Source organism: Micromys minutus (assembly GCF_963924665.1).
Source record: "Micromys minutus genome assembly, chromosome: 32".
In the NCBI taxonomy this organism is placed as follows: Eukaryota; Metazoa; Chordata; class Mammalia; order Rodentia; family Muridae; genus Micromys; species Micromys minutus.
In genome coordinates, this window is record NC_137967.1 from 2,964,044 (window position 1) to 3,036,132 (window position 72,089).

Sequence of the window (72,089 nt, forward strand, 5' to 3'; positions counted from 1 at the left end):
TATATCTTGGATGGGTCTTCTAAGTCACTAAGAGTGACTAGTCAGCTCTACAGAGCACATGTGTCACACTCCTCTGGAGGGTGAATGTGGAACTGGTCTTCTGCCATGGACCCTAGAAAGGCATGGAAATAGTGGGGCAGTGATAAAATGTCTGCTTTGGGTAAACAGATATGCTTTGTGGGGCAATGACATTATCAAATAGGAGACATTATCAAGTCTCTCTGATATGGGAGATAACTCTCTAAACAGAGCAATACCTCAGGCAAAAAGCCAACATTAAATAAATGTGAGCTCATTAAACTGGAACACAATTAATAGGGCAAAAGAGTAGACTAGTTAATGAGAAAAGATCTTCACCATCCCTACATACAACAGAGGAACTAATATCCAGAATATATAAAGAACTCAAGAAACCGCACACCTACGAATGAAATAACACAATTAAAAATAGGATAAAATAAACAGAGAAATCTTAACAAAGGAATCTCTAATGTCCAAGAAGCGCTTAAAGAAATTTCTTAGTAATCAGGGGAATGCAAATCAAAGTAACGCCGAGATTCCTTTTTACTCTTAAAAAAATGGCTAAGATCAAAAGCTCAGGTGATGGAATATGAGAATGAGAAAATATAGCATAGGGAACACTCCGCCATTGCTGGTGGGACTGAAAACCCATACAAACACTTTTGAAATCAATTTAGCGCTTTCTCAGAATATTGGGAAAAGATCCACCTCAAGACCCAGTTATACCACTCCTGGGCATACCAAGGAGTCTTGCTCAACTAGGCGTGTAGCAGCTTCATTTGTAGTATTCAGAAATTGGGGGAAAAGATGCCCCTCAATTGAATAATGGCTAAAGAAAATGTGGTACATTTATACAATGGAACACTACTAAGACATTTAAAAAATTACATCAGGAAATTTTCAGACAAACTGATGGAACTAGAAACTATTATCCCAAGTGAGCAACACAAACCCAGAAAGTTATGAATGGTATGTGCTCACTTATTGATGGATATTAGCCTTAAAGGATACAATTTATAGACCCCAAAAACTTAAGTACAAGGGAGAGCTCATGGGAGGATGTTTGAATAGCACTCAGAAGGACATATAAAATTGACATCAGACACTTACAGAGCACAGGCACTGGATGGGAGAGAGGTGGAAGAGGGGAGAAAGGGTGGGGCTCCAGGGTTGGAAAGGGATATAAGAGAAGGTTGGGAGAGTGAACAGAAATGGGTGGGGGTGTGTCTCTGAGACTAACCAGAAACCTGGCATGGAAGAGGCTCCCAGGAATCTATGTGGATGACCCTAATTGAGTCTTCACCTGTTGGGTATATGGTGGCTAAAGTGACCATCTCTTTGACCAGGGTAGTACTTCCAGTGGAAGAAAGAAACACCCACAAAACCTTTGGCCCAAAATATGTCCTACCTACACGATGTGAGGGGACAAAGGAGGAGCAGAGGTGAAATGAGTGGCCAACCATTTTCCCAATTTGAGAAACATCCCATGGGAAAGAGCCTACCTCTGTCACTATGAATGGTACTCTGATGTGTTTTCAGACAGGAACCTAGCATAACTGTTCCCTGAGAGTCTTCATCCAGCATCTGGTGGAAACAGAGGCAGAGACACATAGCCAAACACTAGCTGGAGTTTGCAGAGACTTGTAGAACAGTCAGCGGATGGATTAAGAGAGCTGGAGGTGTCAAGGACACCATAAGAAGACCTACTGAGTCAACTAAGCCACCAAATAAAGAACCGTAATTCACCATACATAGGCCCTCTCCACATTTGTAGATGTGGCTCTTGGTGGCCATGTGTGTCCCTGAGCTATTGGAGCGGGAGCTGTCTCTGACCCTGTTGACGGCCATTGGATCCCCTTACTCTAGCTGCGACACTGGTCTGGCTTCAGTGTGAGAGGGAAATAATTAGTTGTGCTGCTTCTTGAAGTGCTGGTAGGAAGTGGTGTCCACAGAGGGCTCACCCTTCTCTGAAGAGGAGGGACAGTAGGGGAGAGTAGGGGAGAGTGGGTCTCTAAAGAGAAGGATGCGTGCTGCAGTCTGGAGGTGATGGGCAAAAGTATGTTCCTAGATAGTCGTGGGGTGGGGCTCAGTGGTTCATATCCTTATCCTGCAATTGTGAGGATATGGGTTCAAATCCTACTATTCACATTGCTGCTGGTTGGCAGCCTGTCTGCAGTCCCGGCACCTGGAAGTCCCTTGGGAAAGATGGTTAACTGGACTAACTTAATAGGCAAGTTCTTGCTTCAACTGCAACTGACAGGGAAGGGAAGTGAGGGGCGCTGGCAGGATCAGAGGATGAGAGAGAGAAGCCAGGCCAAATGTCCAAACACAGTCTGGTGAGGAGCATGACCAAAGGGGTGACACTCATGTGCCAGCAGATCCGTGTACAGGAAACCACAAGGCTTTCTGACATTCTGATAAGCCGCCATCAAGTACCAGCCGTGTTGCCATCCATGCTCTGCAGACGTGTTTCACACTGACAGCCGATTCCAGGAGCTCTGCTCTTTGACACCACATCCCATAGGAAAAATGAATGGAAGGTAAGAGGCTTTATGACACCCTTTCCCCAAAACTCTTCTCTATCTGTTTCTCGGTCTGTTGCCTTATAACCATACCTTGAAGTGGAGATTCCAAGGACTGTCTCCTGAAAACACAGAAGATGCAGAAGTCATTTCAGACTGGCAGACTTGACTGTGCAAGGTGGGAACACTGTGGTTACTTCTTGTAATTTCTCCCCATTCTTCTCTCATCTCAACTAATGGAGCATTCTGCTATTGCGAGAATCCTGCCACTCCCCTTGACTTAGCAGGCATATGGGTGCACCAGAAAGGTTTTCATCTCTGTGCATTTCTTTCTCAATAGACGGCAGATGGTCTAAAAATGAGTGACTGAGAAGAACATAGTTAAGGATAATGTACATATTTAGGGAAAGTAATACAATGGGTTAACGCCAACTCCAGTCAAGAAAAGCAGTCAGAGTGTGGAGCTTTGTCCAAGTTCACAGAGAAGCAGTCATCTGGACCAAGTGTTGGATAGTACTGTGGATGTTAAGTGTAGTTCTGCTGCTCCAGGGTTGCAACTTTTATTCATTGATTATATTTGTTATTTGATAATTTGATTTCTCTATATGACGTTCTCCAATTACTGTCCCCTCCCACCTCTTACTGCTAACACATCTCTGTAAACTTCCTCCTCCATTCTTACTAGACCACTTTCCTGATCCATTACTTTTGGTATTGTTTACACACACACACACACACACACACACACACACACGTACACGTACACGTACACGTATATGTATATGTATATGTGTATTCTTTACTTACATTTCAAATGTCATCCCTTTTCCTGGCTTCCCCTCTGGAATACCCCTAGCCCATTCCCCCTCCTCCTGCCTCTATGAGAGGGCTCTCCCACCTTCCCACCCTGGCATTCCCCTACACTGGGGTACCGAGCCTTTACAGGACCAAGGGCCTCTCCTCTCCTTGATGCCCAATAAGTCCATCCTCTGCTACATATGCAGCTGGAGCCATGGGTCTCTCCATCTGTACTCTTTGGTTGGTGGTTTAGTCCGTGGGAGCTCTGAGGGTCTGGTTGGTTGATATTGTTGTTCTTCCTATTGTTGCAAACCCTTTCAGCTCCTTCAGTTCTTTCTCTAACTCCTTCATTGGGGACTCTGTTCTCACTCCAATGATTTGTTGAGAGCATCTGCCTCTGTATTTGGCAGGCTCTGGCAGAGCCTCTCAGGAGACAGCTAAATCAGGCTCCTGTCAGCATACACTTCTTGGCATCCACAATATTATCTGGGTTTGGTGACTGTATATGGGATGGATCCCAAGGTGGTGCAGTCTCTGGGTGATCTTTCCTTCAGTCTCTGCAACATGCAGGAGAAAAGTGCTTAATGCTTCATATCAAGAAGGGTATGCGGCTTGATTGGCAGTTGTTTGCACTAAGGGTATAAACACATCTTTCCATGGTCTCCAAACTTTAGACATTTGCATAGAAAGGAACTATTTTTCTGGCAAGTTTTCCAGTGGAAGTAAAGGGACACATGCCCTCGCATCCTTTAACATTACCACTATTTTTGTACATATCTTTTATTCACATTACATCGCGATCACAGCCCCCCCCCCTTGCTCCTCTCTTTCTAGTCCCACTCTTACAAAACTCTCCTCAACTGCTCCTTCCTCATATTCTCAAAAAAGGAGAACCTCCTTGGATATCACTCTACCCTGGGGCATCAAATCTAAGCAGGACTATACAGAAACTCTCTCACCAGGGCCCAGCCAGAAAGTACAGGTAGAGGGAAAAAAAGGCTAATGGCAGGAACAGAGGCTAAGACAGTCCACAGCCCACCCCATTCCACTTGTTAGGGGAGCCACGTGGAGATCATTGTATTTACTACAAATGTATGGGAGTCATGTTCAAGCTCCTGCATGCTCCTGGCTGGTGATCTAGGCTCTGTGAGCCCCTAGGGTCCCAGATTAGCTGTCTCTGTGGGATTTTGTTTTTGTGGTTTCCTTAACCGCTTCTATTTGCTCGGGTCTATCACCCACGACTCTACAAGACTCACCAGGCTCCACCTAATGTTTCCCTGTGGGTCTCTGCATCTGCCTCCATCTGCTACAGGACGAAGTATTTCAAGATACAGTTATGCTAGGCTCTTCTGTGTACATCGCCGGGCATCGTTACTGTTGTCAGGGGTTGGCTCTCTTGCATGGGCAGGTCTCAAATCGGGGCAGTCTTTGGTTGGTTGGTTTTGCCCTCAATCTCTGCTTGAAATGTGTCACTATGCATCCTGTAGCCCCCTCCTGGGATTGGAGAATAACAAAGGCCGTGATTAGCCATCTCTGAATGCCATTTTTCGAGAACAAGAGAGATGTCCACTGACAAAATCATCAACAATAATATTTTGTCATTTCGTATGTATTTTGTGGCACTGAAGTTGCTTTAAAATATTTTCAAAAAAAAAAAACCCATTTATTCTAAATGTACATCTACTTCAGGGTTCTTGTTTCATTTAATCTATTTGTTCAATGAAAATTCACTGTGCCCTTAGGGAGAGACAGATACTTGTGACACAGGGACAGGAAACACAAAGGAGCAGGAAGCAGGACCAGCAGCTGCTGCTCTCAGTCTGGAAGCCAGGGGTGGGCTAGAGATGGGAAAATATGGACATGAAGGTCATGAAATGTATGCTGAATCATCATACTAAGACTAAGTATCCCAGACAGAAAAGAACCAGCCTTAGCACAGAAAAAAATGAGGGTGGAGAGTTTTATTTCCTTCTGAGAAAGAGTTTGTCTTCAGACAGGAGTTTGAAAACAGCCTGAGACACTTGGTGGGTATAGAGTAAGTGGGGCCATCAACTGCTCTAATATCGAGATAGGATATGGGTTGTAGAGAACCCAAATATAAGTTAGGTTTAAATCAAGGGTCTGGAAATATTGGTTTCAATGAACTATCTCTACAACCCTGTTACCCCACCTCATGAACCAGGAAAACCATTAACACAAATGGGCGATCCTGAGAATCCGAGAGTAAACATGTGCTCATGTCTTGATTTTCTTTCCAGAAACAAGGCCGAAAATCTCCTAAGAGAGGATCTAAACATCCTAGAGGCCGAAAATCTCCTAAGAGAAGATCTAAACATCCTAGAGGCCGAAAATCTCCTAAGAGAGGATCTAAACATCCTAGAGTATACAACTAACATCACAGCTGTGAACGAAAGCAACCAAGCTGGAATGTCATTTTGTGAAGCAGTGTCTTTTACCATGATTTTGCTCTCCCTCATCGTTGCCCTAGTTGGGCTTCTTGGAAATGCCACAGTGCTGTGGCTCCTGGGCTTCCAGATGCGCAGAAATGCCTTCTCTGTCTACATCCTCAACCTGGCTGGTGCTGACTTTTTCTTCATTTGCTTTCAAATTGGATATTGTTTTCATATGATCTTGAAAATCTACACGATTCCCACGGAATTCCCTTCATTTGCCTTTGTTGTGTTAAACTTTGCTTATCTTTGTGGCTTGAGCGTCCTCAGTGTCATCAGCATTGAACGATGCTTGTCTGTCATGTGGCCCATTTGGTATCGCTGCCAACGCCCAAGACACACATCAGCTGTCATATGTACCCTGCTTTGGGTCTTGTCCCTAGTGTTGAGCCTTGTGGAAGGAAATGCATGTGGCTTCCTATCTGATACCAGTCGCCCTGGTTGGTGTAAGACATTTGATTTAATCACTACTGCATGGCTAATTGTTTTGTTTGTGGTTCTCTTGGGGTCCAGTCTGGCCTTGGTAATTACTGTCTTCTTCTGTGGCTTACACAAGATTCCCGTGACCAGGTTGTATGTGACCATTGTGCTCACAGTGTTGGTCTTCCTGCTCTTTGGTCTGCCCTATGGGATCTATTGGTTCCTCTTAGTGTGGACTGGAAAATTTTATTATGTTGTACCTTGTGTTTTTCATCCTGTGACAGTATTTCTGTCCTGTGTTAACAGCTGTGCCAACCCCATCATTTACTTTCTTGTTGGCTCTGTTAGACATCATAGATTCCAAAAGAAGTCTCTCAAGCTGTTTCTTCAGAGAGCCATGCAGGACACTCCTGAGGAGGAAGAATGTGAAGATATGGGTTCCTCAGGAAGATCCAGAGAGATAAAAACAGTCTGGAACGGACTGAGAACTGCTTTGATTGGGCAGAGGTAGCTTTGAAGAGAACTATGCCCTTATCTGTTTGTGGAATCTTCATAACTTTGCTTAGTTGAGGATCCAAGATTAATTCAGTTGCAAATGTAGTCAATGTTGCAGAAGTTGATCGATTCTGGACTTGTTATAAATACTGAATGCAGAATTTCTGCAGCTATCCTGCTCAGGGCTTTACCAATTCCTTTTGATAGGGTTTCTTTGAAATTCTATAGGGTCTAGGAGAGCTGCTGACCATGACTGATAAATCCGTACTTCATCAGAATGCTCAGAAAAGTAAAGAAACAGTTGGCATTTCTTTGATCTCTTAGCTTGATAGTGGTTAAATCCATGTTATATTTTGCAAACAATTCTTTTCATTATTGAAGGATTAAATAGATATGTCTTATAATCCCAGACATTATTAGTTTCTATAGGTTTTAAAGAATGTATGGAGTAATAGTCTTTCCTATATAAATTCCTTAGTAAAGAAATAAACATTCTCAATAGAAGCCTATTAAATCACTATTTACCCAGTGGAGTGCTCACCTCCAAGGTCACTGTGTGTTCCATTTTAGCACTGGAGGAGTACATTCAGGTGTAATAATGAGATCCACCACCACCCCTGCACACGGGAAGGTAGAGAGTTTCTGTCCTCTGTGGTTCCTTCCATGGTGTCCTACTTAGTTTCCCATGGGTGAGTGTTGACTTTGTCATGACTCTCCTTCCTCTGACTGTCTAATCCCTCACATCAAGTTTCCAATGAGGTCCTCTAGAATAGGCTCCCTTGAAATCAAACTTGATTTAAATCTATACCATTTCCAGGAACCCACGGTATCTACAACTTAATTATGCAAAGTTTAGAAAAAAATCTTTATAAAACAGTACTTCAATTTTAAAGCTACAGTATTTGATCATTTTAATCGTATTACCATTAAGAGAAGATAATATCAACAGATTCAAGTAAACAAATCAACAGGTTTTTCTAAATATGGCTACATGACCCAGAATCTAATCAAGGCACAAAACTCTTATATCTCATAATTTTCATTTCCCCTCCAGTCAAAAGTTTTTACTTCAGAGGTAAATACATGGTCAATATTTCTGTTCCAAACTAAAATTTAGAGTGCAAATCTAAAGGTTGTTAAATGATGCTTGATATATGTGTGGTTAAATGGTTGTTACAGTTGAACAAACTAACCTATACATTGGGTCATGTAAATAGTCATATTTTTTTCTCCTTATGTCAAAGTCTTCACACTTTGAGAAACTCCTGTGTGCAATGCATTGTTACTGCAAGGATCTCATGCTGTATCTATCACTACATGGCTTGGATAAAAATGACTACCAACGGCTTATACATTGAAATTCGTACCCCTAGTTGGTAGAAATGTTCGGGCAGGATTAGGGGCTGAAGTCTTTTTGGAGGAGGTACCAGAAGTTGTCTTTGAGGTCACAAATCCCCAGCGCCCCCACCCCAAACCCGTGTCTGTGAATTAGACATAGGCTCTCAACGACTACTCCAGTGTCATGGCTGCCTGCCTCCTGCCATGCTTCCTGCCATGGTGGCCATGGACTACAAATCTCTGGGGCTCTGATCTCCCATATTCAGTGCTTTCTTTTATAAATTGCCCTTGTTGTGGTTTTTCATCACAGCAATGAAAATCTAACTAAAACAGAAGCTGGTATCAGAGAAAGTGTTGTAACAGCCTGATCCTATTGCTTTTACAAGGAGTGAGAAAGACTATGGGATTGGGGGCAAGGGAAGTAACTGAGGTGGGGCTTCACAGACCATCCTAGGTGGAACCTGGAGGAAAGTGATGCTGAGAGCATTGTAGGCTATGGAGGCCGAGCTCACATGGCTTTTGATGGAAACAATTTTAGCAACTGGGCTAAAAACCATTCTTGGATATTTTTCACATAATGTGGCTGCTTTTTCCCTTGAATATGCTTGAGAATAAATTGAGAAGTTTGGAATTTTTTTGGCAAAGGATATTAGGTTTACAGTGAAAATGAGTAAAAAGTGCAAAAGGAAATATATATATATGAAGAGAAAAGAATAATCAGGATTTTAAGTTTTGAAGCTAATCTTTGTGCTTAAAGAAGTGAGTAGTTTAAAGAAAGGCCTGATGGGATATGGAATAAATGGGGCATCGTTCTAGGGTGAGATATCACCCAGCTAAGCTTTCAACCTGCAAAAGGGAAATACCTGAATTCTCTCTCCTAAAGCAAAGGAAAATCCATCCAGCAAAGGAAAGCAACAAATGAAAGCTCATGCAAATGTAATTCAAGGAACTGAAGGTGTGGGATCTGTGCCTCTGTATGTGGGAAGCAAGTACTTGACAGTTCAGTACTGAGCAGACAGCAGCGGAAGTTGGCAGCATCAGGGATCTGGTTCTGGCCTTTGAGTCAAGAAGGATGCAGAAAAAAAGGTGGTTGTAGAACCTTCCTCCAAGGTTAAGAAAAGTGAACGAGGCCAGCCATGGAGGCCTGAAAGGCCCTTGCATGATGCTGTGAAAATGAAGCCTAGATTTTACTGGAGACGCCAAGATATTGGAGATGCCAGAAGTATGGGACACACGCCAAAAAGAGCTTTATAGAGAGAGTGAAACCAGCCAAAGGGAGAGAGAGTATAGTTAAAAAGCTGACTGTACACACCTCTCAGTCTTCTGGTGTCAAAACATGAAGGTACAGAATTTAGACTTTGCCCTGCTAGGTTTTGATTTTATTTGGCCCAGTATTTCTTCACTATGTCCCGATTCCTCTCTTTTGGAATGGATAGTAACGTATACTCTGTGCCTCTGAGTGTTGGAAACGTGCTTTGTTTTTTGCTTTGACAAGGAGTTACAAATAAGAGATTGCCTTGAGTCTCATAAGAGACTTTGGACTTTCAAACTGTGTTGGGACTGTGAATGACAGTTAGGACTTTCACGTTGGACTCAATGTGTGTTCCCCTGTGACACAGCCACAAGCTTACATGTTCCAATGACTGGAATATAGTGGTTTACCCAAAAATGTTTCCCTACACAGTCTCATCTTTGGAATGCCTGGCCCTAAGTTGGTGGAACTGTTTGGGATGGATTAAAATGGGTGTTCTTGTTGGAGGATATCTCACTATGGGTGGTCTTTGATGTTTCAAAAGCCAGTATTATTCCCAGTTAGCTCTTTATCTGTCTCAAGCTTAAGGGTTAGATACAAACTTTCAACAACTGTCCCAATGCCATGCCAACCCCCCTGCCCACTGTTAGGCTTCTGACCATGATAGTCATGGATTCCATCCCATGGGAATTGTGAGCCTCCCTTTGAAATATTTATTTTATGAGTAGACTTGGTCATCATGGCAACAGGAAAATAATTATGACTCTTTTACTTCATATTTTGTTAATATTATTTAAACTATGGGTTTTCACTTTCTGTCTAACATCAAGTCTTAATGAGAAATACAATGCTTCCTTATACATATGAAATCATGTATCGTCAATAAATAAATGCTAGCACTTTAACATACATTCTACTTCTAAATGAAACAATGTCATATATTTCTCTTTATATTTAACTTGCATAATATAGCATGATATACAATAAATCATCCACATAAAATAAATAACCAGGTTTCCGGGTTCTTAACAGTTGGGTAACTCTCTTCTCTATCACTCACTGTTTCACAATTGATTCCTTCATTTTTCCTTGTCTTGTTTGCACCTGTGCCTTGAATATTGTAATATAAATATAGAGAGATAACTATGTGATGATCATTTTGAAATAAAGGACTGTCAGACTAAATTAAATGATGGACAAAGACATGTTACCCAGTTACGTGCTCACCCTTATTTTCTGGTTTCCTACAATCTTTCTGCTTTATCGTTCAATGTTTTCTAAACATCAGGTTTGGGAATCACTCATACATTGCGACTGGGCTCCTGAATCTGCATTTTTTTCCGATTTTCTTTAGTCATCTCTGTTTGTTACAAAAAGAAGGTTTTACGATAGGAGGCAAGAACTTCTGTGTGATGAAGGACAGATATTTAGAATGAATTTAGGAATTATGTTAATTAATACAATGACGGTGATCATTCACCTCCAAGTCTCATGACTTCACTAGCCCTGAATAAATATCGAGGTTTCCCATGTCACATACAATTTCTCCTTGCTGATCACATGTTAAGTCTAACTAGAGAACTGCTGATTACTACAAAGTATGTGAGGTGTGTGCTCTGCTCTTGCAGCCTTAGGATTTCTGTAGTGTGATGACCATTGATGAAATTCATGGGCATCAGAGCCGGATAGGACTACTGAGCACGTACTTCCTTTCTTTAGAAGCTTTCGTGGCACCTTCGGATACACGCCACGGAAGGCATTCTAGTCGTCTCCAGCTCAGATGTCTCTGGGCCCTGTGTCTGAAATACACGGTGTCATCTGCAATAGGTACTTAACCTCTGAAGGGCAAGCAAAGGAAATGGCAATATCCTGAATGCTTTACTGTCTCTTAGAGAACATTCTAAGTCTTTTTGCTACATCTTTATATTAAATGTACTGTAATCCTTTATATTTTAGCTTCTGTATTATCCTTTGCGTGGTTAAGTAGGTGGAGTGTTTATAATCAAACATGTAGTGCTTTTCTGCTTGGGATTTTTAACTCATTTAGGTTCGTAGTGCTGACTGTTTAGTCCCCACATACTGCACTCGGAGCACTATTCAGTATTTTGTTCATTAGCACTCCTCTACGTATATTCTAGTCTATTATTCTTTAGAATGCATACTCTATATTCACATATTTTATAGAATGCACATCTAGAATACACACTCTTCTATGTGTGTTTGAATCTACTTATTTACTGGCATTCCTATCTGTTTTAATTGAATATTTTATATTACTATATTTGGGGGTCGTGGCCTAGCACTCTTTTAAATCGTTATTTGTGGGCTGTCCCAAATGACTTGAATCTCATATCTGGGCACCACAAAGTAGCAGCATATGAAGATACTGCAACATGTCTAAATGTGACAAACACGTCATCACAGGTTTCCTGGCTCTATATTATACATCTACAACAGAATCACCACACCTAAGAGTCAGGGCACATTGAGGATAATAGGGAAGAAGGATGGTAATGTCTAGAAGACAGACGTCTGATTTAAACACAACAGCAGTGAGCAAAACAGAACCACTTCATAAAAGGGAGAAACTAAGTTGAAAAACCCTCCATCTAGACCAACTTAGAGAAAGAGATGTAAGACTCAGACAATATCGTTGGCATAAAGACTTCAAGTCGGATACTACTGAAATGCAAAGGATCAGATTTTTATAAGCATGTGGATGTTAGGAATTTGGTAGCCTAGTGGAAATGGACAGACCTGGAGAGATACATATCACCTCTCACTGTTGAGAGCCGTTTGTGCCACACCCAAACATGGCGCCGGCTTCCCGCCAATGACTCAGCAAACAGAGCTGTTGTCCAGCCCAATGGACGTAGTGCACATGTGCAACAGACGTCACAGCCTGCTCTTGGGGTATGCTAATGAGTTTCTGGAGGGTGCACCAATCAGGTAGCGACACAAGTCTCCTGGGCATATATAAGCAGTGCATATTCCTTCCACGTGGTCCCCTGCTCAGAGTGTTGTACAATAAAGGTTGTTCGCAGAAGAATCCTGTTGTTGCTCGCCTTTTCCTGCCGGCAGGAAGAGGGGCGTGCGACATCTCACCACAATATATTCATGAAGACACAAATCAGTGATGAGGCTGGAGAGAAGACTCCGCAGTTAAAAATGCACACTACACTTTGCAAAGGAGTGATGTTACTTCCAGAATCCACACAGGGAAGGTCACAGCTACCTACAACTCCAGTTCTAGAAGGATCCAATGTTTCTAGCTTCCATGAGGATCTAAAATACACAGACACAGAAACAAAAACATCACAGAGAGAGAGAGAGAGAGAGAGAGAGAGAGAGAGAGAGAGAGAGAGAGAGAGAGAGGAGAGAGAGAATTATACATGAAATGAAATCTTTCCTAAAAGCAATCCTACTGAATCTACAAGAAAAAGTTTCAGTCCAAAAAATGTCAGAACCACAGAGATCATTTGTGAGTTCTAGCTAACATGTAAGAAGGAGCAGATGTGAATTCAGTGAGCTACAGACGAATAATGTTGAGGTAAATGCTTGCAAAAAACCTAACAAAGGCTGAAGCCTGTGTGCTTCCCAGAGTTCTTCAATGACCAAGAACACAGGTGAGAATTTCTTCCAACTACCCATACCAGCTGGAACACCCACAGTAACCCAGCTGACTTAGGAACTCCCCTCCCCTACTCTCCCCCAGCTCCACCTTCCTTCTGACCCACTTCCCCACCAAGGCCAGATCAACACCTATAACTGCCCAAACACTGCAACTTGCATTCTTCCCAGGAGGTCCTAAGTGACCAAGGACACAGGCATTCTCCAGTAACCAGGGCATCTGAGCCCTACCCTAACCAGAGAAAACATTGCCTGCTATCTCAGGTCACAGAGCTCTACCTGCCTACAAGGAAAACTGTTCCAGTCATAGACACCCAAGCCAGTTAACACCAGAGAGAACCAGATAGCCAGAGGCCAGAGCGAGATCATAAACCACAGAACCCAATGCAATTGTCACCCTCAGAACACAGTTCTCCCACCACAGAGAGCTCTGGGTTACACAAAAAGCAAGATAATGACTTAAGATCCCATCACATGAAGATGACAGAGGCCTTTAAGGAGGACATAACAAACTCTTGTGAATACAGGAAAACACACCCAAACAGCTCTTAAAGAAACAGATAAACCCCTTAGAGAAATACAGGAAAATCCAATCAGCAGGGGAAGAAATTGAACAAAGTGGCACAAGAACTAAAAACATAAATAGAAACAATAAAGAAAACACAAAGGGAGGAAACCCTGGAGACAGACAACTTAGGAAAGAGATCGGGAGCTGCAAATGGCACCACCAACAGAATACAATAGGGGGAAGAGAGAATCTCAATCTTAGAAGACACTGTCTTAGTTAGGATCTTACTGCTGTCAACAGACACCATGACCAAAGCAACTCTAATAAGGACAACATTTAACTGGGGCTAACTTACAGGTTCAGAGGTTCAGTCCATTATCATCAAGGCAGGAGCATGGCAGCATCCAGGCAGGCATGGTGCAGGCAGAGCTGAGAGTTCTACATCCTCATCCAAAAGCTGCTAGTGGAAGACTGACTTCTAGGCAGCTAGGACTAGGGTATTAAAGCCCGTGCCCATAGTGACTCACCTACTCCAATAAGGTCACACCGCCAAATAGTGCAACTCCCTTGACCAAGAATATAAAAACTACTACATTCCATTCCCTGCCCCCCCCCATAGGCTTGTTCAACACATGAGTCTATGGGGCCATACCTAGCCACAGGGTAATAAAAAATACATTCAGTCTAACTTTCAAAGCCCCCATAGTATATAGTAGTTTCAACAATATTAGAAGTTCAAGGTCTCTTCTGAGATTCATATAATCACTTAACTATAATCCCCAAAGCAAGACAAGAAACCAGCTGGGAAAACTAGAAACTCTGCATCTTCATGTCTGATGTCAAAGCAGTCTTCAGATCTCCCAACTCCTTTTCCATCTTTGGTGACTGCAACAAACTTCTTCCTCCTGGGCTGGTTTCATCCCGTATAAGCAACTTTCTTCAACAGATTGCCCATGACTCTGGCGTCTCAAACATCTTGGGGTCTCCTAGGAAACTTTAGTGTTACAGCTTCTTGTTTCAGTGTCTGGGATTCACACATGATTTTCTGGGCTGCAAAGGGCTGACGTCATTTCTCCAGCTCTGCCCTCCGTAGCACTCTGAGCTCAAGAAGATCCACTCCATCGTTGCTGCTGTTCTTGGTGATCATCCCATGGTACTGGCATCTCCAACACACTGGGGTCTTCTGCTATAATTGGGTTTCACCAAAAGCATCTCATAGGCTCTCTTCATGGTGCTGAGCCTCAATTTTTTTTCATGTCCCCTTCAGTCCTGGGCTTCAAATACAACTGAGGCTGCACCTTTACCAACAGCCTTCATGGCCTCTCACAGTGCCAGATCTCAGCTGCTGTTCATGGCAACTTCATGATTTCAAAACCAGTACCACCTGGGTGACTCTTACACATTACCAAGTCCAGCTGCAGCACAAGGTACAACCCTGGCTACCTCTGAAACACAGCTTCTTTGTGCTCTCAGTAAACACTTCCCAGAAGATTTCACCCCAGTGATGCTGGTCCCTTCTTAATCACCACCAGTGTATTAGTTCTAGCTAACCAGGATCAATTGTCCCACTGGTCGCTTCCACTTTTCACTCTAAAGCCAGAGCCAAAGCTAAGGAGTTCTGCTGCTTGTAGGAGCTAGAACATTACCCCCTACCCCTGTTTTATTACATTATTTTAGCTTTCTGTTTTCCAGCTCCTTTACTGCCTAAATTTAGCTGTCCTGGATCTTGCTCTATTGATTGACCTTGAACCCAGAGATCTGCATGACTGTCTCTTGGAATTAAAGGTGTGTAGCACCATGCCTGGATCTAAATTTAGCTTGGTAGAATCATGTTACCACTCCCTTAATCTTCTATCTCCCAGAACACAGGATTAAGCTCCATTTTAATTCCTGGTGCTGCTTTAATACCCAAATATTTTATATTTTTGCTTTCTAAGTTGGTATGTTTGTTCAAAATGTTCTTGATAAGACTTAACCAGAGGGATGGAGAGATGGCTCAATCGTTAAGAGCTCTTTCAGAGGTCCTGAGTTCAATTCCCAGCAACCACATGGTGGATCAAATTCATCTGTAAAGGGATCCGATACTCACTTCTGGTGTGTCTGAAGACAGCTGCAGTGTGCTCACATACATAAAATAAAAATCTTAAAAAAAAAAAAAAGACTTAACCAGAGAACAAAGACTCTGTTGGGCTTTTTTGAGACTTCCTCCTCATATCCCCCTTGCCCCTCATTTTAGCTTTCTGCTTCTAAATCCTTGTTCATCAATCCCTAACTATACATTGTATTTCCCCTTCTTGAGGAGATCATGCCCCTCACACACCTAACCCTTTCCCTTTACCTACACTTTGTAGTTACACGGATTGTAACCCATTTATCAAACACTTAACATCTAATGTGCTCAGGTAAGTAAACATACACCATATTTCTGATATTGGTTCTGGGATTTCTCACTCAGGATGATTTTTTTTTCTACCAAGCACCATCCATTTACCTGTGAATTCCACAGTAATCAGCTGAGAAATATTCCGTTGTGTAAATATTCTGCATTTTCTTTATCCATTCACCTATGAATGGACAAATGTGCTGCTCCTAATTTCAGGCTATTATAAACACAGCAACAGTGAACAGGGATGAGCAACTGTCTCTGTAGAAGGACCTACAGTACTTTGGGGTATAGGCTCAAGGGTAGTAGAGCAGGATGTTTAGGTAGATCTATCCTCAGCTTTCTGCTCTACAGACGCTTTCAGTTTCATGAGGTCCCATTTATTTAATTTGTTGTTCTTAGTGCATGTGCTATCAGTGTTCTGTTCAGGAAGTCTTTTCCTGTGCCAACAAGCTCAAGACTATTCTACACCCCACCTTCTGTCAAATTCAGTGTATTTGGCATTACGTTGATGTCTTTGATTCATTTGGGGTTGAGTTTTGTGCAGTAGCAGAACTTGAGATGCTGATACCTCCAGCCTCTAGTATTTCATTTATTACTTAGAATTGTTTTGGTTATCTCTAGGGATATTTTCTCATGTACTACCAAGAAACATCATCTGTCAATACAACTCATATAGCCTATAGGACATCTTGAAGAGAGAGGAACTCCGAAAAGGAATCAGGTATGAAATATTTGCCACCCAGACTCTGCGAAGGTCAGATGTGTGAAACTCAAGAGAGGCTGTCAGCCATGTATAAACAGGTTAATATAATATGACCTAGCTTATGGCCTAGGTACTTTATCAATAAATAATAAGTATTTGGATCATTACTTGAGAACTAGGGTATAGGTGGAAAATCATGTGTTTACAAATGACATCCAACCTATGGGATCTTAGAATCCAAGATTAAAGTCTGAAAAACCCAGGTGGAAGGTGGTTTCCTAGTAAAGGAGCAGGAAACTGCAAGAAGGACCATGTGAAAGTCAGCTAGTTTTGCAGGCAAATGGATGGAACTAGAAAATATTATCCCGAATGAGGTAATCCAGTCACAAAAGGACACACATGCTATACTCACTGATAAGTGGATTCACCTCAAAGCTCAGAATACCCACCATGCAACTCACAGACCATATGAAGTTCAAGAAGGAAGACCAAAGTGTGGGTGCAAAGGCTGGTTTTCCCAGTGTAGGGGAACACCAAGGTGCTGAGGTGGGAGAGGGTGGTTGGGAGAGGAAGCACCTTCACGGAGGCAATGGGAGGGGGAGAGGGGATGAGATTGTGGGAAAGGAGATAATATCTGAAATGTAAATGCAGAGAATATCCAATTTTTAAACGTTGAAAAAAAAAAAAAGCCCTTGCTGAGTACAAAAGCTGGCCAGAGCCTCGGGGCTGAGTAGTTACGTCTCTCCCGAGTATGACAGGGTTCCAGAGAATGGTCTGAAAGCAAGCTACAGAGATCTGGGAAGCCTGTGGGAAAACCACAACCCAACTAGGACCACATAAGCTGAAAGTCTGAAACCTCCGAGTGTTGTGAGGAGAGAGGGACCTATTGGAGACAGGTGGAGGTGAAAGCCAACAGCAAACAAAGATTTCAAGTCTTTTATTGAATAGGTATAAAGAGAGTAGATAATCTGTTCCTGATACTTATTTCAGTGGAAATGTTTTAAATTTCTCTCTAAAGGATGTTGAATGTATGTTTGTTGTAATTTGTCTTGATTATTTTGAGGTATGTCATTTGTATCCCTAGTCACTCCAGGAGATATTGCAGAGGGTGTTGGATTTTGTCAGAAGTCCTTTCTTCCTCTAATGACATAATCATGGGTATTTTTCTTCGCATATGGTGGATTACATTTATTGATTTTGATCTATTGTCTCACCCCTGCATCCCAATGAAGCCCGCTGGGTCATGGTGACGATCTTTTGACATGTTCCTGGATTCAGTTTGCAAGTGATTCATTGAATATTTTTGCATCTGTGTTCATCAGATGTCTTGTTAGAATTTCCACTGCTGTGAAGAAAACCCAAGACATCTCTTCTAAAGGGAAGCATTTCATTGGGGGTGGCTTACAGTTTCAGAGGCTCCGTCCATTATCATCATGGCAGTGTGCAGGCAGAGGTAATGCTGGAATTGTTGAGAGTTCTACATCTTGACCCAAAGACAACCAGGAGACTGTCTTCCACAGGCAGCCGGGAAGAGGTTCTCTTTCCACACTGGGTGAAGCTTGAACATAAAGACCTCATGTCAGCCCCCACAGTGATACACTTCATGCGACAAGGCTAGCCACCGCTACCATAATAATAGTGCCATTTTCAATGGCCCAAACATTCAAACGCATGTATCTATGGGGACCATCATAACAAATACCCATGGCTCCAGCTGCATATTTAGCAGGGGATAACCTTGTTGGGCATAAATGAGAGGAGAAGCCCTTGGTTTTGGGTAATCGTAGTTATTATAATGGGCAGTGTAGATAAAAGAATGTTCATACTGATGATGCCCCAGTGTAGAGGAATGTCAGGGTGGGAATGCAGGAGGGGTAGGTGGGTGAGCGGGGGAACATTCTCATAGAAGCAGGGGGGAATGGGATAGGAGGTTTGTGGAGGGGAAACAGGGAAAGAGGATAACATTTGAAATGTAAATAAAATACATCCAACAAAAAAAAATGTTTTAATGTTAGCCTTTCTCCAGTTCTTCCCCAGAGGGAACTATACCATTTTACAAGGGTCAGTGTAGACTAGGGAAAAAAGACAATCAGACATTCTTGGATTTATTGAGTATGAATTCTGAGCTGATGCTAATACCAGAAGATCACAACAAGCATTGTGTCCCTCCAGTTAAAGTAGGGCCTTATAGGGGACAGAAAATTAGTGGAATTTTAGCTGATATCCAATGCACAGTAGATCCCCAAAACATCCTCCAATCATTTCCCCAGTTCTAGACTATATTCTTGTGACAGACCAAAGCTCAGGTATGGCACCACCCCTTGAGGTAACTAGCCAAAAACCTGGTGGGAGGTTGATTACATTGGACCACTTCCTCCAGAAAAATAACCAGGTTTTATTCTTGCTGGAGTACTTAATCATCAGTGTCATGGATTTGCAGGTCCTGCATGCAATACTTCTGCCAAAACCACCATCCGTGGACTTACAGAATGCCTTCTCCACCACCACGGTATTCACACAGTGTCACTTCTGACCACAAACACATTTCACAGCCAGAGAAATGCCCACAATCATTGGATCACATTCCTCACCAACCTGAAGCAGCTGGTCTGACAGAAGGATGGAATGGCCTTTTGAAGACACCGTTCCAGTGCCAATTAGGTGGCAGCTGCCTGGGGGGCTGGGGGCATGAATAAGCATCTGATCTACAGTTTCTCCAAAAGCCAGGATCTACAGGGTCCATAAATCAAGGGTGGAAAGAGGAATAGTTCCAATTAACTATAACTCCTAGTACCCCCCACTAGAATTTTTTTTGCTTTCTGATCCCCCAAAACCCTAAGTTCTGCTGACCTAGGATTTTGGATTCAGAGGAGGGAGTGCTCCTGCCAGCAGTCCCCACAAACATTGAAATGGCTCAGATGTCACCCTTGGCATTGTGTGCTTCTAATGCCCCTAAACCAACAGGATAAGAAAGGAGTAATAGTGTTGGGAGGAGGGATAGATCCATGCCCATGGGAAAATTGGATGGCCTCTCCACAATGGAGGTGAGAAGGATTATGTCTGGAGTGCAGGAGGTCCTTTAGGGTATCCTTAATACTACCATGTAGTATCATTAAAGTCAATGGGAAACTACAACAGCCTACTCCAAGTGGGTGACAAAGACCATAAAGAATGAAAGTAGGGGTCATCCCTCCTGGAAAGTATCAAAGACCTGCTGAGTGGCTTGTAAATAGGAGAGGAAATACAGAATGGCTGGTAGAGGAAGGTAGTAATAAATGCCATTGAAGGCCATGTGACTAGTTGCAGAAATGAAGATTATAAGTAATTTTGTTAAGAACACATTTGTATAGACATTTGTGCCTTGTTACAGTTTTGTGAACATGAATTAAGAGAATGAAAATCAGTATTTAAGTGGAGATACTAAAAGCATGTGCCCAAGGGACACTGACCTATTCTAAACTACAATGTATTTGTGATTGTATGAGAGATAATTATATCATGTTTGGTGTATTTATGATGTTGTTATTGTTTCATTTGGACATGAGGTATGATTTATATTAAGTTCACAACGAGTGGATTATGATAGCTATTCCTGGTGGTCAACTTGACTACACCTGGAATGAACTATAATACAGAATGGAGGGCTCACCTGTGATCCAGATCTTGAGGTTGAAATACACAGGCTTCTGATCAGGATTTTGACTTGGAGATCTAGAGGAATAGTGGCCTTGAAAAGCTTTGGACCAGAGAAGGAAGTACACACCTTTAATCCCAGGAGACTGAGTCAATCAGATCTCTGAGTTCTAGCCCAGATTGAAACAAAGCAAGTCCCAGATCCAGGCATGGTGGAACACACCTTCAATCTGGGCCACATCTACTACTGGAGGCCTATATAAGGACATTGGAAGAAGGAAGACTCACTCTTCTTCGCCTTACCAGAGCAACTGTTGGAACCTACATCTTCAAGATTCCAGGAGATTCACCAAAAGGCCAGGTGACCTTAGCCTCAAGGGACCGAGCAACTAGTAGATTTTTGGGCTTCCCATTCACAGCTGCCCATTGTTGGGTTAGTTGGACTCCAGACTGTAAGTAATTACAATAAATTCCCTTAATATAGGGAGACATTCCATAAGTTCTGTGACTCTGGAGAACCCTGACTAATACAGTGCTTTTAGTGTGTGGTTTTGTAAACTTCTCTTGTGTTTGCTGGTATGAATTACCTAATTACTGTGTGTTGTTAGAAGTATTTCTCCCCTGCTTGGGTTAGAGTTTCCTCCTAGTATTTTCTGTAGGACTGGATTTGTGGATAGATATTGTTTAAATTTGAATTTTCTTCCAATGTCTTGTTTTCTCTGTTTATGGCGATTAAAAGTTTTGCTAGGTATAGAAGTCTAGGTTGGCATCTGTTCTTTTTCAGAGATGGCAAGATTTCTGTACAGGTCCTTCTAGCTTTTAGAGTCTCAGTTGACATCAGGTGTAATTCAGATTGTTCAGCTTCAGTTGTGTTAGGATATCCAGGTCATTGCATGTTACCTTACCTTTTTCCATTGCAGTTTGCAAAATTATCTTTATTCTGTAGATTTTGTGTTTTGATTATTATGTGGTAGGAGGATATTCTTCTCTTGTCCAATCTAATTGGTGTTCTTTCAGCTTCTTGTATATTTACAGGCCTTGCTGTCTTTAGGTTGGGAAAGTTTTTTTCTATCACTTTTAAAAATATTTTCTGGTCCTTGGAGCTGGGACTCTTCACCTTCTATTTCTGTTAGTCTTAGGTTAGGTCTTTTCATGGTATCCCAGATTTCCTGCATATTTTGGTTTGGAAATTGTTTAGATTTAACATATTCTTTAACTGAAGTATCAGTTCTTTCTATTGTATCTTCTACACTGGAAATTCTATCTCCCTCTGAATTTGCATATAATCTTGTCATAATCATTTACTTATTCATTAGTGAACATATCACCATCCCTCTGGATGCCTAAACACAGATAAACACTTGTGATATAGCAAGAGACATCAGAAAATTGCTTAATGTTCTCAAAGACCTTTTGGTTTTCTAGGTTCAAATTAGAAATCCAGATGACTGTGTCACATTAGCCTATAGGTTTGGTTGTGTCATAGTCACCTTAATAATCCTTCATATGTCTCACTTGTTATTTCAATATTTTCAACCTCGATAGCCTCCCTGATACCAGAACTGTGAGGGTCCATTGATCATGTTCTGGCTTCCAAGCTCCTGCCACAGAGAAGAGTCTGACTTGTGATAGAACTTGAGGATCTGTCTTAGTTACTGTTCTATGGTTGTGAAGAGATGCCTTGACGATGAAAATTTATAAATGAAAACGTGTACTTTGGGCTTTGCTCACACTTGCAGAGGGTGAATCCATGACCTGGAATCACTGGTAGCAAAGCAACAATCATATTTTTGGATAACAGGTTGAGAGCTTAGAACCTTTCCAAAAGTTACAGAGAAAGGAAGGAGACTGAGTTTGCTGTGACCATTTGTAAACACAAAGCCTTATCCAACAAGGTCATACTTCATAAAACTTCTTCAAACAGTTCTACCAAACAGTGCTCACGTATTCAGATGTTTGAATTGATGGAAACCATGCCATTCAACCCCCTACAACTGTAGGTAGCCCAAATACATTCAGACCTGCTGGTTTTGCTAAATCTCTTAAGCTCTAAAATCCTATTTTCTGCCTTTACAACTTACAGATGTCAGAGGTGGTCCTGAGAATCAGAGAGTGCAAAGGATGTGCTTATGTCTGTTTTTTTCTTTCCAGGAGAGTTTCTAAGCTTGGAATCAAACATGCTAGTCTCAGGGCCTGACCTCACACAACCGAATGGAAGCTACCACACGGAAACTTCACCTTGTGATGCTGTGTCCCGTGCCATGGCTTTGCTTTCCATCATTATTGCCTTTATTGGACTGGCAGGAAATGCCACAGTCCTGTGGCTTCTGGGATTCCACGTGCGCAGGAATCTCTTCTCTGTCTACATCCTCAACCTGGCTGGAGCAAACCTCCTCTTCCTCTGCAGTCACATTGTATTTTCCCTGGGAAAGATCGTTGTCCTTTTCCACTCCATCAACATCCACATCCCATCATTTTTCTACAGCGTGTCCACACTTGCTTACCTAGCAGGTGTGAACATGGTCACAGCCATTAGTGCTGAGTACTGGCTGTCTGGCCTTTGGCCCAACTGGTATCAGGGCGAACGACTAAAACACACCACAACTGTCATTTGTGCTCTGCTTTGGGCTTGGTCCCTGCTGTTGAGCCTCCTGGAACGGAAGAGTTGTGGATTCCTGGAAAATACTTACAACCAGGATATGTGTCGGAAGCTTGATATAATCATAGTTGCATGGTTACTTGTTTCATTTGTGATTCTCTCTCGATCCAGTCAAAACATAATGGTCAGGATCTTCTGTGGTTCACAGCAGACTCCTGTCACCAGGTTGTGTGTGACAATTTTGCTCACAGCCCTGGTATTGGTGATCTGTGGCTTTCCCTTTGGAATTAGCATCTACCTCTTATACTGGATTACAGAAATTTATCTTATTATGCCTTGTCATTCTTTTCACGGGACAATTCTCTCCTGTCCTATGTTAACAGCTGTGCCAACCCCATCATCTGCTTACTTGTTGGCTCCATTAGCCAATGCAGGTTCCGCTGTGGAACTCTGAGGCTCCTTCTTCAGAGAGCCATGCAGGACATCCCTGAGGAAGATGGTGAAGAACTTGAAGAAGTTGTAGAAGAAGTTGAAGAGAGCACTACATCCTAGTGCAGCAGCTGAGAGGTGATCACACACAAGAGACTTTACATGACAAATTTGTCCTTATCCTTGTGGGGCATTTCCACAAGTCTATTTGAGTTGATGACCTAAGGTTAAATCAGGTGGGAAATTAACTGTTCCCATGAACGTAGACCAATACAGCGCCAACTGTAATAGTAATAGTGCCTGGGACTTTCCTAGACTCCTTTTCATGAGGCTTCCCTGCATCCCCTTGATGTGTGATCCACTGTAATAATTTGGATCAAGGACTGTTTCCAGTTGAGAGAAACCCCCTCAGCTGAAGATCAGGACACTTCAGGAAACAACTGCTTTTCATTGGTCACTGGACTTGATAGTGATTTAAAGAATGTTACGTTTTTGTTTTACATTTACTTTATGCTCATTTTAACTAGTAAGATCTTAATGCACACTATCAGACCTTTAAAAAATCAAGTACTGACAAAAACGTATTCATATACTTTCATGCAAAAATGCTTAAAATCTGTACATTTATCTTTGTTTTTTTAAATAAAGTTGTTCAATTTATATAAAAAGGATATTACGTTTTACACCAATTTATCATCTCTACAGATTCTGTTTAAATGTTAAGAATTCAATAGATTTACTTTTGTCATTTCCTTTAATATTTGTATACCTTAGAGTCTTTCTCTGGCTTAATAAACATGGCTTAAGTAATTTGTATAATGTTCTAGTTTACTTCTCTGTTGCATGGGAACACATTTTGATTACAAACCGAGGAGAGAACGGATCGTCTGGTTTATCCTGAGTACTGAGTCCATCATTGAGGGAAGGCACAGCAGGAGCTTGAGCACCACATGGAACAGAAACTGTAGGAAACTCTGCTTCCTGGATCTCTCTGGACTGATTAAAGGTCCTGCTGAGCTACATTTTGGTGCATCCTACCTTGGGCTATGCTTGCTTGCATTAACTTCTGTTCAAGATAATTCCCCAAAGCCATGTCCACAGGCCAAGCTAATCAAGGAAATTCCTCAGTTGTGATTGCTCTTTTAGATTATGGGAGGTTTTTGTTCAATTCCTTCATTTTTTTATTGTATTTTTTTTTGCATTTCTTTAAGGGACTTATGTGTTTGCTGTTTAAGGGATTCTACTGTTTACCTGTGTCTCCTGTATTTCTTTAAGAAATTACTAATGTCCTTACTAAAGTCCTCTATCATCATCATGAGGTATAATTTTAAATCTGAATCTTGATTTTCTGGTGTGATAGGGAATCCAGGACTTGCCATAGTGGGAGAACTGGGTCTGATGATGCCAAGTAGCCTTGGTTTCTGTTGTCTATGTTCTTGCACTTGGGCTTCATCATCTGGCTATCTCTGGTGATAACTGGACTTGCTGTTTCTGACTGAAGACCGTCCCTCCTGTAAACATGGTTATGTTGTACCTCCTTGGGTCATGCTTTTTCTTGGCATGGGAGTGGTTCTGGGGAGCCTGATCTGTGAGCCTGGCTGTGTCAGAACTCCTTGTAGCCATACTGTCCTTGGGTGTATTCAGGGGTTAGAGGTCTGCTCCCTGACATAGGTGTGAACAAGAAGGAAAATAAGCCTCTGGCTGGGTGGAAGTTCCTGTGTTTCCTAATCTTTGGGGGAGGGGCCCAGTTAGGCCAGGTATTGGGACAAGGGTTGAGGCCTCACCTGTGAGCTGGGTGTGTAAGAACTCCTATGGGTCAAGCTGTCTCTGGAGGTGGGGGCTGCAGCTCACAGCATCTGCTCTGCCACAGGGACAAGCCAGAAGGAATGCCACATACTGAACGTTGGATATAAAGTAAGACAAAGTTGGAAAACAATAGAAAATATATTGGTCTAGCCTCTTCTCACCCTGAAGTAGGAGTGACAAGCCACATTGACATAGGATATTACCAGAAGGACCACTTGATGCTACTGAGAAAAAGTTACCTAAACTACAGATTGCACTGACTTTAACATCCCATGTGTTACATGGGTCTAGTCATGGCCAAGACTGACTGCTGGAACATGCATGGAGGAGAATTATATTTCCCTACAGGAATTCCATCCCATCCATCCCCCAATCCCATCCACCCTCCCCCTCCCATTGCTTCCATGAGGGTGGTCCCTCTCCTACCTCAGCACCTTGGTATTCCCCTACACTGGGAAAATGAGTCTTTGCTGGACCAAAGGCCTCTCCTCCTATTGATGCCAGAGAATGCCATCCTCTGCTGCATATGTGGCTGGAGCCATGGGTCCCTCCATATGTACTCTTTGGTTGGTGGTTGAGTCCCTGGGAGCTCTGGTGGGTTTGGTTAGTTGATCATTTTGTTCTTTCCATGTGTTTGCAGAACCTTTCAGCTCCTTCAGTCCTTTCTCTAGCTCCTTCATTGGGGTCTCCATGTTCAGTCTGATGGTTAGCTGCAAGCATCCTCATCTGTATCTTCACTTCTTAATAGTCCCCCATAACCTCTCGAGGCTGTCGTCCTGGGTGAACAAGTGACTACCACATGCTCACATGCTCACGGGACACAGGTGAGCTGCATCCAAAGCACAGCATTCTTCTGATGGCCTCCACTCATGCCATCTAAATAATAAAAAGAGAAATTATAGAAGAAAATTAATGTCTGAGCATTCGCACTTTAAGAATGAAAAGATTAGCATATTTTATGAAGTGGGGTTAAAAAAAAAAACACATACACATGCTGAACTCTGCATTTCATGAGTGAGCGAGCCAGAATGCTTCTTCACCACGGTGAAATAAGACAAAGCTAATGTACTGGCTGGTTTTGTGTCAACTTGACACAAGCTGGAGTTATCACAGGGAAAGGAGCCTCCATTGAGGAAATGCCTCCATGAGATCCAGCTGTAAGGCATTTTCTCAACTAGTGATCAAGTGGGGAGGGCCCAGCCCATTGTGGGTGGAGCCATACCTGGCCCAGCCCATTGTGGGTGGAGCCATCCCTGGGCTGGTAGACCTGGGTTCTATAAGAAAGCAGGCTGAGCAAGCCAGGGGAAGCAAGCAAGTAAGCAACACCCCTCTGCATCAGCTCCTGATTCCTGACCTGCTTGAGTTCCAGTCCTGACTTCCTCTGGTGATGAACAGCAATGTGGAAGTGTAAGCTGAATGAACACTTTCCTCCCCAACTTGCTTCTTGGTCATGGTGTTTGTGCAGGAATAGAGACCCCGACTAAGACAGTTAAAATTTCTATTTTGAGATGCTGGTCATGAAAATATAAAGATAGTGAGAGTTGGAACTCAGGACTCCTGCCGAGGATTTGGGAGAACTGTCACCTTGAGTGTCACATGGAAGAAAACCACACTGAGCACTTCCCTCTGTAGAAGAGGCGGTATCAACAGTGTCACCACCTTCACCGTGCAGACCCCTGCCAGGCTGCATGGTGTTCATGTGCTTCAGTATTATAGCCTCACACCCCGATCTGACACTTCTCAGTGGTGCATGATGGGAACTGGTGCACAGTGGAGAGAAGTATGAGAGGTGGAGCAGTTAGGGTGGGATGGGGGAAGCCAAGAGGTGAGGCAGGATTTGCTTCCGTTACACAGGAACACACACCAAGCTGACACCGCCCACTGTCATTACCCATAACAGGAGTTGGTCCTCAAAGGAGGAAAAAGTAATTATCTGGAGATAGGTAGACCTAAGTGGATGGGATGGGAGAGGCTAATCTATGAGTGGAAATGGGGCAGATGCCAAGAAACATCTTAGAGACCATTTGGAAAGGTCTCTGGTGTGTGACTCTGTCAGATTATACATACTGGAAATCACATGGTCTGCTCAATGTTTTTATAAGCCTCATCTGGGTCAGAAACTTTTTCTCAGCTCCTAAAGGCAAATCCCAAATCCAGATCAAGAAAGCAGAGTCTAGAATCAACCTATGGCAGGGTTGTCTGTTCTGCCTTGTCAGCTCTCCAACTCTAAACCAAAAAAAAAAAAAAAAAAAAAAAAAAAAAAAAAAGATGGAAGAAAGGTAAGGACGTATCCCAAGAATGTTCAGAGTTACTGTCAGACTGTTTCTCTGAGTTCATATCCCTGTGTTGCTACCACAACAGGCAACATTCAGGGACAAGACAGGCATAAGACAGAAGTTTCCTTTTGAAGCACAGAGGTGGCCTGGAACATACTTTCTCCAAACCATTCATACTCATTTCTAACATTCCTTTCAGAAAGAAAGTGGTGTGCTAGCTTGTTTCCGGGGCAGAAGCCTGGAAACAGTTACATTGTTTCTCGGTTTCCAAAACTGATCAGAGATGTGTGTATGGTACACCCAAGGAGAAACAGGTGGTCAGAATTCGAATAACTGAGGAATATCACAGAACATGTCCATTTACAAGCATCACAGGTCTTAGGGACAGAGGAAATGCATGGGTATAATGATAAAGCTAGAATACAACAGGAAGTTCGTTGGCATGTTTCTCTCTATGAAGTGACCAAGCGAAGATCAGTGAAGTGTTGCACAGCCTAGCAGTGTAGTGTCCACCTCCAGTCTGTGGGGTCCTTATTTACATTCTTTCTAAATATCACGTGCCTTCTCAAGTGTCTGCTTTCAGCAAAACGTCATATGCCCTCTCGAAAGACAGCTTTCATAAAAACATTATAGGACACACCTGAGCTTCTAAAAAAAAAACCAGAAACTTCCATTTTAGGTTCTTTTTTCCCTCCCTTTCAACCTCCTAAAACTGGGTAGGAGAGAGAGAGAGAGAGAGAAAGAGAGAGAGAGAGAGAGAGAGAGAGAGAGAGAGAGAGAGAGAGAGAGAGATGTCTATATTGGGTTTTTTTTTTTTTTTTTGGCTCAATTTTTCCTATTTGTTTTGTCCTATTTTGTTTGTTTTTATTTTCCCATATCTTTTTTTTTCCTAGATGCTGTTTGCTTTCTAATGAGAGAAATGAGAAAGGGCATGGATTTAGGTTGCTGGGGAGTCAGGGAGTGTGTAGGAGGAATTGGGTAGGGTAAAAGATAGAATATATTATATTTTTTAAAATCTATTTTCAATAAAAGCATAGCATTGATTATAAGAATGGCACGTTGTCCTGTGGCAATTACATGCCCATCACTATCTGTGCTTGCGTCATATACATCCCCGTCTTTTCTTCAGACGATCCGCATAGAAAGCTTTTATCATTACAGAAAACTCCTCTTCTGGAAGAAGCTAAGGAGGAGGCTTGTGCTACTTTAGGTTTGTCCTCATCTACTGCATTTCATGTCCCCCAGGAGACACGCCCATGTTTCCGTTCCCTCTGTGCAGAGGCAAAGGACTCTGCTCTTCCTTCCTTTCCCCCTTTCTCTGCTGAGCAATCTTCTCTGACCTACACCACCCCAAAGCTGGGCACCTAAGTGCTTCCTGCTGCTCAACAAAGCAGCGTTGGGTCCTTACATCAAAGTCCTGCCAGAGAACATTAGCTTTTCGTGTGTGTGTGAATACTCCTGAATACACTTAGAACTGTCTAACAAAGGCTTTGGGAGTATAGAGAATTTCTCCATCGTTTGTGCCTGTCCTGGTGCCTTTTGAGACACTTGCCATTTTTATTTTCTATATCACCCAGATCATCCAACAATATACATAGGCATATTCACATTCATTCTTTAAAGGAGAACCAAGGGCCTCACACAAACTTAGCAGGATTGTAGAATTATTTCTATCTTCAATTTCTGACACTCTGTGAGAGATACTTCTGTGCTTTTTGTTTTTTTAAGTACAGAATTCTAAAATCTTCCAAAGGGAAGCTGCCAGTGTCTTTTTTTTTTTTTTTTTCTTTCTCTTGATTTATCAGCTCTACTGAGATTTCAAGCGATGTATTGAACAGAAGAAGGATGGGTTGATGTGCTTGTCGCATTCTGATTTTAAAGGTGATGTTAATGTTCCACATTCAGTAAGACCCTGGCCGTTTGTAAAACATGTAGCCTTTACCATCTTAGGATACCACCAATCCATTCCAATTTCTTCAGAGTTTTCACCAGTTTTTTTCAGTGTCATTTTTTTTTGCATTTTTTGAAATTTTCAAATGTGTTTCTTTCTTCACTTACATGTGTTAATAATTCATTAGCTTTTTGAATATTGAAGGATCATTGCATTCTTGGAAAAAAAACGTACTCACTGTGTATACTTTTATCTATTTTTTAAAATTCTTATCATTGCTGCTTTTATTTTATTTTTCAATTTCATATGTGCAAATAATTCATTGTGAACATATTCACCCTGTATTACTCTGTTATCCCTCTCCCCTGCTCCTGTTGACACAGTTCTTCAACCAGTCTCTTTCCTACTTTGGTATCTTAGCTTTGTAACATCTTATTGATTCTTTGTGAATTTCACCTCATGTACCACAATCCCACTCATCTCCCTGTCCCCCCACATCTGCTCTTTACCATCACAACCTCCCACATCCACAAAATTAATCTCTCTATGGAAGCTGCAGTGTGCCCCACAGTATGCCCTTTTCCCCAAACAGCTTTACTTGTGAATCTTCAATGCCATTGGCTTGGGTCTCAGCCTCTGGCTTCTGCTGCACCATCAGTACTGGATCATTGCCTGGACTCCTCTTGGATATCCTGCCGTTGCCCTTTGGATCTGTAGGCTCTGCCCCTTCATGCACCACAGCAGATTATAGATGGTTCAGAGGTTAGGGTGGGCCAACCCAAACCCCTGAATCTTACCCTGGAGAGTAGGTAAGTTGATTAGCCCACCAGACCTCCTACACCATGCCACCAGGGCCAACTCTACAACACTACCATAATAAGAAGCAGGGCCAACTCTCTAGGTCTTACCCACTAGGGACTGGCTCTACCACACCCAGCCCTGCCAATCTACCCAGGGCAAGGTGAAGGAACTGTTCTCTTTACTGCTGTAGCTGGAGAGAAGAGGGGGCTAGCTCTTCTGAGTGCTGAAGCCAATAAGGGGTACATCCAGCCCTGCACAACCCTTAGGCATGAATGTGGCCCCAGAGGGTAGCACATGACTATTCACATAACTGTTCTTCACCACTCTCTTATCTCCAGGTTATCTCTTCAGGGTGTACACACCATTTCTCTTCTCTTTCTACCTTCTCATTGTAGAGGCCCGGCCCAACACTAATGCATGGAAGTGAGCAGGCCTCTGGCTGTCTTATTGTTCTAATTCATTGGTCAAACAATCCTTATTATCTTTGCTTATTTTCTGTTGTTTGCATAGTTTATTTCTAATTGTATTTGATACAACAAGACTGGAAGAACTCCAATCCGGTGGCCTTCCTGAAGACTGTCTTATCAGCTAAAATATTGTAGAGAAACTTTTGTGTGTTGCTTTGGAAGGATGTGCGCTCCGGAGTTGCTGGGTGAATTACTAAGCATTCCCTTAGTCTCTTTTTAGTTAGAGTGGTTTATCTATGAAGCTTCCTTGTCAATTTATGTTCAGGATGATATGCAGTATATGAGAGTCGTAATCAGGAGCAGTGGCCCTTGCTGTAATCCCAGCAGTCATGAGGCAGCAGCGGGTCATAAAGTCAAGGCCCACGTGGCCTACACGATGCCTTTCAGGCCAGCAAAAACTAAACAGTGAGACCTTGTTTCAATAAAACAAACAAACAAAAAGAATCAAAAAGAATTTGTGTATTAAGCCACCATTGTATAGTTGAATTTATTTTCATAAGCGCACACACACACACACACACACACACACAACTTCTAATGACTTATCCACTGAGTAGCATTATGTGTTACTATTACTTCCATTTTTAATCTGTTGTCCCAAGTAAGAGTGGACACAACCTATCCTTCTTTCATATTCTATTCACTTGGAGTATTATTTTATCCTTTTTTTTTTATTCTGTCTTGTCTTTGATGATGGACATGTGTTTCTTAAATACAGCCAACAGAGGATGCTTTGTCACACAATCAGGCAGAGTTAAGACAATTTACACTTAAGGATGCTACTGAGATATATGTGCTGAGCCTATAATTTGGAGGGTTTCCTCATTGATTTGAGTGCTAACCCTGCCTTTGTACTTTATGGTTCTTAGAAGTGCGCTGGGTCTTTGATTTGGAAACAATTGATTCTTCCTTAATCCACCTCTCTACTCTAAATCATTAGATGTAGTCTTTCCTAAAGACTTGTGATTCTGAACTTCTTTCTCACACATACTTGCAAGCACCTTTCTTCCACTGAAGGCTGAATAACGCAAGCATGTGTTAGAAAGATCAGATCCGCCAAAATACTTCAGCTCATCGTCAAACAGAAGGAGAATACGTGCAGTGGGTCGATGGCAATTTCAGACCAGCTTCTTCAAAGGGCTTGTGGCCCAAGCCCATGCTCAGAGATGTACTCTGGGCAAGGAGGGGCAGGGCAGCTCAGGGTCGGCTGGCATACAGGGATGAGCAAACCGGTCAGATTCGGGACTGCATCTGACTTTATCTTACTTTCTCATCCTGCTGCAGAAGATGAAACTGAGCATTCCACTGGTGGAAGAGTCCTGGCGTTCATTGCAGTGGCCCTCAACCTCAAATCTGAATTCTTAAGCTGCCATTTTAACTACCCTTGGGCTTGACATTCATTTACCCATTCCTCACTGTTCTTAATTATCTATTGTGCCCTCTGGTGGTGAGCTGGACTTTTGTGGCATAACAGAAAAAAAGAAAGTGCTTGACGTCCTCCAAGGCTACTCTACTCCTAGTTTTCAGATTTGGGACGCAGACCCAGCCCACCTATCCTGAGGAGTGGAACTATTCTCCCACGGGGCTTAGTAAGAAGTGGCATTTCCTTCACACGTAACACTCACTTTGAATCCATTTTCTTCTCATTTGATAGACTCCTGGGGTTTCCATTCTAAATCTGAAGAAGAAATCTCAGCCCTAGAACAGAAAGAAAGTTGAATCCACAGCTCCATGCTTTCCTTAGATGCTGAGCAGCTGTGCCGGGGCCATCGGCTACTTCACAGAGAAGCCCACATATATGCGAAACGGATTTAAAGGAAGATTCTAAAATCCGTTACGTTTTATAAATAACTTAATCTCTGAAAACCTCTTTCCTCTCCTGAAGAACCAGGGCCAGTCAATCCCACACAGCAGGGTGGTCCTTCCTTCACTGGTTGTGCGGTGCATGCTCATGTGTGCCTTTTCTTTCTTTTTTTTTTTTAAGATTTATTTATTATTTTATGTATTTGAGTACACTGTCAACTGTCCTCAGTTGAGAAAGGGAATCAGATTCCTGGATGATGGTGAGCCACCATGTGGGTGCTGGGAATTGAATTCAAGACCTCTGGAAGAGCAGTCGATGCTCTTAACTGCTAAGCCATCTCTCCAGCCCATGTGTGCCTTTCCTTTACAGGGAAAATGGTGGAGAAACCCAAAGCACAGGTCCATCCATCTCAGTGTGGGGAATGACAGCACAGCAAGGGATGGAAATGATGGCAGTGAAACTAAAGCCCCTGGCAGTCTTTTTCCTTCCCCCCAGTTAACTAACTCGCCGTTGCCGTGACTGTGCAGAGGGAGAATGCCACTCAGTGTGCTGTCTGTTCTGGGCATCTGCACAGAAATGTCTTCTCTGCTTGTGTCCTCAACCTACCTGGGACTGATTTCCTCTTTCTCTGTTCTCTGTGTATTTCCTGGAGAGTAGCAATATCTCTTCCATGCCATCTACACCCACGTTGCTGTATCCTGTTTGAAGATTATGTTTACCTTTGCTTACCTTGCGGGTCTGAAACGCTCACCACGATTAGTGCCGGACAGCACCTGTTTGTCATATGACCAATGTAGTTCCACTGCCAAGGCCCCAAACACATGTCAGCTGTTGTGTGTGCCCTGCTCTGGGCTTTGTCCTAGATCTTCCTGGACTAAAAGAAAGATGGCATCTTCTTTAGTGTTTATTGTTCTGGTTAGTATAACACATTTCATCACTGCTACATGGTTAATTCCTTCATGATTCTCTCAGGGTTCGCTGTGGTCTTGCTGGTCATGAACACTTGTGGCTCCGGGAGGATGCTTGTGACCAGGCTGTCTGTCACTGGTCTTCCTGCTCCTTAGATTGTCCCAAAGGATCTATTCATCTTAATGTAGGTTCTGTATCTTTTTAGTGTGAAAACAGCTTGTGGTGTTTACAAACTCCCAATATTCTATCCTATGTTACCGGCTGTGTAAACCCCATCCTTTCCTTCCTTCTTGGTCCCTTGAGAGACTGCGTGTTCCAGAAGACTCTCAAGCCTCTTCAGATAACACTTCTCAACTTGACACAAAACCTTCACTTTAAGACATAATCATTTAGCTCCTTATCCTTGAGATCTCATGTTAATATCACAAAATGAAGCCAGTCGGATTTAAGAGTTTCAGTCTCGAAAAATTTAAACATGTTAAAAGGGGACGTTCTTCCTTTGTTTGTCCAGAGTCTGTTAACTGTTGGGCTACTGTAAAGTTTAAAACAAAATATTTCCAAAGTGTGCAGATGGGAGCTGGGACTTGGGACTTCTGCAGAGGATTCAGAGGAACCGTCAGCCTAAATGTCATTTGGAAGAAAACCACACTGCTACGTAAGGGGCAGTGTGAACAATGTCACACTACCTTCACCGTGCAGACTCTGCCAGGCTGCTTGGTCTGCTTTTGCTTCAGCAATATAGTCATACACACAAAGCTGACACTACTTAATGTTGTCACCCATGGTGGGAGTTGATCCTTAAAGGAGGGAAGAGTAATTATTTGGAGAGAGGTAGACCTAAGTGGATGGGATGGGAGAGGCCGATCTCTGAGTGGAAGCGGGGCAGATGCCAAGAAACATCTTAGGGGGCATCTGGAAAGATCTCTGGTGTGCAACTTGTCCAGTATACGTACTGGAAATCACATGGTCTGCTCAATGTTTTTATAAGCCTCACCTGGGTCAGATACATTCACGCAGCTCCTGAAGGCAAATGCCAATTCCAGAGCAAGGAGGCAGAGTCTAGAACCAGTCTGTGGAGGGGTCTTCTTCAGCCTGGTCAACTCTCCATCGCTAGACCCAAAAAAAAAAATGGAAGAAAGGTAAGGATGCATCCCAAGAATGTTCAGTTACTGTGATACTGAGTTCACACCTCTGTTACTATGAGAAGATGCACCATGCATGGTCTCGGCCTTCCTCTTGAGAAGGCATGAGGCAGAAGCTTCCCTTTGAAGCAGAAAGGTGGCCTGGCTTAAGCACTTTACTTACTTCCTCCCAAGTCATTCATATCGGTTCCTGTTATTCCTTTAAGGAAAAAGGTGATATTCATAGTCTGCTTCCCAGGGCAGAAACGTGTAAACGGGTTTATTGCTTGTTTCTTCCCCAAACTGATCAGCAACGCCGGTATGTTGCCTCTTGGAAGAAACTGGTGGTTAGAATGTGAGTGATTGAAGAATGCCGGAGGAAGTGTTTCTCTACAAAATCCAGGAGTCCTCAGGAAAGAGGAAGTGCATGGGGACAATGAGAAAGCCAAACTGTGGGGCAAGTTGTCCATTCCTTGGCTTCAGGAATCAGCAGAAGGAATTGGTACTGGAGAACTAGATAGAGGGGGTACCAGAGTTGTAACTGTTATTGTCGGGATAATTGCATGCACGGGAAAGCTCTGCTGCTGTCAACCTGTCAACAAACATTTGACCAGGAGAGAGATTAGAAATAAAACTCCCAAAGGTCTCTCCTTCTGCTCTCCATGGTCCTTGACATGTCACCAACTGCCTCAAATAAAAGGAAAGTTGGAGAAAGGAACCCTTTTAGGGCCCAGATCCAGCACTTCTGTAAGTGGCTAGGTGGCAGAGAGATGGGAGGACACGTTTCCTCGTGTTCCAGTCCTCTTCTGCCACTAGGTTTGCGGACTTAACTGTCACCAGACCATCTCCATCAGAGCTTTTTTTTTGTCCTGTCTGCATTTTATTCTCCTAATGCTGCTCCTAATTTGGAGGATTCACCTGCAGTCGTCAACTTGAGATTAGACTGGAGTTTGTGCAGGGAGGGAGAGTTCTTATTGGCTACAGTAGAAGAGTGCTCACTCAGGGACAGACCGATAGAAGACCTTAGCAAGAAAGCTGTTCTGCCTGGGCTTCCAGCCACACCACGTCAGACACTGGCGTGCCTCAGACCTAAAGGGGCGTCAGCGTGCTGTGGACAAGGACTCTCAGCCACGTCAGAGTGTCAGTGTAGGGAAGATGCAGAGAGAAGCAGGAAGGTTGCTCCTATAAACTCCTGACACAACCTTGCTGCGTTTCTCCACTTGCCTCTGAACCTTCAGTTTCTGGTAATGTTTTGGTCATGAGATCAAAAGAGTGTGAACTGGAGTCCATTTTAAGTTAAAACTCAGATGATTTGTTAAGGGAGAAAATAAGAGCCTTGGTCTCTCTATCGATCTATAAAGGTCTTGGAAGTCTCCCAGACATTGTATCAGATGAATATTTTGGTACATTCTCAAAATCAAGGGACAACAGTGCAGAACAGAGGAAAAACATCAGAAGAGAGATAGGAGAAGACAACTCAAGGATCTGCTAGTAACGTGATGTCTGAAATGCCCTTTCGTACATGTAAACATGCTTCCTCCCTGAGACAGCATCGCAACAGGTATATTCTAGAATGAGGTAGATCAGGAAAGTGTTAGTGCATTAACCTTTCTAGAGCCCCACACTTGATGGAGATGAATCCACCACACCATGCAAACACTTGTTCAAACGGTGAGGTATCGTGAGCAGACATAGAACGTTTGCTCTTGTCTGCTCAAGTTGCCCACAGTGAGGGAGCTGGGTTCTCTAAGAAATAATGGAGGAGACAGCCCCAGCATGCATCTCTGATCTCTAGGAGGAGGATGTCTTTCCATCTGAAAGTCTCCTGCTTTGGTGACTGCTCTGGACTCTGAGGCTGTGTTTGTTTAAACACAGTGAAAAAACCCTGCACCTCGATGATTGCTAAGAGAATTAACTTTGGAGGGCAGTTTGGGGGAAACAGCAGACAGGCTACTATGACTTGCTAGGTCACAGAGAAAACCCACGAGCTTCTGATTGTCCTGCCTTCACCTCCCGAGCACTGGGGTTACAGGTGAGCTCTACCTTAGCCTAATTTCTGCTGCCTCCATTCTTAGTCCCATCTGATGCTTCTCCCCAGCTGGCTCCTAAGTTTTCATTCGTTCACAGTTGTGACTGCCATCTTGTTTATAGTGAGGGTCAGTCTACTGAGCTTTCGCTTTACTGCTTTCTAGTCCACACAGTGTTGCGGTGTATGGCGAGTTTGTCAGGGGATTAACCCTTTCCAGGTTAGATGGGTTGATGTATCTGTATCGGTGGTACAAGCACAAGGACACGTATTCCAGCTTCCGGAATAAACCAGGCCTGAAAGAGCACACCAATCACCTCCATGCTGAGAATACACAGACCAAAGGAGCCCTCAGTTTGCCGGTCTGCTGTTCAGTCTTTGAAAAACCCTGACTCAAAAATAAATAAATAAATAAGGTAGTGATCTATTGAAGAAAACTAGTTGTCGGCCTGTAGCTTCTACAAACACCCTTGTGTGTGTGCTCGTACGTATACACACACACACACACACACACACACACACACACACACACATTGCACTGGTCCTGAGGCAGTTTTTCTGGATTGGAATTCACACTCTGAAAGGAAGTGCTACAATTCTATCCTCAGAAAACTGGCAAAAACAAACAAACAAACAAACCAACCAACGAAAAATGTCATTCTGTACCCCACAGGCTCTAGGGAGGATTCCTAGTGACAGTGTAGGCAAGCATTTAAAGAATGCAGTCACTCGGGCCACATGGGAGCTCGTCCTATCCCTTTATCAACCAGAGTCTAGAGGCAACTGCGACTGGACTATGAATTGCCATTCATATTTCAAATGCTGCACCTTCTTGCCTCCTTCAGTCCACACAGAAACTTTTCATCATCAGGGAAATCTCCCCATCTTCTAGAACAGACTAAGGAGGAGGCTGGTGTTGGGTTGGGCTTGCCTCTCCAGTCGGCCTTTAGACACGCCCATCTCTCAGAGCCCTCTCTGCAGCACCCAGACTCCTCTTCCCTTCCTTCCTCTGCTGAGCAGATCTCAGAACCACACCCAGCCTCAAGCTGTGTACCTAAGTAAGTACACCCTGCAGCTCAACAAAGCTGGACTAGGCTCTCGCCTCACTGTCTTGTCCATGATCAGCATCAGTGGTTTGTCCATGTATGAATAATTCTGAAAATGTTTGGGACCACCCACAGAATTTTAGGAATATTGAGAACTTATCACATTATCTGTGCTGGTCAGTGACTTTTGTTGCATTTGCCCTTTTAAATTTATACTGGACCCACCACCTAATACTGTCATTCATGAATAAACAATGTCAGGGCCTCACAAAAAAACCGAGCACAGGGAGATAAAAATGTCCCACCTTCACAGTCGGGTACACTGAGACATTTCAAGAATGTCTAGGTTTTTTTAAGTAAAGGAGAAAGTAAATTCGTATCTTTTACATTTTAAATTAGGATCCTTCTCTCTCTCGCTGCTTTTATGAAGATTTTAAGCAGTGTTGGATGTAACAGGTCGGGAGGACACCTTGTTTTGTTAAACGGTCTATGCTGTCCCACTTCGGGGGCTGTCGGCTCCGCTGTCATGTGCTGCTCTGCGAGTTAGACCATCCTATCTGTTTTCCTAGACTCCTCACAGGCTATCATCTTGGGAGCGTTCGATCTTGTGACTTCATCTGCTACATCTTCTGGAACGATCATCTTTCCCCTGATATTTATGATCTTTATAACATTTACTTATTTCTTTTTTCCATGGTGAACTATCCTTGCATCTTGGAATAACGTGGGCTAGAAGACTGAAAACAACTTATCTGTGTTATTGTTACTCCTCTGTATTTTCAGTTTCACACATGCGCACAATTCTTTGTGAGCGTATTCACCCGCCGTTACCCTCCCTCAAGCCCTGACGGAATCCTCTTGACCTTCTTCCTCCTCCCAACCACTCTGCCTTCTGATTTGATGTCATTGATTCAGCTTTTAATGATCCACTGACCGGTCCATCTTTATGTCATTGGATGCTTTCTATTAATTGATTTCTCGGTCACTTCTAATGTGATCCTATTGTGAACTGATACTATAGAAAACATTGCGATTTCTCTTATGTTTACAAAGAATGCTTTATGACATAAAATATGACACATTGTAGAAAATTTTCGAAGGGTTGCTGACAAGGGTATGTGTTCCATAGCTCTTGCATGAACTACTTAGACACTGGTATGCTAACGCCCTTTGATCCAACGTGCAATTTATCTTTGAAGTTTCTGTGTCAAATTATTCTCTAAATAACATATATTAATAATTTATGGGTATCAATATTTAATGGGTATTAGATCGCCTTCATGTATGTAGAATTATTAGTTCCTAGTAGTTAATAGTGTTTATTCTATGAAATGGGTACACACAAATGTACCCATGTTGCTTTGTGAAGAATAGTTCCATTTATGTGCCCTGTTTGCTCCTAATTTTCTCTTGCAGTCCATGAAGTATGAGCGTAGATGCCCTATCTATCATTCTTTCAGATGCCAATCATTTGGGTTGTCCTTTTCCACCATTTTGTTTTCATTACGTACTTGTCTTTGCCAGTGAAATGTGTTTCTCACAGATAAACAAAGTTGGGTCTTTCCGTCACTCAATCTTCTCTTCACGGTGGTGAGTTAAAGCCATTCACACTTAAGCTCACTATTGATATACGTGTGCCAGTCCCTGTGATTTGGGGTTGAACTGAAGGTTGACTTTGCACTTGCACTTTATTCTTTACTCATCTTAAGGGTTTTACTCTTATTGAATTTTATTGAAATTTTATAAATTTCTTATATTGAATGGTTGGTTCTTTCTTATTACCATTTCTCTAGTCCTCCTGTAACATTTATTGCCACCCCCCCCCCAAGGACTCATAACTTTGAATCTCTCTCTCTCTCTCCTCTGTAAAATACTGCATTTCCTTTTATATAAGCTGAACCCACAACTTTTCCATGGCATCTTTATTCCGTTGAGATGTCAACAACGTTACCATGGATCAGAAAGACCAAACAAAACACTTTAACTGGTTATAAAGTAAGGAAACTGGTCATAGAGTGGGGGGGTGGCAATTTTAGATGAAATCTCTCAAATGATTGTTGGTCCAGACCCCTGTCACAGGGTTGCTATGGTTGCTATGCAGGCGAGGGCTGTTTAGTCCAGATTGGTGAGCAGAGATGAGAAAAACCAGCCCTTCTGGGAGCTGTGGCTGAGTTGATCCTAGTTTGGCTTCCTGCTTCTGTTTCATCACACTGAGCAGCCCCATGGGAAACACTAGTGGAGATGACTGAGTGCTGATGCCCGATGATTACCTGAATGAAGATCTTGTGCTCCTGTGTGGTAGCCAAGGCTCTGAAAAGGAATAGGGGTGATCTTGAGAAACACAATTGAGTTTGTTGGGTGATAACCTCCAAAGTTCTTGTGTGAGTCCGTTTGCAAGGTCTTCTGGGTCGGGGCTTCCCTCCGAGCTCTGTCTGAGCATGGTCAGATGATTTCTCCTTCATGAAGGCCTGTGTCTTGGATGGGAAGTTGGCCAGAAGGCTCCTGTGAAGCAAAGCTCTCTATATGGGATATTGTTCAGGCTAAGCTACTGCAAGCACAGGAACTGCCCTTCTTCTGCACGTTAGGATAAGAATCAGTGTAGGAATGAAAGGAGGATAGCAGGGTAGTTTGTCTTTTCTCCAAATGTTTCCATGGCTTTACGGGCAAGAAGCCTATCAAGTATGTTTCCATGGGGGAGCGGAGAGAAGAGAAAGCTCTCCATGATGCGACCAGCTATGCTGCTCTCTTTTCCAGACTGTTTGCTTCCACTGAGAGATCACACAGCTCTCCTCAGGGATTGGAATGCTATTCCCAAACAGAGGTGCTCTTTGTCTTCTCTGCAGCACAGCCCACACTTCCCACGCCAGAGACATGTGCATTTGCATGTAGGTACAAGTCACAAACCGGAACATTTACCCCCATGTTTCAACGACTCTTGAACATCTAGCTCATTTGTTACAATTCTTAGCTCTCCGCTGGACCCCTGCAAAGACCAGGACACTGGTGACATAGTAATCAACAGAAAACTGTCTGCTGTCCCTCAAGGCTTCTCTGCTTTCTAGTTTTCAAAGTGGCGCACGAACACCCAGCCTTTCCACATAAGAAGCACGGCTGTTCACACACTTCATATCTAGTACCGCCCTCTTTCATGACTCTCCCTCACAACTCCATCTTGTCTATTTGATAGAAACCTTCCAGTGACTGAGAGAAGACGTGACTTGTGTCAACAGCTTCCATTTTCCTACAGCTGAGGCGAAATCTCAGCCCTAGAACAGAAAGAAAGTTGGTTTCAGAGTTCTGTCTCTTTCAACATAACCTGAAATGTTTAATAAACTGCACTAGGACCATCGGCTACCCCATATCATATTGGTCTGCAGATAGACCAAATGGTACAAACTGGGCTCAAAAAAAGTTTCTAGTGCTTTTGGGAGGTTGATAAACTACTTAATCTCTGTGATCCCCGTGCCCTCCTCATGAACCCATTCCAGACATTCCTACATAGTCACATGGTCCTGACAAAAAGTATCATGTGTTGCAGTAAATATTAAAAAAATAAAATAATGGTTTGTCTCGCTATCGGCCCTGTGGTCTCGCTACTCAGCCCGGCCGTGATACGAAGCCTTGAGCATCTCTGGTGCCCAGTTCGAGCCACCACCATGGCCCTACTTTTCCACACAACTCCCTTCCCTTGACGGTTTACTACAGCCTGTTCTCTGCCTCTGTCCCGGACTGTTTCTCTACCCCAAAATCCCACATAAACACAACTCTACAGCCCAATAGTTTTTCATACAGGTTTATGTATTTAACTCTCAATCCACACAAGATTGCATCAAATAGACAAAGATACAAACTGCCCTTCTGTATGAGATACTAGACCTATAAAATCCTTAATGTTCATAGCTATTAACACCAATAAATCCCACCTGGGTCTATCTGGTCCTTGGGAACCTCCATCCTGCCATGACCTCTCTTTTCCAACCTGTGTCCTCCTCTGACCTCTCAGCCCTCTCCACATCCCTAGCCCCACCCAGTCACTGGCTTTCTTTTATTTTACTAATTAAAATGGGAAGGTTCAGTTGGACTAGGCAGCCCTTCCTGGGGAAGTGGAAATAACATTAAAATGCAAACAGCTTCAGGACAATCTTCAATCGAGTGTTCATATCTCCATTTCTTTGCAGGAACGCCAGTGGAAAATTCCTAAGCCTTGGTCCAACCTCCCCAGCCTGGAGCATTAACAACACAGCAGTGAATAAAAGTACCTACACCGAAAATTCATCCTGTATCACCATGTTCAATACCCTGGATTTTCTTACTGTCATCGTTGCCGTGGTTGGGATGGCAGGAAATGCCACAGTGCTGTGGCTTTTAGGCTTTCACATGCACAGGAATGCCTTCTCCGTTTATGTCCTCAACCTGGCTGGTGCTGATTTCCTGTACCTTTGCACTCAGACTGTGTACTCCCTGGAGTGTGTCTTTCGGATATATAAGAGATACTTCTATTTTCTCTTCGTCATATTGTTGTTCGCTTACCTTGCAGGCCTGTGTATGATTGCAGCCATGAGTACTGAGCGTTACCTATCGGTTATATGGCCCATCTGGCATCACTGCCAAAGACCAAGACACACATCAACCATCACGTGTGCTCTGCTCTGGACTTTCTCTCTACTGTTGAGCCTCCTGTTTGGGCAAGGCTGTGGCTTTCTGTTTAGTCATTATGAACGTTCTTTCTGTAATGTTTGTAGCTCGATCATTACTGTATTTATAGTAGCATTATTCTTGGTTCTTTCTATATCCAGCCTGGCCCTGTTGGTCAAGATCATCTATGGATCACACAGGATTCCTATGACCAGGTTCTATGTGACCATTTCTTTCACAGTGCTGCTCTTTATACTCTTTGGTCTGCCCTTTGGGATCTTCTGGTTCCTCTTAAACCGGATTATGAAGCTGCATATCATTTTATCTCACAATGTTTATCAAACGATAACATTCCTGTCCTGTGTTAACAGCTGTGCCAACCCCATCGTTTACTTCCTCGTTGGCTCCATTAGGCACCGCAGGCTGCAACGGCAGACTCTGAAGCTCCTCCTTCAGAGAGCCATGCAGGACACTCCTGAGGAAGCGGGTGGGGACAGGGGTCCTTAGCAATAGTCTGGGGAACTGGAAACAGTCTGATGCAGCAGTTGAGGGAGTCCTTGATCGGACATAGTTTCTCTGAGAGTCAATTTCGCCTTTATCTACATAGGCAATTTTCACAGTCATGTTCAATGAGTAGAGGAAATGGTCATTGTATAGAAATTGGTAGAAATGGGGCTTGAAACACAGAAACTGACTGCAGCGCCCTAAAGCTGCTTTATGTGAGCCTCACCACACCCTCTTGTAGTATAATCCTCGTATCACTTGAGGCCAGAACAGCTCCCACTGTAAACAAATACCACCCTCAGAACAAGGATCAAGGTAGTGCAAGAAAGGTCTGAATTTCTTTGGTCATTAAATTTGATAAAGATTAAATGAATACTATATTTTAAAGAAATGTCCCTATTTCTTACAAGTTGTTTTCTAAATATAAAAAGAAATTAATGGAAACTTCCACATTTCCAGTTCCTTCAATATCCTCACACTTTAGAATACGTGCATAATTTTAAAATGTAAATTTCTTAGTAAAAAGAAACGCATCTTTAAGACTGCCTATCCTAAATCTCCATTCACCCACTAGAGTCTTCAGGTGTCTGCCATTTTTGCCCCTGAGAGAATAAGGACAGGTTTTATACACCAACATCCGAGCACACACAAAGGCAGAGGGCAGGAGCTCTCCAGTTTCTCTTTCACGGTGCTTTGGTTACCATTCCACGGTCACATCCTTCCTTTTCTTCCTTTGTCTTTGTCCTGATTCTCTCTCTATGACTGTCTAATCCCTCATGAAAAAAATCCCAGTGACTGTCACTGAACTTACTTTCTCTCAGAACTGAACCTCTGTCAAATGTACATTGTCCCCAGGAGTGTGTAGCATCCATAACTTGAATTATACATGTTTATATACATTTTCCTTTTAAAATATTTTGTTTGGAATAGGATGGTATCACTGTCTCCTTTCCCTTTCCTCCCTCCCTCTATCCCTTCCCAGCTACCAAACCTTTCGGTGTCTCTCCTCCTAAACAGCTCCTTCATTTTTGATTATTAGTGTTATACACATACACATACATATTTACTATGTGTGTGTGTGTGTGTGTGTGTGTGTAAAGACACCTGCTGAGTCTATTTTTGCTGTTTGTGTATATTTCAAGGTTGACCATTCTGGATTTGAACACCAGTAAGGGAGCTTGGCCCTGGGAGAGGTTAATTCTCCTTTTCCCAGCAGTCACTGGTTGCCTGTAGTTCTTTGTCGATGGGTGAGACCCTGTAAAAACTTCCTCCTTTCACACTGACATGCCCATTGATATTGTCATTGTCCCCATCTGGTTACACAAGCCATCTCTAGGACAGAGTGTCACCGCAGACTTCCTGGTATTCTGGCTCGTACAATATTTCTATAACCTCTCAACATCTTTCATGGTGTTCCTCGAGTCATAGATACAGGAGCCGTAATGAAGATGTGCTCCCTGGGCTGGGATACCCACAATCTGTTAATCTCCGAATTGTGTCCAGTTGTGGTTTTGTGTGATGGCCTCCGTTAGCTATAAAGAGAAGCTTCTTTAATGAGTGTTGGTAGCTACACTTAGCTATGGTATGAGAATAAGATTTAGAGTGTAGTAAGGAATTGTGCTGGTCTAACAAAGTGACAGTACTGGATTCTTTTCCATGACTTCACTATCCCTAGGAAGCTGCCTAGATTTCTAGTACTAGACAGGATTCCACTCCTGCTGACTGAGCTTTAAATCCAACTATAGAGCTGTTGGTTGCTACTGACCTGTGACACTGTTTATATCTTTATGGATATCCTGCCATTCTAGTAATTGTCATGATTCACGGGTATTGGTGCTTGATAGGATGGTTTTATTACTTCCTTCTCTTGACAGCTTGCATAGTAGTTTCTGGAACCATAGGCTCCAGACTGGAGGAAAGAGGTCAGATCAAGCCTGAATCAACTAAGTCCTTTGTCCTTAAGTGTGAAATGTCCTTATCAATGGGGTCCATTTTCAGCAGAGAGTTATATCTACAATCTATATTGCTTTGGTAATCACAGTGAATGCCCTGGCTAATCATTCAAAGAGAAATTTCTTATGCCCGGAACTGGTTAACTTCCAAGTAGCTTACATTCCTTTAAGATATGCATATATGAACATGTATGTATGTGTGCATGTATAATATATATTATTCTATTTTCCACTTCATATTAACTATATCCTGCTATTCCTTCCCAAGTCCCCATTACATTTTTCTGGTTTGTGATTACTGCCTGTTGCATATGTATATCTGAGGATTTAGAACAAAGAACTATGGATAAGAGAGACCATGTGACATTTGTCTTTCAGGACAGGACTCCATTTGCAAAGAAATTGAGGCAATCAATTAATAAGTGGATATTCATAAAACTAAAACACTTCTTCAATAAGAAACAATCAGCCAAGTAGAGAAGAAACAAACAGAATGGGAGACAATCTCTGCCGGTTATACATCTGACAGAGAATTAGTACTCAGAATATACAAAGACCTCCAAAAACAAACAGTCCAAGAACCAAATTACCGTTTGGAAAAAAATGGGCCTGGGATGTGAGCAGGGAGTTCTGAGGAGGATTGGAAAGTCTTTTGTCGTCCTTAGCCATCGGGAAAAGTGCAAACTAAAACTACTTTGACATTTCGTGGCACCCCGATGGCACACTTGAAGTCAGCAAAACAACAGACAACAAATTCTGCCATGGTTGTGGAGAATACAGGTTCACCCTTCCATGCTTGGTAGGTAGCCACTCTGGAAAAACGGATGGAGAATCTTCAAAGGACTAAAACTGTGTCTGTCCTATAACTCAGCTATACCACTTGCTGGCATATGACCAAAGAACTGAACATTCCATGCCACAGCTTCCTGCTCGCCAGTGTGTTCACTGCTGCCTTTTTCACAGTCGCTGGGAAGTGGGAACAATCCAAATGTCTGCAGCCGATGACCAGACAATGAACGTGTGGGGCATATTCAATCTAATGCCATTCAGCTGTGAGAGAGGGGGTGTCTGATGTGCAGATAAACCTAGAACATACCTTGAGTGAGGTGACATTTTCTATAAGATACTATCTTAAATGCTGCTGTATTTGATAATTTAAAGTGTGATTGAGAAAAATGATATGCACAGATTAAGCAAACTCATAGTCCAGCAAGTTTGCTGGACTACTTGTAAGTACTTGACTCCAAACCCAGGCGAGATGTGAAATATTTCCTTGCTTCTGTGAGTTTCTACTCTTCCTTCTGCTGTAACTCTGCCTTGGGAGTCAGCACTGTTCATATTTGTGCCTCAGTGTAGAACTGAAAGTGCAGATTAAAAGAGGATATCATCTACCATTTTGTCCTCCATTTAGCAAAAGCTACCTTTTGGGGGGAAAATTCTGAGTGTGACGCACTATTACCACACAGAGGGCTCGTGCTTCGAATTATTTTTATCTCATCTTACACACACTTCACATTTTTGACATGTTTTCAGTTTTCTCTTACCATAGTGATTTAGGAACCACCAAAATAGCATGTAGCCTCTCTCTAGGGATTGACTCTTTAAAATATATTCTCCGTGTAAGTGAGATCTCACGTAGTCTGTCAATACATAATGATGCTTTAAAAGGCATTCCCTACATAAACAAGGTTATACAATATAATGTCCCTACATCGTTCTTACTTCCAGTTGAGTTAAATGGTAACTCCGTATTCTACATACAAATACATACATATACATACACATATTCATATACGTAAGCATACATATACATATACATGCACATATGCATATTTATATGCATACACATACATATACATGCACATATGCATATATATGCATACACATACATATACATGGAAGAAATATAACATATTAGGAAGTAGCAACATTTAAAACAGCTTTTCAAAAGGCCTGTAGTGTTCTCCTTGTCCTTCCCCAAATTCCATCTTCTACCTCACCCTCTTATTGAACTTGGACTTTGAAACAATGTTGAAAAACATATTTTGCGACTCTTGAAGATGGACTACATGAGTTCTACACTGTGAAATGTACGTGACATTTTAGGACAAAGGGCAGAATGTCAAGGTCTGAGTATGAAATATCTTTCTAGGCCCATGTTTTAATACATATTGTCCAGCTAATTATTTTATTTTTGGGGTATTATACAAATATTAGGGCCTCAGTCTACCCATATTGTAACCAAAGACTAGAATTCCTCTCTTAGTAGTTGAGGAAAAACATTTTGTGCATGATTATCACAAGTTCAAAATCTGTTTCTCATTGCTGCATGCCTCGGTCTTCTATATACCGAATGCTGTAACTGATGCCCCAATAAACATACAACACTGTCTTTTTGTTAGTGTTAGAGACGTCTTTGTCAATTATTTTATTTTTAATCTAGTATACCCATGGTGGGCATATGGTAACAATATAAATTTGGGTTTTGTTTGGCTTTGTTTTGGTTTTGGGTTTTGGGGTTTTGGGGTTTTGTTGGTGGTGGTGGTGGTGGTTGTTTTGCTGAAATGCATTACAAGTCACCGTGTTTTGATTATAATATAAAGAGAAGAAGGGTTGTCGTGGCTTATGTCTTCAGGGCTCAGGCTATGACTGGTTGGCTCTGTGCCCCTATCTAGAATATAATAGAGATGTGTGTGTATGGAAGGAGAGGGAACTCACATCACGGAACACAAAATACGACAGAAAAGGTCAGACATACATGTTAAAAACACCTTTGATCTGCCACCGATAGCAGATCTAGTGCCCCAGCCCCCTCAGTGCCCCAGCCCCCTCAGTGCTCCAGCCCCCTCAGTGCTCCAGCCCCCTCAACCCACCAACACCTAGAGATAGATTGACCCCCAGGAGTTCTGACACAAGCAGGCTCAAAAGAGTCACCCACCCCAGCCCTAATACTGGCCTAACTGGAATTCTGAGGGCCCCGGGGACACAGGACCTCCTGCCCTACCAGAGAATACCTTCCTACCATTCGTATCTGCACTAGGGAGCACATCCTGTGCTCCAGCCATCCTCCCCACCCCTTCCACACCCAGAGGCAACATGACCTCTAGGAGATCTGACACAGCTACAATCACAGATTAGAGACTAAACTCCAACCAAAGAACATACACAGGCTAGACCCAGGCATCCCGGTCATACGTAACAGATCAGCTTGGTCTTCATGTGGATCCCGAACAATGGGAGTGGGGCTGTCCCAAACACTGTTGCCTGTACATGGGATATGTCCTTCTAGCTGGGCTGCCTGTCTGGCCTCAGTGGGAGAGGATGGGCCTAGCCTCACGGTGACTTGATGTACCAAGGCAGGAGGATATGGGTGGGTGGGGGCCCAGAGGAGAGGGGGAGGGAGGATGGGGAAAAGGAGGTGAGCAGGACAGGGGGGCAGTAAGTAGGATGTAATAATAATTATTATTATTAATAGTGATTATGATAATAATAACAATAGAAAGGGGGCACTTAATAAAGATAAATGCCATTTAAAAAATAATTGGAGAAGAAATAGGGCGCCCTTCCAAAGAAAATAGACAAGCAAAATGGGTCATATGGAACTTTATCAAGCACCCACTATCAGAGAAGATGGCTTAGGGTTACACAAAGTCACACTGTTAGAAGTGAGAAACAAAGAGTGCCCCAGAAATAGCCAACTATCATTGACAGTCATCTTCATACTTAGTATAACTATGTGTGTATGAAGGTGGGGGAGGGTGGAAAGGAAAAATACGTGTCCTGAAACTTGTGAGTACTTTTTAAAGGCTGAGCTTAGGGGTGAGACATGAGAACAGGAAGACAAAGGACGGGGTGCACACTGAAAGTGTGTCATATTGGTAACAATATGTCAAGTAATGGCTTAGGGATAGTCCCCTCCAGTTGTTCAGGACCGGCCTGACGACCAAGCTGTGCAGTCTGCTACATTCAGACTGTGCAGGACTAGGTCCAACCCTTGTAGGTTCCTTGGTTGGTGATTCGGTCTCTGAGAGCCCCCAAGGATCCAGGTTAGTCCACTTTGTTGGTCTTCCTGTGGCGTTCCTATACCCTTCGGGGCCCTGAATCCTTTCCCTAACTCTTCCATAAGAGTCCCCATAAGAGTTGGCTGTGGGTCTCTGTATCTGAGTAAGCTGCTGATCTGCAAGCATAAGGGGGTACCGTTAACAGTGTCGGGGATTGACACTTTCCCGTGGGATGGCTCTCAAGTTCTGCTGCTTACTGGTTGGGCAGTTCCTCATTCTGCTCCGTCTGGTCCCTTCTCTTCATGAGCGGCCGGTGTTCTCAACAGTGGAACCACCCCTCCGGGCTCTCAATACCATTTCTAAGCTACAGCGGTAACTTCCCAACGTAACTTCCAATCGTAACTTAGAGCCTTATTAGAAGTAGAACCCTGCTTCACGGTGGCTTCCCTGATGATGTTTCTGCTCAGTGACTCCCGCCCACGTAACAACAGTGTACCTTAGGCTGGCTCTTTCCAGTGGTCTGCCTCTGCCCGTCTTGGGTCCACAGGCTGCCTTGCACCAGGGCTGGGCCAGTGAGTCTCCGATTTCTGCCCACTCTGGCTGGCCAAACAGCACAAGAGGCAGCTCCTTTCCCCTGCTGTGAGTGCTCATAAGCTCACAAGCCTTGCAGGAAATGAATGGGCCAAGCAGCCCCGGCCAGGCTTGGAGAACTTGCAGCACAGCCGCTGTGCACAGAAGACTCTCTGTGCTCTGCTCTCTTCTACCTTTATTTACTTATTCACTTAAATCCCAACATCAGCCTCCCCTCCTCCAGGGACCCTCTCATGTAGATCAGTCTCTCCACTTGCCACTCTCCCGTTCTCTTTTAAGAAGGGGCAACCCCCCCTCTGGGTATCACAAGCTAACACCTCCACCCCAGCCTCCGCCCTGCACATCAAGTCAAGGCATCCTCTCCCACTGAGGCCAGACAAGGTGGTCCATTTAAGGGAGCGGGATCCACAGGCAGGCAACAGGTTCAGGACTGAAGCAACCTAACCTCCCACACCGGGTCAGGCTCCGGAAAAGGCTTGTTCTGTCTTCCAAGCAGATGTTTCCTTAGACCCTAAGCTTGGATTTCTAGCTACCAGGTTGGTCTTTTTACATAATTTCTTTATGAGATACTCTTCAGTTACTCCTATTTGGACCATCTCTTTCTTCTTGGGTCCTAAAGACATATAGAGGGCAGAGAGGTTTTAGGAAGCAAGGCTAGGATGAAACCTGTTTTAACCGGGTCTCAGATCTATCAACAAGCATGCACTCACTCATACATCTTCTGTCCTAAATGAAGGTGAAAGACAGTGATCTTTCCATAAAACTGGGCTTTGGATGTTTTGGATAAAACAGAGGGAAAGGATGAATGCCTAGCAAAAAGGACAAAAGTCAGTTTCAAAAGGAAGCGTCTGCCTCCCGCCTCGATGTGGAGGAACTGCCAGCCCCTGGTGTGAATGCCCCATGGCCGAACGCAGCCATGTGGATTTAGAAAAATGCCATAATCAGAACTCTGAAAGTGGCCAGACTATACCTTCTCTTGCTTCCATTCTCTCATGCAGAGATGGTGAGCTGGCCAGTGGTGAAGAGGGCAGAAGTCAGAGGCACACCGGCCCAGCCCAGGGTGGCAGCCTGTGGGCCTAAGACAGGCAGAGGCAGACCACTGGAAAGAGCCAGCCTAAGGAACACTGTTCTTACGTGGGCGGGAGTCACTGAGCAGAGTTGATGAAAATGGAAATTCTGAGACATCACTAGGGACGATACAGTAAAGCAGAGTATTAGTGTAGAACAGTTTATTCAGGGCATGGGGGGGGAGAGGAACGGACTGGGGAGGGGCGAGAGGACAGAGAGGGAGAGTTATGATGCAGTGTTGAGAAGTTTCTGCTGTGCCTCACAAATGGCATTGAGAGCCTTAAGGGATGGCTCCACTGTTAACACCTGCTGCTCCCGAGAAGCCATGTTCAGTGCCCAGGACCCACAACAGGTGCCTCACAGACTATAAGCCCAGCCCCATGGAATCCTCTGGCATCCGTGGGCACCTGCACTCCTATGTGCAGAACCCTACGGACATGATCATTAAAGATTGAATAAAGAATGCTGTATTAAATAAGCAGGCAGGCGACGAAGCCTTGCCATTGCCAAAGCACACCCAGCCTCACCAAAGAGAGGCCAGATGTGAGAAGCAAAGCATTTGGACTGAGCATGGGGTCCCCAATGGAGGAGTTAGAGAAAGAACGGAAGGAGCTGAAGGGGTTTGCAACCTCATAGGAAAAACAACAATGCCAACCAACCAGACCCCCCAGAGCACTCGGGGACTAAAACACCAACCGAAGAGTACACATGGCGGGACCCATGGCTCCAGCCGCATATGTAGCTGAGGATGGCCTTATAGGACATCAAAGGGAGGAGAGGCCCTTGGTCCTGTGAAGGCTCAATGCCCCAATTTAGGGTAATGCCAAAGCTGGAAGCTGCAAGGGAGTGGATGGGTGGGGGAGCACTTTCATAGAGAGAGAGGGGGGATGAAATAGGCAGTTTCTGGATAGGCAGTGTCTCAGTCAGGGTTTCTATTCCTGCACAAACATCATGACCAAAAAGCAGATTGGGGAGGAAAGGGTTCATTCAGCTTACACTTCCATATCGCTGTTCATCACCAGAGGAAGTCAGGACTGGAACTCAAGCAGGTCAGGAAGCAGGAGCTGATGCAGAGGCCATGGAGGGATGTCACTTACTGGCTTGCTCCCCCTGGCTTGCTCAGCCTGCTTTCTTATAGAACCCAGGTCTACCAGCCCAGGGATGGCTCCACCCACAATGGGCTGGGCCAGTGATGGCTCCACCCACAGTGGGCTGGGCCCTCCCCCCTTGATCACTAGTTGAGAAGATGCCTTACAGCTGGATCTCATGGAGGCATCTCCTCAACTGAGGCTCCTTTCTCTGTGATAACTTTGTGTCAAGTTGACACAAAACCAGCCAGTACAGACAGTTTATTTACATTTGAGACGAAAAAAAATATATATATATCAAATAAAAAAAAGAAAAACAAAGCCTTCCTTCCAGTGACCTCATGGCGCCATCTCCTGGCCTAAGGAAATTCAAGTGAAGCTGAAGGGGAAGGATCCTACTCATGTCATTCAATGAAGCCATTCTTTTAAGATGACTGATGGGAAAGATAAGGGTAAATGAAAAATGTCCACGGCACAGGAGACTTTCACAAGTACCTTATACATCCTTGTTCTGCGGGGAGTTTTCCATATTTAAATGCCATTTTTAAACCATCTCCTTTGGAGTTATCTTTCCTTGTTTTATACTTCCTTCCTTTGTTGAGTGGTTATCTATGAATAGTCCCCAACCATAAACAAAAAGTCCTGAAAATATGATGGTATTTATAAGGGAGACCATATTCCATACTGAGCAGAATATAGGAGCCCCTCAAATTCAGCACAATAGAATGACACCCCAAAACCCTGGGCTGGGAGCTATAGAACACGAGGGGTGGATACTTTAAAATTTATGTGAATCTGAACCATGTGCCAATGTTAGTCACACCTCTCTGCTCATCTCCCGCCAGGCGGTGGCGAGTCCCATCCACGGAGTCAGCAGAGACGGGATAGGAAGGCAGATCCATGCTCTGAATTAAAATTATGGTGTCCTTCCATCCCAGAGAAGAATAGCTTTGTGGGAGCTCCACGGTCTCTGAAGCTCCGGATCAGCTCTCCAGTCAGTGTCCACAGGGGGATTTTCGGAAGTCCTCAGAAATCAGGATTGGTTGTACAGAGAGCAGATAGAGCTCAACGGAGGACCAGGCCCATGGACAATCCACTGCCTCATGATGCAGCCAGAGGAAAACTATATCTAGAATCAGAAAGTGGGCTAATCGCCCGGGGTGAGCGAAGTTGGGGCTCTTGGAGAAGACCACAGAACCACTGCTTTACTAAACCAACATAATCTTTAACTACTTTCTCAGTATTTGTGCTTCTGCCCACAGGTAAGTGTGATCCTCACAGCTCGTCACAGAGCCGTCTGTTTGTGACAGACAGACAGACAGAGAACAGTACAGGAAATCACAAACAATCAAAAGGTAGGACTGTGGTGCCCAGACCCAAGGGTTACATCTGCAACACAACTCCTGCAACTAAGGCTGGGGAACCACTGTGAGGCAGAAAGACTGTAAGAGCCGGTTTGCTGTAACATTGTATCTTCTAATAATGTCAGAAGCTACACCCATAAACTGTCCCTGATGCCACTGCCTAACTGTGAGATGGATATGGAAAACACCAGTGGACTTGCTAATGTGGGTGTGGGAGACAGAAAACTGTAGGCAAGAATGCTGAGGGTGAGAGGCGCAGTCTTCCCCAGGAAGGGCACAGCAACTGATGACCCAAAACCAAACGCTCAGCCCTGAAGACATTTATATACGCCAGTCACATTATCTAGAATGACTGCACTTATGTGTTTAGGAATATCCGTGTATATAATTCCCATTAATGAAAAGGTGGCCATGAGTTTGAAAGAGAGAAAGAAGGAATATATGAGGGCCTTTGGAGGGATACAAAGGAAGAGGTAATTATCCGGTTATATCGCCATCTCAAAAATTTTAAAAAATAATAATAATTTAAAAAATATTTTATCTAAGTCAGTTGAAATCTAGAAATATGAGAGACCAGGCCAAGTGAAACACTGAAGTTTTAATATTGATTTCGATGGAGAAAACATGTTGGAACCCATCTATTAACAGCTTTAATATTTACTTGGATGTTTAAGATCACATACGACTTGGGGTTGTACTAATGTTTCTGGATATGCCTTTCTTTCATTACAGTGTTCAGTACTCAGAGAGGTCAGGATTAAAGGCAATAGATTCAGGTGGTGCTGTAGATCAGGATTAGATCTCTTCCCAGCATGCTCTGGTCCCTAGGTTAAATTCATTGCACTGTGGGAATGAATGGATGAATGGATGAATGAATGAATGAATGAATGAATGAATGAATGAATGAAACTGACTACTGAAGTTTTGCCAACTGCACTGATACAAAGCACCATATGGACAGAAATCTGGGTTATTTGATGTATGCGGTTACTCACTCTAATAAGAATTCAAGCAGATCAAAGAGGGAAATATAACACACTCTACAAAGGACCTGTGGATTGCAGACTGATTGAGATAGAGCATCAGTCAAGTTTACCCTTGAGAGTGAGTTCATGCATAAATTCTTAGTGTTAAAAGAGTGTTAAAATATACCCAGGGAAAGGATGCTGCTACCCATTCTTAGCCACCTTTATAATCAAATATCTTGCTTGCCCTTACAGCTCAGGTCACTACTGCGGACTCAGGTTCCCTGGCTTCAGATGCTAAGCTTCCTTACTCCAGTATCTGAACAATTCTGTATACTTCTTGCACCTGCTTAAAATGCCATTAAAGCGTTTGATTTTGTGTGAGGATTTCCTGTCGATGGTACCAGAATGACAGAACAGGAAGCCAGGGATAGGGCAGAGCGCCTTGATGTGATGTCACTGGGTCAGTCTGCAGACTATTATGAAACTGGTAAGTCATGTGATTCCTTGTTTATACAGCTTTGGTGAAAATGTGTTTTTGTAGTCAAGGAATCCATTCAGGAACCTCAAGATGAGAAGGGATCGTCTTTAAATTAGATCAGTATCTCAGTTTTTATGTAAAAATTAGACTGTAAGGCTTGTTATACTTTGATATGAAAATGTCTCAGCAATTACACAACCAGTAACTATGATCATCATTACATTATGTGAGTCTTGTTTCAATGTTTTAATGTGTGTGTGTATGTGTGTGTTTGTGTGTGTGTGTGTGTGTGTGTGTGTGTGTTAGAATGCACACATGCATGTAGGTGACATAGCCCTCGGGTATAGAATGCAAGCCTACCTTTTATAAAAAAGAGAAATGAGACCATTGAGGAAGTGGCTCTGTGGGTAAGAGTGCTTGCCTAGCAAGCCCAACAATCTGAGTTCGACCCCGAGAACCAAGCTTAAAAGCTAGATGTAGTGGCGTGCATCAGCAATTCCAGCACCCCGAGTTAAGTGGGGAGGCAGAGATAGTTCTGGAAGCTCTTGGGACAGCGACCCTGGGTTACTCAGCAACAACAAACAAAAGAAGAGATCCTGCCTCAGAAAGGGCAGTTAGGAAGATCTGACTCCCAAATCCTGCCTTCTGAACCCCCAAACTCAATCCGAGCACCAACAAGTGCGTGTGCGTCCTCATGCACACACAATAAATAAATCAGAGGTCTGAACACTACATTTGAACAATGTATTTGCCTGACTTCAACTTGCTTTATTTGCTAGGTTGGCACACAAAGAAATGGGTTTCATTATGGCATCTTCAAATGTACGTGCCATTACAGTTTCTTTCCCATTTATTCTGTTCCCTCAGTGTCCTTCTACGTTCATCCCTCCTCCCCTGCTCACTCCCTCCTCCCATGCTCACCCCCTCCTCCCATGCTCACCCCATCCTCCCATGCTCACCCCCTCCTCCCTCCCATGCTCACTCCCTCTTCCCATGCTCACTCTCTCCTCCCATGCTCACTCCCTCCTCCCATGCTCATCCCTCCTCCCATGCTCATCCCTCCTCCCTCCCATGCTCACTCCCTCCTCCCATGCTCATCCCTCCTCCCTCCCATGCTTATCCCTCCTCCCATGCTCATCCCTTCTCCCATGCTCATTCCTCCTCCCTCACATGCTCACTCCCTCCTCCCATGCTCATCCCTCCTCCCATGCTCACTCTCTCCTCCAATGCTCATCCCTCCTCCCATGCTCATCCCTCCTCCCATGCTCATCCCTCCTCTCATGCTCACTCCCTCCTCCCTCCCATGCTTATCCCTCCTCCATCTAGTTGAGCGTATTCCTTGGTAAGCCTCATTTTCTTCTCATTCCTTGTAGAAGAAGATGGGTTTCCACAAAATTTTAAATCCATGTGTGAGGACAGTGTGTAGTGTTTGTCTTTGGGAAGACCTCGAAGACCCCAAGACTTTGAAAAAGACAATCAAAACTCAGAGACAATAGGTGGAGTGATGATCAGAATCGGGGCTGGATTGGACAAACAAGAAAGGAAAACATGCAAGACTCAATGAAACTAAGAATGAATCAGTGAAGACTTAACATCCACGTAAGCATATTAATCAAAGGGGGGGTCTCAAATTAATAAAATTAGAGATGAACGGGAGACACGACAACCGACACTAAGGAAATCTAAAGCATCGTGAGAGCCGACCTGGTGAGGGTCGATCTCATTGCTATACTTGCTTTTCAAACGCATTCTCGGTTTGGTATCTCAAATGGGCCCAGAAAGAGGCAGCCTCGACCAGAAGGAGTCAGGAGTGTCTGTGCGGGATGAGTTCGAGTTGAGGGGAAGGATGAGGTGGGAGAATCAGTCTCCCCACCTCAGGCCTATAGGAACAACTTAAGCATCTGTGACAAGAGAGGGTGTGCCTGTGGCTATTGATCGGAGAGGTGGGGAGGCATAGAAACTGACAGCCCTGGGCCAGTGGCCAGCCAGGACAGGAGAAACACAAGCCATTTGCCTTTTATCTGCAAATGCCCCAGTGCGGCAGTTCAGCCTAAACCTGAAGAAAAGCAACTCACTGACTACGGATACAGTCTATCACTATGTCAAGCAGGATAGAAGCAGATGAAACAAAAACCCTCCCGGCAGAAAGGACTAGCCTTCACACCTGTGACTCCCTGCATCCTGGAGAGTTCTCCGTCCGAGCAGATATGGATTTTTCACCTCGTCTCCAGCAAGTTTTCCCCTTTTGGAGGTAGTGTTTTCAATTTCTTCCTCTAACTTTTAAGAAGCAAACAAAAGTGCCTTGTAAATGGGTTGTCATTTAAAAGGCAAGGTATAACACTTTGGCTGGGATATAGCTTTTGTAACTCTATTAGAAACCCATTAAAATAATGACTTAATTAAGAAGCAATCTAGACCTAGGCTAGCAACTCTGTGGTATCAGTCAACAGAATCCGGTCCAAATTGCACTTTCCCAAACCTAGATGTGAAATTTCGTTTTTATAGTCACTAATGGCTCTCAAACACATCAGAATTCTTGCCCAGGGGTAAAGGAGTCGGGAAATATAAGCTGTTGGCCTTCAGTAAATCTCAGAACCCCAGGACTGGTCATATTTGTGTTTTCATGCATTTGGTCAGCGTTAAGAACATGGGACCTTCTATCATCAAGAGAAGCTGATAACCGAGACCTTTTCTGATATTAAGATCTCAGAATTATTACAGGATGTAAATCTAAATGTGTCTAAAATTGCCAGCATCTACAGTCCCTGCTTGTCTCTGCGGTTGTGTGGTCACATGAAGACTTTTTAGGAACTCTTCAGCGCTGGTAAGGAATATAGCACAAAAGGTGTAAGAGCGTCAAACAGTATTCTGGTATAATGGGAACAATGGAATTACACAGAAAAAACAAGATTCTGACAACTGTAAAATTACAAAAAACAGAATAGGGACCGATATCAATGGACAAGTTGATTGTTCCGAATTGATTTAATACCAGAAGGAGTAACCTCTTACATGGAAATGTGGATAAGCATTAGGGAAGGCCTCTCGCCACTGAGATTTGTACAAGGACGTTCCTACCATGCAGGCCAGTGTTGCTATTATCATCATTAGTGATATCATTATTCACATGTTCACTAGCATTTCCTGAGCACTTTCTATAATCTGTGTACTCTGCGTGTGTTTGTTTGTTTCTTTCTTTCTTTTTAATTTAACTCCAGTTTACTTATTCACTTTATATTCTGCTCACTGCCCCCCTTCCAGTCAGTCACCCCCTCCCACAATCTCTCCCTATTCCCTCTTCCCCTTCTCCCCTGAGTGGGAGCCCTCCCCGGGGTATCTCCCCACCCCTGTATTTCAAGTCTTCAAGTCTCTGCGGACCTAAGTGCTTTCTCTCCCACTGAGGCCAGACAGGCAGCCCAGCTAGAAGGACATATCCCATGTACAGGCAACAGCTTTTGGGACAGCCCCTGCTCCAGTTGTTCAGGATCCATGAGGACCAAGCTGTACATCTGCTACATATATGCAGGGAGGCATGTATGTTTCTTTAAATCATTATATTATACGATGACCACATTAGCTGTATATGATCAAAAATGAGATTCTAATATGCAGGAAAAAAATGCATTTCCTAAAATAACAAAAGCAGTGAGTCACAGAGCCTGTCTCAGTCCCATGATTAGATTTATCATGATTAGATTATGATTAGAGTTGGATTATACTAACCCCCCCCTTTAATCATAGCTTACACTGTGTACCTGGGGAAGTATCTTGTTACTAGAGAAGAATGCCTTGCCTCTGCCCCACCTGCAGCCCACACTCTGCCTCAGCAGGGCCCTCTGGGGAATATTTAGTGTTAAAGTCATCAAGAAAGAAGAACGTGATAACATTAGTGCAGCCCTCATACTGAAAATTATCTACAGGTCTAATGAGATATCCATAAAATTCCAGTGACATTATAAACCTAAGTAGAAAAATACAACATTCATAGGAAACCACAAAAGATTTCAAATACTCCAAGCAATTCTAACAAGACTGAAAATTATCTACAGATCTAATGAGATATCCATAAAAGTCAAGTGACATTATAAACCTAAGTAGAAAAATACGACATTCATACAAAACCACAAAAGATTTTAAATTCTCAAAGCAATCTAACAAGACATAACACTGGAGATATCACAATATCCACTTCCAAATGAAGCTACAGGTCTTTATTAACAACAACAAAAAATGTGTATACTGAAACAAAAACAGACATGTACATCATGGAATAAAGTGCCCAAGAGCAAAAACACATGCCTTTATCCACATTATTTTTGACTTAAGTTCTTATAGAGCATTATGGGGCAAAGCTCATCACAAAAAGTTCAAACAGCTCCTATCCTGAACACTTCTGTCTTGAAAGGAAGCTCAGAGCTCAGTGTCTTTAGAGAGCCTGTACTGGCTGATTTTGTGTCAAGTTGACACAAGCTGGAATTATCACAGGGAAAGGAGCCTCCCTTGAGGAAATGCCTCCATGAGATCCAGCTGTAAGGCATTTTCTCAACTAGTGATCAAGGGGGGAGGGCCCCGCCCATTGTGGGTGGTGCCATCCCTGGCCCAGCCCATTGTGGGTGGAGCCATCCCTGGGCTGGTTTACCTGGGTTCTATAAGAAAGCAGGCTGAGCAAGCCAGGGGAAGCAAGCCAGTAAGTGACATCCCTCCATGGCCTCTGCATCAGCTCCTGCTTCCTGACCTGCCTGAGTTCCAGTCCTGACTTCCTCTGGTGATGAACAGTGATATGGAAGTGTAAGCTGAATGAACCCTTTCCTCCCCAACTTGCTCCTTGGTCATGATATTTTGTGCAGGAAAAAAACTCTGACTAAGACAATTTGTTTCTTTAAAGCAATCTCTACAGGATTTATCAAATAAACAATGAAAATATCAAGAAAGCCGAGAGAAATACATAATATCAATCAAATGGAGGTCATACCAATAATTACAGTCCCAATCTGTCTCTCAGCTTCTGTGTCTGTTTGAACATTTTTACAAGTGCTTCAAAGTTAATCAATAGTATAGCGTGTAAAAAATAAAGAATAGATGATCGGGTGGTGTTTCATGCATGAGGACATGAGTTTGTTCCCCAGAACCCATATGAAAGGGCTGGACATGGTGACACACACTTGCAATCCCAGCCCTGGGAAGAAGACAAGAGGGCCCCTGGGACTTGCTGGCCAGCCAGTGGATGACTCTGCTTCAAAGGGGTTGAATGGTCTTCCTCAAGATGATACCTCAGGTTGTCCTTCTACTTCCACATTCACATGCACCTGCACACCACTACACACACACACAGAGAGAGAGAGAGAGAGAGAGAGAGAGAGAGAGAGAGAGAAGAGAGAGAAGAGAGAGAGAGAGAGAAGAGAGAGAGAGTCTAAAAGCTTTAAATAGTGCTTCCCCAGTGTTCTTCCTGACATGATTCTGGGAAAAGCCTTCTGATGCCAAAACTCATCGTCTCTCCCTATGTCTAACAAAGCTGATACAACGTACAGACCAGAAGGAACACATTGTAAATGATGGAAATACAATTCTGAACAAAAGCAGACCAGACCTCGTCCTTGTAGAGGTCCATTTTTGATGATGAAATCAAACATGCCACACCAAGATGCTTGGAAACAATTAAAGTCCTGGGTGGGAATAACAGAGGTTCTCTCCGACACCCAGGCTGTGTGAGCTCATCTCTCTAAGGGAGTGTGTGGTGAAGAGCTTGTAGTAGATGCTTTCTTTCTTTAGTGCCTCTTTGTATCCCCAAAAGATGGTGAATCATGTTCTATCTGGGTATCTTCTGCTCCTCTGAATGCTCTGACTTGCAAGGGTGGAACAGTAAGAACTAAAGCAAAAGAGGCCATGAGGTTGAGAGGGAGTAAAGGGGGCTTGGGAGAGAGTCCCAGAGGAGCTGAAGAGGGGAAATGGAGGGACGGAAATGATGTAATTATATTCTGATTAAAATATTAAATAGAAAAAAGAAAGTCAACAGGCCCTGGGGCTGCCATGCTGAATTTAAGTTCAGAATACATGAGGCCATGGGCCTACAACTTATTTCTGGATTATAATCCCATTCTCTGTAAAGAAGTGAAGGGACATTCACATCATAAGCTTTGATCCAGAATGAGCTGGAAGTGTTTTCTGAGTAGAAATTATCCTAAGCATTTCTCCGCATTCCAAACACTGTACTTGACCTATGTCCTCCTCGGGCTCCTCTCAAGAAAAACATCTGGAAACTAATTCTACTAAAGATGTCCTCAGAGAGAAAGTGGGTGTTTGCATCATACACCTCACTAAGTAGCCTTCTGTAGATATTTCTCGTCTTCAAATACTTCTTTCAGCAGCATCCAGGCCTCTCCTCACTGACCCTCTTTCCCCATATTGCTGGGTAAATCAGGTCAGATACAAACCCAACCCCATACACAGTGAGCATTAAAATGTTTCTAAAGTGTGCAAAGCCTCACTGAGTACGCACTTTAAGAGCATGTAATGGTAAAACTCAATTATTTAGACCAATCCTTGTAAGTAATTGCTCCAAAGTCAGAAAGAAATGTTCCCAAAAAGAACTATGTTAAATGCAATTTCCTTCATCTCAACACTGCTATGTGCCCGGTGTGGTTTTGTTTTCTCATCTTTTCAATTAATCCAAACACCCTGTTACCATCAGGTTCCACGTTCGTGCATCATTCACTTACTGAGAGGTGAGGTCATCGTGTGCAGGACTTACAGCTAGACACTATGCGATGTGTCTAGTGTAAGATGTAAAAGCAGATTCTGTCTTCAGCAGCTGCCAGGGTGAGCCGTTTGTAACCCGTCGGACTCAGCCATCCTCACACCAACCCTAACCCCTCTCAAGTTCATAAAGCTTTATCTCCGGATTGCAGGTCCCAAAGGGGATAGGAACTCCACAGGAGGACCAACAGAGCCAACTACCCTAGACCCTTGGGGCTCTCAGAGACTGAACTCCAACCAAAGGGCATACACGGGCTGGACCTAGGCCCCCACACGTATGCAGCAGATGTGCAGCCTGGTCTTCGTGTGGGTCCTGCACACCTGGAGCAGGGGCTGTCCCAAAAGCTGTTGCCTGTATGAGATGTGTGCTTCCAGCTGGGCTGCCCTGTCTGGCCTCGGTGGGAGAGGATGTGTCTAGCTGGGCAGAAACTTGATATGCCAGGTTGGGGGGATACCCAGAGGTGCCCCCACCTGCTCAGAGGAGAAGAGGAGGCGGATGGGGGCAAAAAGTTGGGGGCTACTGGGAGGCAGGCAGTGAGCAGGATATAAAGTGAATGAGCAATAAAACAAATTACATTAATTAATTATTTTTAAAACCCAAACAAAATAAGAAAAACCAAAAACAAACAAGCCATCTAACCCAGTCACTATTGCTGAGCCTGATATAGCTGCCTCCTAGGAGCTCTTGCCAGAGCCTGACAAATACAGATACAGATGCTCTCAGCCAACCTTCAGAATGAACACAGGGAGGAGATAGAAAAAGAACTGAAGGAACTTAAGGGGTTTGCAACCCCATAGGAAGAACAACAGTATCAACCACCCAGAACTCCAGAGCTCCCAGAGACTAAACCACCAACCAAAGAGCACACACTGAGGGACCCATGGCTCCAGCTGCATGTTTAGCAGAAGATGGCCTTATCTGGCATCCATGGGAGGAGAGGCCCTTGGTCCTGTGAAGGCTCGATGCCCCAGTATAGGGAAATCCTAGGGCAGAGAGGCAGGATCAGGTAGGTGGGTGGGTGGGTGAGCCCTCTCAGAGAAGCAGGGGTGGGGGTGGTGTAGGGGATCTGCATGGGGAAAAGCAGGAAGGGGATAGCATTTGAAATGTAAATAAATAAAATAACCAATAAAAAATTAAAATAAAAAATCTGCCTCTCATCTGAGGGTTCATAATGCATCCCTGGGTTTTGAGAGTGAATCTGAGGTGACTCTAGGTAAGTAGGAAATAGACAGACACATGTTGGAAGCCTACTTTGAGATGCTTCTGTCTGGCAGTATCCTACCTTGGACCTTGTAACTGCAAAAGGAAACTGTTCTCTCAGGGTGCCTCCTTCCCAGGACAGTGCCGTCCACTCAGTCCTGAGTTCCAGAACATGCCCATTGCTGAGTTTCTAAGCACAGAGTTACAAGTACCTATTGTTTGCTTCCTTTTATGTTCATTGTTTTGCCAGACATTCCTGACCCTTCTAAGTTTTGACTCATAAGCTATCCCTCTGTCTCGTGGGCTTATTCTTGTTGAAATGCTTAGCTGTGGGTTTTGTGACTCCTTTTGATTGTACATTTTTCCATATTCCTCTATCTTTGTGTGGTTTCTCCTTTTAATGGGGTTTCTAATCTTGTTAGAATTGTTTCTCACACTTTTCACAGCATATACTTGCAATGTTTCTTATTATAACTTAAGTTGTGGTGCACTTGGTAAGCTGTCAGCATTCTAAGCTTTGTAGTGATTTCTTGTTGGTTTAACTGAAAGGGTGTGATTGCTTTTACAACACATCATAAGCATTTATTGGCATTTTCTCCTTGTTTTTGGATTGATATTTGAACGTGTGTGATGTATCTTTAAAGAAACCTGGACATTTGTAACTGGAGAAAAGCCTCAAACCTCTTATAAATTGCTAACTCAGTCACAAAAATGGGGATTTTCCAGACTCATTCTTTCTTGTGACCAAGTCCTTATATCCTCTTCTCGAAATTGCACCTTTTGGGGTTGCTTCTGGTGAACCTTTGTTATCAGATTACCCTTATGCCCTACAGAATATTGCTATATTCCAAATTCTATCCTTCCTTATACCCAGAGATAAATGCAGCTACCACCCCTCCTCACAGAATCCTGTCTTTACCGCAAATGGAGACCGTTACAGAAAACCACAATCGGACACAGTGCAGAGGTGAACAGATCATGGGGAGCCCAGCCCAATGCCCATCATAGCTCTTGCATCCATGACCCAGGGAACATCACGGAAGAGCCATCAAGAGTTTGAGAGTCAGATAGCAGGAAGTCTGCTGTAAAACTGTCTCTCCTAGAAACAACTACACCAACAGGAAGGGACAGTGGCAATAGTACTGGGCACGTTGGTGTGGAAGGGAGATTTTCACAAGGTCTCACCACTAGACAAAGGACTACAGGCAACTAATGACTTACTGGGAGAAGGAGAATTAGCCCTTGCCAGGGATGACCCTTATTGGCTGTCCATGGAAGGGTGGCCAACCTGGACACCAGACACAAACAAACAGTGAAAACAGATACAGCCAGTTTGGGAAGAACACAAATTGGTGTTTCGTGTTATGTAGAAGAAATCCAATAAATGCTTTCCTAAGTACTTAAAACAGATACACTTTTTATTCTGTTTTCTTTTCTTCTAATTTCAAATGTTATCCCCTTTTCTGGTTTCCCCTCTGGAATTCCCCATCCATCCCTCCCTCCCCTTGCCTCTATGAGAATGTTCTCCACCCATCCACTCCCTCCTATATCTCTGCTCTGGCATTCCCCTACACTGGGGTACTGAGCCTTAATAGGGCCAAGGGTCTCTCCTGCTGATGCCTGACAATGCTATTCTCTGCTACATATGCTGCTGGAGCCATGGGTCCCTCCATGTGTACTCCTTGGTTGGTGGTTTAGTCTCTGGGAGCTGTGGGGGTCTGGTTGGTTGATATTATTGTTCTTCCTGTGGGGTTTCAAACCCCTTCAGTCCTTTCTCTAACTACTCAATTGGGGTCCCTGTGTTCAATCCAATGGTTGGCTGCAAGAATCTGCCTTGGTATTTGTTGGTCTGTGCCAGAGCCTATCAGGAGACAGCTGTATCAGGCTTCTGTCAGCATGCACTTCTTGACATCCACATATTGTCTAGGTCTGGTGACTGTATATTGGACAGATTCCCTGGTACACAGTCTCTGGATGGCCTTTCCTTTAGTCTCTGCCCCAAACTTTGTCTCCATGTCTCCTCCTGTGAATATTTTGTTCCCCCTTCCAAGAAGGACCGAAGCATTTACTCTTTGGTCTTCCTTCTTAAGCTTCACGTGGTCTGTGGATTGTATCTTTGGTAATCCGAGCTTTGGGGATTAAATCCACTTATCAGTGAGTACATACCATGAGTGTTCTTTTGTGATTGGGTTACCTCACTCAGGATGATGTTTTCTAGTTCCATCCATTTGCCTAAGAATTTCATAAAGTCATTGTTTTTAATAGCTAAGTAGTACTCCATTGTGTAAATGTACCACATTTTCTGTGTCCATTCTTTTGCAGAAGGAAATCTGGGTTCTTTTCAGCTTCTGGCTATTATGAATAAGGTTGCTATGAACATGTGTCCTTGTTATATGTTGGAGCATCTTTTGGGTATATGCCCAGGAGTGGTATAGCTGGGTCAGATTGACTTTTAAATGACATTATTAGATGGCAAATAGATTAATCTGGTTTTAAAGTGTGGTTCAAGAAAAGAGACCATAGGAGATAAGTAACCCTTATCAATGTCACTGTTTACACTGCACAAAAATAGGTAAGTAATGTATTTCATGTATAGGGGGACTAGGCAGTATGCACTACATAGGCTGCAAAGTTTCTGGAAGGCTAAAGACACTGTCAAGAAAACAACAGAGTGGGAAAAGATCTTTACCAATCCCACATCTGATAGAAGTCTAATATCCAATATATACAAAGAACTCAAAAAGTTAGACTCCAGAGAATCAAACAATCCTATTAAAAATGGGGTCCAGAGCTAAACAAAGAATTCTCAATTGAGGAATATCGAATGGCTGAGAAGCATCTAAGGAAGTGCTGAGACATAATGTGCACTCACTGATAATTGGATACTAGTCCCAGAAAGCTCTGAATACCCAAGAAACAAATCACAGATCATATGAAGCTCAAAAAAATAAATAAATAAAGACCAAAAAGTGGAAGCCTCAGTCCTTCTTAGAAAAAAAAAAAAAAAAAAAAAACAAAGCAACAACAAGTGTATAGCACCCACTCAGAGTGAGGAACACATAGACCTTAAATCATTAATAACTCAAGAGCTAAGAAGATAGCCTTGTGGCAATTTTTGGTATTCAAAAATCATTATGTCTAATCTATACACCAAGAAAACTTTGACTGTTTCCATGTTACGTTCTGTTCTACGTGTACTTTATGCTTATGATAATTAGTAAGATTTCAATGCATGCTATCAAACCTTTAAAAAAACCAAGTACTGACAAATTATATTCATATAGTTTTATTCCAAAATGTTCTTTAAAATCTGTACATGTATCTCTCTCTCTCTTTTTAAAATAAAGTTGTAAAAAAAAAATGCAGGGAAAAAAAGGACACCAACAAGCTAGTTATCAGGTGAAGAAAATAGGAAAGAAAAAAAAAAAAAAGCCCGGCCACAAGGATGCTCTAGAGCCACCATAATGTACTTTAATTATAAATCTCACATGCATCTCATTTTAGCTAACATCATTACTCATAGCTGGCAATGAAAGCTTCAGAATGGCACTTACTGACAGAGGTGGCTGGGGGGGTACCAGATAAGGTGGGGTGAGAGGCTCATATCTGAGTGGAAACTGGGAAGCCATCCAGAAATATCTCTGCGAAGAATTGTGTCTCACACAATTGAGTTGGTTTGAGTTATTAATCCACAGCCCAAGAAATTGCACGCACTGCCCAGCATCTCCATAAGTCTCACTTGGTCACTAGCCCTTACTAACGTTCCTACTGGCATTTCCTGTGGGACGTAAAAAGGTTGCTCTGGCATCCACAATCCCGGAAGACTTCAGATCCAGCACAAATCAGCTCTTCAACACCCAAGAATGTTGGAAGGAAGGTAAGGATTTGCATCCAAATATGTTTGTTTTTTTTTTTTTTTTAATTGTCTATGTTCATGTCCTTGTGTTTCGATACTGAGAGGCTTCCTTCTGAAAAGAGTGTTGGTAACCTTGAATATGGGAGGAATGCCAGCAAGGTTACCAAACCATTAACCCTTGTTTTACCTCAGTTTTCCCAGTGTGTTGCCATGAGAGAATGGTGCCTCTTTTGTGCACTTATGAGGCAAGGTGAAAGCTAATATGGTTGCCTGCTCCCTCAATCTTAGTACCTGGGAGAACGAGGAAGGAGAATTACATTCACTTGAAGTCAGCCTGGGCTACACAGTGAGTTGGAGTCCAGGCTAGTCTACATGGGAAGACTGTCTCAAGAATAAAGAAAAGGGAAGGATGGGTCAGGATCACACTCAGACCTTGTTTTTCCCAGACTGTCTGCTGTTAACCAGGTTCCATTGTTTTATTTGCTTCTCGGTGTTACTGTCCACATATCTGAGACCTGAGAAGGTGTCAAAAGAAAGACATTAGTGCAACTGAAGTGTTTGAGGAATGTGCCCTGAGCTGGCCATTCACAGTCATAGGCAGGATTGGAGGACACTGATTATGCAACACCATAATGTGTGCCACAGTAGAGCACTGTGTGTAACCCTATATGTAGTCAGAGGGGAAGTGTTTCCCAGGAGAGATTAAGTCCTAGCTATAGTAGCAGAGAAGGACAGTCATGCAAGGGGAGAGTCACTGTCTTTACCAACTCACCACCTCACAGGCCAAGAGCTAGGAGCCAAAATTCCACCACTCGCCAAGCCTCCAGTCTCATGGAGACATCTCCCTGTGACTCTAAAACCACATGTGAAACCGAAAGGTGCAGTGTCCTGACAACAAAGATCCCAGCTTCCTCCTCATCTTCTCCAGATAACTAAGGTTTAAAAAGTTTGTCAAAAACAAAACCAAAAACCTCTGTTCTGCCTGATGCCCCTCTGTACCCTAGGAGGAGAATGGACTGACCCTCTGTCCATTGGAAGCCTCCTCTCTAGGTGTGTCCTCTGAAGGGAGTCACGTCTACTTTGAGAGGTAGAAGAGAGACGCTGGAGTGGAGCATCTGACCTTACTTGGCTTGTGCCCATATCTCTCTTCCTCTTCTCTGGCTTCCCTTCCTTGTTTCTAATTTTTTTCTAAAAAAAGGTTAATTCTTACCTCTTTGACTGTTGAAAGAGCTGAAAGAGAAAATAGCTGTTGATTTCAGCTCAGTTGCTATTTCTACAACTAGACTGTGTGTGTGTGTATGTGTGTGTGTGTGTCTGTGTGTGTGTGTGTGTGGTGTGTGTATATGTATATGTGAGAGTGTGTGTGTGAATGTATATGAGTGTGGGTGTATAAGTGTGTGTGTGAATGTGTGGGTGTGAATATGTGTGTGTGTGTGTGTATGTGTGTGTGTGAGTGTGTGTATATGTGTGTGAGTAAGTGTGTGTATATGTTTGTGAGTGAGTGTGTATATATGTGTGTGAGTGAGTGTGTGTGTGAGTGTGTGAGAGTGAGTGTGTCTGTGAGTGTGTATGTGTGTGTATCAGTGTGGTATATATGTGTATATGTATGTGTATGAGCATGTGTGTATGTGTGTGTATGAGTGTGGTATATATGTGTATATGTATGTGTATGTGTATGAGTGTGAGTGTGTGTGGTTGAGTGTGTGTGTGTGTGAGTGTATATGTGTGTGTATGAGTGTAGTATATATGTGTATATGTATGAGCATGTGTGTATGTGTGTGAGTGTGTGTGATTGAGTGTGTGTGTGTGAGTATGTATGTGTGTGTGTTGTCTCTTTATATTTTAAGTCCTACACTTCTATTTCCCTTCAAAAGCTCCTCTCAAGCAAAGGTTTTTTCCTGCAAAGTAATCACCACTAAAGATCTCCTGGGAGAGAAATGGAATCCATTTGTGTGGCTTACTTCACATCAATCAGGTCTTCCTTTGGTTGCTGTTTTAATTTCTCTTCCTCTTTTCCTGGCACTGAGATCTCACTTCTTTTGTTCTTTATGTTGCTGGGCAATTCAGTCTAGACTCATATACATCCCTTCACCACGCTCCCCCAACCCAGCCCACCCATACACACACAATCTGTGCACAAAAATAAATCTCCATGCTCAGCCAAGCCATAATGTGTCTTTGTGTTGTGGGATAGATCAGGGTTCTTTCAGTAATAAAAGAATTTTAAAACACCCTCCCAAAAATATTGTAAAGACAGATTCAGAAGAAAGCTCAAGTACGACTTTACTTAAATTTCAGAACAAAACAACAGAGTAAGCAAGCTGTAGATCTGGGCAGCCACTAGGAGGAGGAGGTTGGAGAAAGGGAAGAGAAAGAACCATGCCTTTTGACATCCCAAGAAAGCTGGCATAGCCAGCAATGGAAGTTGGAAAGAAACTCCATGATGGGAAGGAATGTGGTTTCAGAAATGATGGAGAAAATCCAGAGTGTCAGGAAAAGCATGCTTGAGCTTTTGGCCCAAGTTCAGAAGAAAAAGAGATATGAAGGAGGGACAGGGAAAGTTATTTTCTGAGTTAGAGTGCATTTGGAGAAGCAGGCAGGCCTAACTGTACCATCTGAGGGAAGCTCAAAGACGGCTACAGAGAGGTTGGCACTCCTCCAGGGGATGAATGAATTGCTGTCCCTTCCGCCACCTCAGCAATCTCCTACCCAGGTGACTGCCAAGTGCAGCTTGGCCAGCAGATGTGATGTAATATGTGGAGCAGACCAGAGTCACGTCTCCACCCAGAGTTAGGGGTAGGACTTCAGAATTCATTCCTTTGACTATGAGGAAGTATCTTTCCCTTGATGTACCTCAAGACGACCCTGACGTCTTCATCTTTTCTGTGTTATTTTAGGTCGTGGGGTGTGATGCTTCTCTTTCTGGGGTTACTGGGAGAGTGGGAAATGGATCCAGCACTGATGATGAGAGAAGGGTCCATCCCTGTAATATTCACGAAATTCTTCTAAGCACACTGAGCTGCTCAAGAGAGCCATGAAGAATATAATAGCCTCCACCCCATTTTACTTAAATGTCCTAGTACCTTATGGTTGCGATTCATGTTTGCTCTTACATTTATCCCAAACAGTCCTCTCCCATCATGCCCCTCTCCCACTCAACCATTTGATTACCAAAAATCAAGAACACAATGTGCCACTCAGAGTTAGACTCTTGAAAGCAGACATTTCTGTCTCCCAAGGGTTACATAGCTAGACATTTTCACTATCTGTCCTGACCAGAACTGACTCTCTTATAGCCTCAAAACATCCCCCATGCCAATAGTCATGAATGCAGCCTGAGGCTTTCTTTGTCGTTTTTAATTTCAGTACCTGAGAGAAAAAAAAAATCCTAGCCCAAGATAAGACAATGGCTGTCCACAATCATTCAAACCCTATCCCGGGCATTTCTTTTCTTACTTAGGACATTCTGGAGACATGATCGTGGTGGCTGGTAGGGGCTGCTGAGGTCTGTACCTGTGTCTAGCCTAGAGAAAATTCCTCTGTCCATAAAGGAGAGAAAATGCGGTATTTAGTGCCCTCAAGACTAGGCCAATTCTGAGTGCAGACATCTCATCTTTCAAAAATACTTAATTCTGTGCCTGTTTCCTCCCCTGTGAAACAGAGACAGTCATTCCAACACCACAAATCAGTCCTGAGGATGAGAGAGCATGCTTGTGGGCGCTTCTGTTGGGTTGGTTTCCCAAGGGTATACTGGAAAGTAAAAGTTCCAGTAAACTCAGTTGGAGAAACCCAAATTCAAGCAATGGCTGAAACAAAGAAGCCTATTTGTCTAGTTTTCTGCCTAGTTCTATGCTAACCTAACACAAGCTAGAGCCATTTGGAGCCTCAGTTGAGAAAAATAGCCTTGTGGGAATGGCCTGTGGGCCAGTCTGTGGGACATTTTCTTGGCTGATGATTGACAAGAGAGGGGCCAGGCCATCGTGAGTGGTGCCAGCCCTGGGCTGGTGGTCCTGGTTGCTTAGAGATGTCCGAGTCCTGTTAATGTCACAATTTTTTTTTTATCTACCAAGTTTAGCTTGAAATGTTAATTCATGAAAATTGCAGCTGTGGTAGCATATAAAGACATATATGGGGTGTGTGTGTGTGTGTGTGTGTGTGTGTGTGTAGGTGGGTAGGTAGGGCAGATAAATATAAGAGGAAATAGGGAGAGAGAAAGGGAAACATTTATTTATGAATTATCTGTGGCTCCCTTCACACAACAGCAAAGTTAAATATTTGTTACAGAAACCATCCAGCTAGAAATGCTAAAATACTATCTTGTACTTTATCAAAATATATGTATTAGTCTCTGGTCTAGTCACACCTACAACTATGACCAGGGCTTGGTGGGAAGTCGGTATCTAATAGTGTGTGTGTCCTATAACTTGGTTTTTCACTTTTGAGATGATTTAACTGTTGGGTCTTTTGCATTCGCTCACAAATTGCACAATAAGCGTCAGAAATACCTGACGGTGTTTTGATTGCTTGCCTTGAATCTATTGACTCAATTGTTGTAAGAATGAAGCTCAAGGCAAAATTAAAACCCAAGGAAACTGGAGATACTAGAAACAAGAAACATCTGCCAAAAACGGCTGTAGGTAGAGAACGCAGACAGCTCATCAGGAAGCCCTTTGAGGTCACATGGCAATGCCGTGTGACTCTGATGATGGACATGAAGATGCAAGAATTAATGTGTGCACCAATGGGTTTCTTCTTCTTGACATTCTCCTGGTTGACTCTACGCAATTGTGTGTTGGAAGTTTCCACATTCGACTTTTTATACTATTTTATAGGGAATGACAGTAAAGAAATTGTTCTGAGTCTCAAAAGACACCTGTAAATGTTGGCTGCTGAGATTAAAGGAGTGGATTACGGCACTTTCAGCTGTACTCAGGATATCTCTGCCATGATAAGTAAAATCATGGCCATGATGTTGTTTTCATTTGGAAATTTCAGAATGATTTGAGGAGACGTACTTGGGTGCCAGGTTGATATGGGTTGGGTTTATAACGGCTAAACATGACTGGCAACTTGACTGGATTAAGAAAATTCTACAGAATCACACTTCTTAATGTGTCTGAAAGGGCACTGTGGACGGACAAGCATCAACCCAGTGAGTCCAAGAAGTGCTGTCCACGTGTGCCCAAATGTAAGGAAAGAGCAAAGAGGGAGCACAGGCACCCATCTCTGCTTCCTGCCCTGGCTGATGAGGCTCTGTGCTGCACGCTGTGCTCCTGCTGTGCTGTTTAACCTCAACCTGTGCAGAAGCAGTGGGTTTTGTGTTTACAACTTTGTCCCCTGGTTTCTCTCCTCTTGGGACCTGGAATTAGTCCCGCCAGATGCGAGCTGTCATCTTGTCATCTCTTCTTTCTCTGTTTGGTCTCTCTCCATGTCTCTGTCTCTCTCTGCGTGTCTGTCTCTGCCTCTCTGTGCACTTTCATACCTCCTTCTACCATCAAAATATACTCTCTTAACACACGAGCTTTCATTAGCAATCTTTAAAGGAACAGGAATTAGATGATGTCATGCACTTCACAGCATAATCTTGGCTCATCTCCACTACTATTTCCATCTCCTCTTATATTAGGGCATAGACCTCACTCTAATTTACTACTTGATCTTCTATACTGATGAACAAATCCAGCTCCAGCCCAATCCCCGAACTCACACTGTGTAATACAATGTTTCTAGAGGCTGGTATCCTGAATCCTCATACCAAAGATACCATTCTGAATATACAGACCTATCTATCAAAGTAATTTCAATGAATGAAATTTCACCTTATAACTTTGTGTGTGTGTGTGTGTGTGTGTGTGTGTGTGTGTGTGTGTGTGTGTGTGTGTTGGGTCTTTTCATTTATTTTAACTTATCCATCTTGTTTATCCAAATTATTTACTGCCAGAAGCAACCTCATTTGTTCTTTTCCTTGTTGAGAAACTATTAATGCCACAATGTAGGCCAGGGGGATGGGTTAGTGGGAAAAGTACTCCCTGTTAAGCCTGATGGCCTATGTTCAATCCCCAGGACAAAGATGATGAGAGAAACAAATCTCTTAACTCTGATCTCTACAAGGATATACACACGCACACAAACACGCACACACACATGTGCACACACACACGAACGCACACACACGCAAACACAAACACGCATGCGCACACGCGCACAATTCTGAAATGAGATTTAAAAATTTACATACTTAAAAAAAACAAAAGAACACACTATGACATACAAAAAGCTAAACCCTAGAAAATACAGAA

General features: G+C 43.2%; 2 protein-coding genes across 2 annotated transcripts; both read left to right on the forward strand.

The window, feature by feature from the left end:
- Positions 1 to 5,540: 5,540 nt before the first annotated feature.
- Positions 5,541 to 6,722, forward strand: LOC308414059 (mas-related G-protein coupled receptor member X2-like; the record flags this gene model as incomplete). Its single annotated transcript, XM_080909235.1, has 1 exon — positions 5,541 to 6,722. One exon carries the CDS (start codon positions 5,541 to 5,543, stop codon positions 6,720 to 6,722), a length of 1,182 nt encoding a protein of 393 aa, XP_080765361.1.
- A 15,611-nt stretch (positions 6,723 to 22,333) lies between these two features.
- On the forward strand, positions 22,334 to 42,473 carry LOC308414060 (uncharacterized protein; the record flags this gene model as incomplete). The annotated part of the gene is given in 4 exon segments (XM_080909236.1): positions 22,334 to 23,114; positions 23,117 to 23,306; positions 36,452 to 36,553; positions 41,510 to 42,473. Coding segments are annotated over 4 exon segments (2,037 nt in total).
- Between the last annotated feature and the right edge of the window lie 29,616 nt (positions 42,474 to 72,089).